The sequence below is a fragment of the Heptranchias perlo genome, chromosome 10 (assembly GCF_035084215.1).
Source record: "Heptranchias perlo isolate sHepPer1 chromosome 10, sHepPer1.hap1, whole genome shotgun sequence".
Lineage (NCBI taxonomy): Eukaryota > Metazoa > Chordata > Chondrichthyes > Hexanchiformes > Hexanchidae > Heptranchias > Heptranchias perlo.
The window spans coordinates 64357866-64429954 of NC_090334.1; positions in this window are offsets into that span (position 1 = coordinate 64357866).

Here is a 72089-nt window from a genome sequence, read left to right on the forward strand (position 1 = left end):
GAAGAAAATGTAAGTATCTGTGTTACTGAGGTAGTATCCTATTTATTTGGGAGTCACTTTGCTTTGAATGTGTTACAGGGTGACAAACAGACCTTGGCAGCCTTATTAAATTGCGAACAACTGAAATTGTTGGCATTTCATGGTCTATAGATTACTTTTTGTTCTGCAACTTATTACGTGTAATTGATGGTTTAAAGCCTTATTTTCCAATTTAGGTCCAAATAAGTTGTTTGTGCTAAGTTGAATTAGCATAATTATCTTGATATATAAAGTTTCTAATTTAAAAAAATCAATTATTTTACAACTTTAAATCCCTGATGGCGTAATAACTGAGCACTGAAAGCAATTAGAACTCAAAGGGGTTAGAATAGGGCAAAAATCCGAATTAATTTATAAGCTTTCAAACTTTATCCAATTCAGATGGTTTCACATTCAGGTTTACTTTGTGTTACTGATTTTCATTAAGTCTGAGAAACAAGTTTCTTTATTCCCTTTAAACAAATTGGAAGAGATGCGTGTGAGTGTCCACTCTTGATTGTATGAGTCCAGGGCTTTGGTCATATGGGGTGAATCTTATATTGATTTGGACTCGTTTAATGATTAAGCTCCATGTGATTAAGAAATTTCTGGCATTTTGGAGGAATCTCTCGGTGCGATAACCCTCCTTACAATGACCCCTAGAGCATATGGGGCCTGGGGCACAATTAGGCTGGAGGTAGAGGGATTGGAAGAGGTCTGATGGGGGAGGAAAATTGGGTGTGACCCGGAAAATTGGGCAGGAAAATGAGACAGAACCTGGAAATATGGGTCTTGGCCCAAAAGAGTTTCCTCTCGGGGTTAGGGCAACCCAGAGTCCCATCTGCCCCACACAAGGCCCATGATGTGGCAAGGAGGCATGGCCAGATGGAGAGCTTCCCCACACCAGATTTCCTGCAGCTTCCATCTCCTTTGCATCCAGCAATCTGGATGCTGATAAGAAACTGGCGTCCAGTTCCTTATTGGGGTGGAAGAGGGGCCCACTAGCGCCTCGAGGCAGGTTTGTGGCTTGAAACACTATAGAACTGACTATTACCATTGTCTTTTTTACATTGGCCCTCTTACAATGGGGCTACTGATCTGGACAGCTACACCTTTTGAGGGAGCCTAGCAGTACCGTCACTATGCAGCTATCGGAAACTGTATCTTTCTCCCTCACCCCTCTCGCGCACATCCAAGGTACACCCATAGAGGCACAGACCGAAAATTCTTAGAACAGCTGATCATTCCCTGACCCCTAATACGCAGCAGCACAGTAGGCCCGAGGGCTTTCAGGCCAATATGTTTAAGGTAGAAGAGGTAGAGAGGTTTTCAACCATTAGTCATTTTAAGCAGTGGAATGTGGAGAAAAGCTGATGTAATGGGAGATTTATTTCCCCTTCAAATTCTTAGGTGTTGCTCTGGATTTAAAATGTGGCAAGTTATTCGAGGGCTCTGCGATTTTTATTTACCTTTTCAAAAGATTGTCTATAAGTAAAAATGTGCAAGGCATTGGGTATTGGTAGGTTGCATGCAGGGAAGGTACTGAAAGGAGTGTGTGTGTGTCTATGCTACCTGCTAGAGAATCTGGCCCATGATCGTTTGTTGAGTGCTTTGTCCTTCATGCCTACCTGGATATCTGATGGATGTGTGCTGTCTGTACTAACACAGGAGGTTTAATCTTTAGCATAATTTGTCTACATTTGCTATCATCAGTCATCATTTTACTTTTGTCATGTAGGGGTTGATAGCACAACTTACAGGTATTAAGGCACTTCGGACAGTTATGCTTCAGTAAGTGCATTAACTAACTCCCTAAACAGTAATGCTTTAACTTTCAGTAAACAACCTTTCCTCTTGCTGTTACCAATAGGTTGCCCAACTCACTGGTTCTGACCTCACATGGTTCAATTATTCAAACTGCAACCTCAACAAGCAAGAATGAGATACCTTATGTGTGCTGTTGGTACAACCACGACAACAAGAACTGCAAATAAAGTGCTTTTAACAGGTGGGTGTATAGAAAACAGACGCTGAGCCAGAAAACGAGAGATTAGGAGAGATGACAAAAGGCTTGGTCGAAGAGGTGCGTCTTGGTGAGGTTTTTAAAAGGAGAAATGGAGAGGTTGAGGGGTTTAGAAAGGGAATTCCAGTGATTAAGACCTAGACGGTCAAAAGCTCTGCTGCCAATGGTGGGGTGAAGGGGAGATGTATAAGGTGCCAGAGTCATGAAGTGTTCAGGAGCGGGGGGATAAGAGGTGGAGGTTGCAAAGGTGGGGTGGAGCAAGTCCATGTAGGGACTTAAAAATATGGACAAGGATTTCAAATTTGAGGGGTTGAGGAATGCAGAATCAGTGTAAGTCATTGAGGAAGAGGAGAAGGGTGATAAGGGAGCTAGTCTTAGTGCAGGACAGGATATCTGCAGCAGAATTTTGAACAAGTTGTTCATGGGGGTGTAGGATAGGAGACCATCTAGGAGGGTGTTGGAGTAATCGAGTCAGGGGATAATGAAGGCATGTACAATGGTATCAGTGACTGAGAGGCTGAGGTATGGGTAGAGGTAGTGTCAGGGCTATGTGTGAAGGGCACTATGTCAATTTAATCAAAAGCAAAATATATTAGCAAGCTATTTTTTTCAAAACTAGGGTAAGGTTATACCAGTGCAAGTTGAAGCAAATTGTCTGTGCTTTAGGTTTGAACTGGTTATATGCATCTTCTCAAAACAGCAGCAATGAGAGGAAGACCAAGGTGTTGTAAATCATTGCTAAACTTAATTAATGACGGTCATCGTCTATTACCTGACATAGTTCTCCCAGCAGTGCTAAGATAAAAGGACTAGTATGGAAAAGAATTCTGCTTTAGGCATTGCAACTTCTATTATCAAAATAAACCTGATAATTGTTTCAGTAATAGATACTGCAAATAGGTCAGAAAACATGCAATTTCCATCCTGTAGAAACATGTCGTTCTTAAGTCTACTACTCTGCGTGTTAGATATGATTAAACTCCAAATGATGAAAGGATATTTTTTAATGCAGAAGGTGTCAAGGGATCCCTTGATTATCAAACAGATATTGGCCTGCGTCAAAAAATTCTGGGGCGAAGGGGCTCATCCATACATAGTCTGATGGTGTCTAAGTACATGACATTTTTGTAGCAGGGCATAACTTCATCTGTATTGTACGAACGTTCATTGTGACCAGGATTATATGGTGAAGTCACCATATTCAGTCCTATGCTGATGGAGGTAACAGTCATTATTGACTCCATTTAAATGATAGAATCGTACAGCACCGATGGAGGCCATTCGGCCCATTGTGCCTGTGCTGGCTCTTTGAAAGAGATTGGTCCCACTCCCTACTCTTTTCCCATTGCCCTGTAAATGTTTCCTTTTCAAGTATATGATGATGTATCTATTAATTTTTTTGAACTTCATTTGCTTTCCAAGGGCTCTTGTATTTGGAAATTGTATTCTGAAGGTTGGGTGGGAGGAAGGCACAAGATTACATTAGATATATTTACTTTATACTTTAATGACAAGCGCTGTTAAAAAAACAGATGTTATGTCACTGGAAATAATGTCACTGGTAAGAAGAAACATCCCAAGTGATGAACGAACAATTGTGGGTCCGTGTTTATTTTTCGCTTTGTTCTGAGTTTTTTTAATTGGATCGTGTGACCAAATTCTTGGCAACCAGCAGATGTGGCCCCTCCTCCCATACAAAATGCAAACTGTTGGGTCAGGAGAAGCCTAATAGAGTAAAATGGCAGCTAGCACTCTTTACTGTGGAAAAATCAGCTAACAATTTCTTTTGGTTACTGCTGGTGGAACAATATATTTAATTGACCCCCACTGATTTTTAATTTTTCCCCGAAACTTCAATATTGTGGTAGAGAAATGAAAAATCTGTATCTTAACTCTTACTTTCAAGTCACACAACATCCTGACTTAGACATAGACCATCATTCGTTAATCATCGCTGGGTCATTGTCCTGGAATTCTTTACAAAACTTGACCTTGGAAGCACCATCAGCACAAGGACTGCAGCACTTCAAAGAGAAGGCACAGTATCACCTTTTCAGGGTAACTAGGACTGGGCAATTAATGCAGTTTGACTGGAGTTGCCTAAGTCTCAAAATCATATAAAAAACAAAGCCTGCAGTGCCATGTTTCATTGGTTGCCCCTTCACTGGGGTGCTCAGTGAGCATTTTTCAAGGAAAATGAGGTAGGAAGCCAGGAACGTCCCCTATCACCTTAATTATTTGGAGTCATCAGGGCCTATGCCTACTGCAAGTGTAGGCCCAGCGCCACTCTGCAGGGAAGCCCTGGAAATAATGGAGATACATAAAAGGGCCAGCGATCTGGTGAAATGGTTCTCGGCCCTTTTTCCTTACCTTTGCGCCTGGTGAAATGGCTGTCCCCCGAGGGCAAAGGTCAGGAAAATTGGCCCTATGTTATTTAAACAGGACCTCCTCATTTCACAAAATTTAGATGATAGTTTCACAAAGAAACTTATTTAGGACGTTCAATTGGCCGGAAATTGCTCGTAAAACATGTTTCAGGGCAAATGGAAGAGCAAGTTTCGGCGACTGAACGTGCGGAGTCAAATGTGGAATTGCAGAACTTGCTCTTCCTGATTCCCTGCTGACCTGACAGCTTCGGGTTAAAGAGATATCACAGGCAGGAATCAATGGACGAGTGCAAACCTGCTCTCATGCCCAGCTAGAAGCTAATCTCACCAGAAAAAAAGGTAGCTGAGTTATATAAGGTCTAAGCTAACTTTAACAGTGTGGTAAGTCCCAATGACTGCCAACCAACCTCTCTAGCACTGAAAATTAACTTTTAAAAATGTGAAGTCTCATTACTCCTGATTTTAATAGCTTTTGGACATTTAAAAAAAAATTAAAGTTTTTATTTTTTTGCTTTTTCTTTCTGCCTCTTTTATTTTAATCTTATCCTCTCTTTATTTCGCTCGCTCTATCTAATTTTATAATACATTTAGTAATATTATCTGACACTTTTGGTTCTTACTCTGAGCGGTTTCATAGTATCATAGTAGGTACAGCACAGGAGGAGGCCGTTCGGCCCATCGTGCCTGTGCCGGGTTTTTGAAAGAGCTATCCAATTAGTCCCATTCCCGTACTTTTTCCCCTTAGCCCTGTAAATTTTTTCCCTTCAAGTAATTATCCAATTCCCTTTTGAAAGTTACTATTGAATCTGCTTTCACCACACTTTCAGGCAGTGCATTCCAGATCATTGCAACTCACTGCGTAAAAAAATGTTTCCTCATTTCACGTCATTTCGTCTCTTTTTTGCCAATCACCTTAAATCTGGGTCCTTTGGTTACCGACCCTTCTGCCACTGGAAATAGTTTCTGCTTATTTACTCTACCAAAACCATTCATGATTTTGAACACCTCTATCAAATCTCCCTTTAACCTTCCCTATTCTAAGGAGAACAACCTCAGCTTCTCCAGTCTCTCGACATAACTGAAGTCCCTTGTCCCTGGTCCCATTCTAGTCAATCTCTTCTGCACCCTCTCTAAGACCTTGACATCCTTCTTAAAGTGTGGTGCCCAGAATTGAACTCAGTACTCCACCTGAGGCCGAACCAGTGTTTTATAAAGATTTGGCATAAATTCCTTGCTTTTGTACTCCATGCCTCTATTAATAAAGCCCAGGATCCCATATGTCTTTTTAACAGCCTTCTCAACTTGTCCTGCCACCTTCAAAGATTTGTGTATGTGCACCCCCAGGTCTCCCTGTTCCTGCATCCCCTTTAAAATTGTACCCGATAGTTTATATTGCCTCTCCTCATTCTTCCTACCAAAATGCAATCCTTCACGCCGCACTGCGTTAAATTTAATCTGCCATGTGTTTGTCCATTTCACCAGTCTGTCTATGTCCTCCTGAAGTCTGTTACTATCCTTCACATTGTTTACTACATTTCCAAGTTTTATGTCATCTGCAGACTTTGAAATTATACCCTCCATATCCAAGTCCTGGTCATTAATATATATCAAAAAGAGCAGTGGTCCTATTACTGACTCCTGGGGAACACCACTGTATACTTCCCTCTGGTCTGAAAAACAACTATTTACCACTATTCTCTGCTTTCTGACCCCTAGCCAATTTTGTATCCACGCTGCCATTGTCCCTTTAATCCCATGGATTTTAATTTTGCGAACAAGTCTATTATGTGATACTTTATCAAATGCCTTTTGAAAATCCATATACACATCAACCATACTACCATCATCAACCGTTTCCGTTACTTCATCAAAGAACTCAATCAAGTTAGTCAAACACAATTTTCCTTTAACAAATCCATGCTGAATTTCATTTATTAGCCCATACTTTTCAAAGTGCCAATTTATTTTGTCCCAGATTATTGTCCCAGATTCCCCACCACCACCATTTGGCTGACTGGCCTGTAATTGCCGGGTTTATCCCTTTCCCCATTTTTGAACAGTGGTGTAACATTTGCAATCCTCCAGTCCTCAGGCACCATCTCCATATCTAAGGAGGATTGGAAGACTGTGGCCAGAGCCTCCCCAATTTCCACCCGTACTTCCCTCAGTAACCTAGGATGCATCCCATCTGGACTGGGAGATTTTTCTATTTTGAGTATTGCCAATCTTTATCTGTTTTTATCCTATCCAATATCGCTACTACCTCCTCCTTTACTGCTACAATGGCAGCATCCTCTTCTCTAGTGAAGACGGATGCAAAGTATTCATATACTACCTCAACCATTCCCTCTGCCGCCACAAAAAGATCTCCTTTTTTGTCCCTAACCAGTCCCATGCTTCTTTTGACTACCTTTGCACTATTTATATGTTTATAAAAGACTTTTGAGTTCCCTTTTATGTTAACCGCTAATCTATCCTCATACTCTCTCTTAGCCATCTTATTCCCTATTTTACATCTCCTCTGTACTTTCTGTATTCAGTCTGGTTCTCTCCTGTATCATGAACCTTACATTCATCATAAGCCTCCTTTCTCTGTTTTATTTTAATTTCTATATCTTTAGTCATCCAGGGAGCTCTAGCTTTGGATGCCCTCCCTTTCCCCCTCTTAGGAATTTGTCTACTCTGTACTCGAACCAACTCCTCCTTGAAGGCCTCCCATTGTTCAATTACTATTTTGCCTACCCATTTTTGATTCCAATCCACCTGGGCAAGATCCTTTTTTAACTCGTTGAAATTTGCCCTCCTCTAGTTAAGCATTTTCACATTTGATTGTTCCTTGTCCTTTTCCATAACTATTCTAAACCTAATAATATTATGATCACTGTTTCCCAAATGCTCCCGTACTGAAATATGCTCACCTGCCCCATTTCGTTCCTCAGAACTGGATCCAGCATGGTTTCCTTCCTGGTTGGGCTGGAAACGCACTGTTCCAGAAAGTTCTCTTGAAGACATTTCAGGAATTCCTCCCCCTCTTTGCCCTTTACACTGTTACTGTCCCAGTCCATATTGGGATAATTGAAGACCCCCATTATTATGCCTTTATTGGCCGAGGCGTGGAATATAAGAGCAGGGTGGTTATACTAGAACTGTATAAAACATTGGTTAGGCCACAGCTTGAGTGTTGCGTACAGTTCTGGTCACCACATTTCAGGAAAGATGTGATTGCACTGGAGAGGATATAGAGGAGATTCACAAGGATGTTGCCAGGGCTGGAAAATTTTGGCTATGAGAAAATATTGGATAAGCTGGGGTTGTTTCCTTTGGAACGAAGGAGACTGAGGGGAGATTTAATTGAGGTATATAAAATTATGACGGGACTAGATAGATTGGATCGGGAGGACCTATTTTCCTTAGCAGAGGGGTTAGTGTCCAGGGGGCATAGATTTAAAGTAATTGGTGGAAGGATTAGAGGGGAGCTGAGGAGAAATCTTTTCACCCACAGGTTGGTGGGGGTCTGGAACTCACTGCCTGAAAGGGTGGTCGAGGCAGAAACTCTTAACTCATTTAAAAAGTACTTGGATGAGCACTTGAAGTGCCTTAATCTACAGGGCTATGGACCAAGTGCTGGAAAGTGGGATTAAGCTGGATAGCTCTTTTTCGGCCAGCACGGACAAGATGGGCCAAATAGCCTCCTTCTGTTATCGCTACTCTATAGTTCTTGCATCTTTCTGTAATTTGCCTGCAAATTTGCTCCTTCCCTTCCTACTATTTGGTGGCCTATAATATACACCCAGTGGTGTAATAGCTTTTCCATTGTTCCTTAATCCTAATCAAATAGATTCTGTTTTTGACCCCTCAACTACATCATCCCTTTCCAGTGCTACAATAGTCTCTTTGATCAATACTGAATGAGATTCACTTCCTGCTTCTCACAGCATGGCTTGCTTCAAGCTGATTGTTGGGGAGTGGGATATAGAGTTCCTTTCCTCCTCTCACAGCTCAGAGAAGACCGGGAAAGGAACCTGCACTTCTTGCAGCTCTCAATTAAAGCAATTTTGTGCCCAGAAGCCTGCGAAAAGTTTGTGAGTGAGTTAGTTATTTCTGAGCGTCAGGTGACGTCCGTTCGCCACTCAGCGCAATTTCCGTCCCATTGTTTTTAAGGGAATATAATTTTTAAGGTCATCTGTGTTGACAATTTAGTGAAGGTATGACAAAATCAAACTGAGAGGGTTAGAGAAATGCATCACTATGCAGCAGCCCTTTGCCGGTACGAATGTTGCTTATTTCCTTTTTAACAAGCTAATACGTGATTTCAGTATGTTGCCGGATGCAAGTTCAATTATATTTAACAAGTAGCTCATGAAAGTGAATAAATTACTTTCCTGTTTAGTAAGCAGTTTCAAAATTGCTTGTTTTGAGAAGGAGAACAAGCACATCAGGTACACAGTCAAGACATCTCTCATTTCCAAATATCAGCTTAATGATTTTCCTCAAAATAATTCCCTGATATGCATGAAAACACTGCTGTGTGTCTGCACCAGGTAATTTGAATGACAATTTAATCATCAGAAGGGGACAGTGGTATGTTGTAATATTATAAAGTGCACAGCATTTTCTTACGTGGCTCTCGGTTTAATAGCAGTTTCATTATTAATTACAATAGAAAGATTAATCATAATCTTAAGTGTGTGCTTTAGGCACAGTATATTACTCGTAGTATTTGCAAGCATCCCTGAAAATGTATAAAATTTTAATAATAATCACTTTTTACAAATCTCATACCATGCCCTTACCTTTTGCCTGGGATCAAATGTGATCCATTCAGAGGAAATTAATATTGCTACTCAACTAGGATTTTTGCACTGAACTCATGCAAGTAATGACATGAATTTTGGCAAGAAAATAATAATATACAGCATCTGAATTGCCTTCTAATAGTATTTTTATGATGTAACTGCTCCAGCTCCAACAAGGTGACTTAGATAAGTAGTCTGATGATGGAGTATAACAACTAGCACCAGTACATTGCCCCAGATACATATCATGGTGTCACAGTACCACAACATCCATCATAAAACAGTCAAATCTTACCCTTTGGTTAAGTAGATTCATACTGGGAAGAAGGATCCTAAACCATATTGCTGTTTAAAGCATACTGAGTACATTGGGCGATTGACTACTCCTGAAACTCGGAACACCAGTGCGCATAGAGATATATACACACAATATCCTGCATTGTGCACTGTGTTTAGCGAACAGAACTAGGATCAACCTCTCCACGATGGTTGACAACATGAGATCACTGGAGAAAAAAACACTTTTGCAAAGTACAGCTTCTTTCATGATCTCCCTCCCTCCGCCCCCTGGGAGATTGTGCATGGCCTCTTCAGCTCGAGCGGTTCTTTCTCTTTCTTTTCCCTCGCACCCCCCTTCCAAAAGCCTTTAAAAATGCAAAGGGAATATATGGGGAGCCACAGTGCTAAGTGAGGCTACCAATCAGAAAAGGGTGGACTGTCCTGGGCAAAAAGGCTCCCTGCCAGATTGCCCAAATCCTATGATATCATGGAAGTCCAGGAAAGCACATGGGTGACCTTATGATTTCTCCTCATCCTGCGGAACAGGGGACCTGACTGGAAACAATAAAGAGCCCAGAAGTGGATAGTGTCTCTTTACCTGTCTAGGGCTGGCCAATTTGCTGCAAAGACACAGCTCTAAGAATGCAGGCCTAGCCATTTAGTAACAACTAGGCACAAATGCAATGAGGTCATCTATAGACTGCAGCAGTGCTTTGCTACCATGGACTGTTCAGCAGAACAAATTATGATAGAGTTGCTCTAATGGTCTAGCCACTGCTCTTGTTCAGCTGCTCAGTAGGGGCTAGGCATATGGGATAAGGGGACCAGTGTTTGATGATCAGAGGCATAACCTGGTTGCTTACAAGGTTGCATAACTATCAGTAAATTGTATAAGTGGTACAATAAACAGGGATAGGTACGGTGTATGATTGTTACAAGAACGTTGATGTGGTCTGTGCCATGGAAGCAAAAAATAGCCCACTCCTTTCCATCACACTTTCCGTCTTCACTTATTCTAAATAGTGAAGCCAGATGAATAGACGGGAGCTATTCCGCAAGGATGAGCTACATCTGAACAGGAAGGGAGTTAATGAACTGGCAAAATGGATAAATAAGGAAGTGAAATGTCATTTAAGCTAGGAAAATAGGGACAAGGAAAATAAAAGCAAATGGAAAGAGCAAGAAGAGAAGGTAGAAATAGATGAGGTTAATATACAAATAAAAAAATATTTAGCAAAAAGCATAGCATATAGAAGGAATAAAGAGAGTGGAGGAGGAAAATCAAATTGACCAGTTATAAGCAGGGAAATGACTGAGATAGAAGATCAAGATGTTAGCTTAGACAAAATCAAAATCAAGCCGTAAGGAGTAGCTTTATATATGAATTAAAACAAAATATAAAGTGTATACATTGCTACGCTCAATGTACACAAAAAGAGTCAACATTCTAGAGATCAAAGATTTTTTTAAAAAGATTATACTAAATACCCCCTAATTGCGGGAAGGAAATGGAAGAGGAAATCTGTAGACAGATCAGGAAGAAGAGTAGGAATAACAATATTATTGTTCTAAGAGATTTTAAGTACCCACTCATTGTATCAGGTCTTCTCTTAGTCTTCTCTTTTCAGAGAAAAGAATCCCACTATTTAAAAAAGGAGGGAGAGAGAAAACTGGAAACTACAGACTGGTTAGCTTAATATCAGTAGAAGGGAAAATGCTAGAGTCTATTATAAAGGATGTGATAACAGGACACTGAGAAAATATCAACGGGATTAGACAAAGTCAACATGGATTTATGAAAGGGAAATCATGTTTGACAAACCTACTGGAGTTTTTTGAGGATGTAACTGGTAGAATAGATGAGGGAGCACCAGTGGATGTGGTTAATTTGGATTTTCAGAAGGCCTTTGATGAAGTCCCACATAAAAGGTTAGTGTGTAAAATTAAAGCACAAGGGAATGCTGGTAATATACTGGCATGGATTGAAAATTGGTTAACAGACAGGAAACAGAGAGTTGGAATAAATGGGTCTTTTCCAGGGTGGCAGGCAGTGACTAGTGGGGTACCGCAGATATCAGTGCTTGGGCTCCAGCTATTCACAATATATATCAATGATTTGGATGAGGGAACCAAATGTAATATTTCCAAGTTTGCTGACGACACAAAACTAGGTGGGATCGTGAGTTGTGAGGAGGATGCAAAGCCGATTCAAGGTGATTTAGACAAGTTGAGTCAGTGGGCAAATACATGGCAGATGCAGAAGAATGTGGATAAATGTGAAGTTATCCACTTCGGAACGAAAAACAGAAAGGCAGAGTATTATTTAAATGGTGATAGATTGGGAAATGTTGATGTACAAAGGGACCTGGGTGTCCTTGTACATCAGTCACTGAAAGCAAACATGCAGGTGCAGCAAGCAATTAGGAAGACAAATGGAATGTTGGCCTTCATTGCAAGAGGATTGGAGTACAGGAGCAAGGATGTCTTACTGCTTTTATACAGGGCCTTGGTGAGACCACACCTGGAGTATTGTGTGCAGTTTTGGTCTCCTTATCTAAGAAAAGATATACTTGCCATGGAGGGAGTGCAGCGAAGTTTCACCAGACTGATTCCTGGGATGGCAGAACTGTCGTATGAGGCAAGATTGGGTCGACTCGGCCTGTATTCACTCGAGTTTAGAAGAATGAGTGGGGATCTCATTGAAACATATAAAATTCTGACAGGGCTAGACAGACTGGATGCAGGGAGGATGTTTCCCCTGGCTGGGGGGTCCAGAATGAGGGGTCACAGTCTCAGGATACGGGGTAGGACATTTAGGACTGAGATGAGGAGAAATTTCTTCACTCAGAGGGTGGTGAACCTGTGGAATTCTCTACCACAGAAGGCTGTGGAGGCCAAGTCACTGAATATATTTAAGAAGGAGATAGATAGATTTCTAGACACAAGGGGCATCAAGGGGTATGGGGAGAGAGCAGGAATATGGTATTGAGATAGAAGATCAGCCATGATCATATTGAATGGCGGAGCAGGCTCAAAGGGCCGAATGGCCGACTCCTGCTCCTATTTTCTATGTTTCTATGTTTCTAACCCCAGCCTGATCAATCTTTCCTGATAGTTGCATCCTCTCAATTCTGGTAACATCCTTGTAAATGTTTTCTGTATTTTCTCCATTGTCTTTATGCCTCTTTTTTTAGTTTGGAGACCAAAACTGCACACAATACTCCATGTGTAGTCAAATTAAGGTTTTATATAAATTTAACATCTGCTTTTGTATTCTATTCCTCTAGAAATGAATCCCAATACTTTGCTTATGCTCTTTATGGCCTTATCCACTTGTGTTGCTACTTGTAGCGATTTATATATATCTATTCCCAAGTCTCTTTGTTCCTCTACCCCATTTAGTTTCATACCTTCCAAGGAGTAAGTGTCCTTCTTATTCCTCCTACCAAAATGAACCACCTTACACTTCACTATATTGGAATCCATTTGCCATTAATCCGCTAACTCTGCAAGCCTGCTGATGTTTTCCTTTATGTTGGTGCAATCCTTCACAGAATTTGCTGTCAAATAACGGCAGGGCTAATGGCACACGCCATTACTTATGGGTAAATGGTATAGAATCTTCAGGCGAGGAACAGATGCATGGTTAAATATGAATATTCGAAACTTGCTGCCTGAGTTGCACCACTCTGCTGTTAACTTCATGGAAACGGCATCTTGCTCTTAGCCTCCCCATTTTTTTAGGAACTTGCTGTATTTGCGCGTTAATTGCCCATTAATCTCGCCACAGAAAGTTAAGTCTTGGCATTACAAGTGTAAGTACCCTTTTTAACGATGTGATAAGTGTTAATGAGTGCCAAACAACATCTCTGGCACTGAAAATTAACTATTACAAGCGTGAAGTCTCGTTCCTTCAGGTTTTTAATTTTTTGGTGAGCTTTTAAAAATGTCAAATTTAAAATTAAAGATTTTTTCTCTTACTTTTCCTTTCTGTTTCTTTTTTTTCTCTCTCTTAATCCAATCTTTCTTTCCCTCTCTTTATTTCTCTTTCTGCACCTGACTTGACATTGAATTCACCCCCTTTAATTCACCCTCTTTCTCAGTCTTGCCTGTGTTTATTTCCCAATCCTTAAATCTCATTGGTTAAGGAGATACCTGTTGCTTGCCCTGTTTACTCAGGTCCCAGAAGCCCTGTTTCCCTTGTTGCGCTGTTATCAACTCGCACTTTCAGCAACTTTGTTGGCAAAAATATTTTGAGCCAAAGGATGCAAGTGCCATTAGATGTCCTGCTACAGCAAATTCTGGCCCAAATTTAGCCCAATCCCTCAACTTGGTATCACGTTCAAATTTTGACACCAAACCTCCAATTCCTGAGTCCAAATCATTTATGTATATGGTAAACAACAGTGATCCCAGCACGGAACACTGGGGGACACCTCCTCTCACATTCTGCCAGTCTAATGAACTTTTCTTAATTCTTACTGTCTGTTTACTGTTTAGTTGCCAATATTCAATACATTCTGCGATCTGGCCCTGACTCCACATGCCCTGACATTTGTCATGAGTCTCTTATGTGACACCTTATTGAAGGCCTTATGAAATAAAAGAGGAACCTAAGCTAATCTCTAAATGTTTTGCAATCTTGACGGAGAAATGGGACATTGTTGCGCCTGCGTTTTGGGTGAAAAATGAGCGATGGGGGAGTCGAATTTCGTGTGGCGATCCTCTGTGCCCGATCTCCCCCGGAAGTTCGGTGGGCATCGTATTTGTTCAGGTGACTTTCAGTCTGCTCCGACGGGCATCTAGAAGGATTAAATATTCAAGTAAAGGTCCCTTGCCTGTCGAAGGACCCTTTAACCAAAATGAACTGTGGGAGCGCCAGATTTGCTGACTCTTAACCCTACCTAGTAATTCTTGGGGTCAGCAATCAGTGATATTTAAAGTGATCCTCAGCTGCTCTTAGCTAATTCTCTGGTTAGTCATTTTAGGCTGCTAGTGGGCTTGGAGGCCTTTTGTGGGCTACCATGGCTGAGAAAGTTGATTGCAAAAACTTGTGGAAAATTACTTTTAGGAGCTTTAGCGCTTTGTCTGTACAGGGGCTTCAGTTCTTTATTGTTGAAAAATGGGTCTGTTGCTGGTTCTGCCATTGTGGAGGTGGAGGAGCAGCAGCAGCAAGGAAGACAGCAGAAGACAAGGCAGATCTATAGCTGCTGGCACAAGAGGGCGAAGGAGGGCAGGGCACAGGAGGCTTTCTACCACTTGGATCTTCCACAACAAAATGTCCTACCACAACTTTAGTCAGGAGCAGTGTGTCCGGTGGCTCTGTGTCACCAGGGAGGCAGTTACTGAGCTATGTCACCTGTTGCAGCAACAATTGTAGCCCAGCACCAGGTCATTCACAGCACTGCCTGTGGCTGTAAAGGTTACTGTGCCTCTGAATTTCTATCTGTCAGAGTCAATCCAGGTTGCAGCACGTGTCATTAGCAACATAAGTCAATTTGCAGTCCACTGCTGCATAAGGTAGGTCACAGATGCCCTCTTCGACAAGCAGTACGATTTTATCACCTTTCCTCTGGAGACAGCCAAACAAGAGAGAGCTTTGCTCTTTGCATGAATTGTTGGCTTCACACATGTCCAGGGAGTCATTGATTGCACCCATATTGCCCTGCATGCTCTATATGAAGACCCTGGCATCTTTGTCAACAGGAAGGACTTGCATTCCTTGAATGTGCAGCTGGCATGTGACTACAGGCGGTGGTGGAACATGTAGGCCTTTGCCCATTTAGGAGGCAGTAGTCATGCTGCCCTTGTCCCGTGTCAGTCCTCAATCCTCTCTCTCTTCCACTCAAACCCATTGGGTGTCAGGCTGCTTGAGGACAAGGGGTATTCCTTGACCACTGGCTTATGCCTCCTATCAGGCACCCAGCATCGACGCCAAGGAGCACGACAATCAAAGCCACACTTCAACCAGAGCTCTGATTGAGCAAACAACTGGCATTCTAAAACAGAGGTTCCACTGCCTGGACAGATCTGGTGGGGTCATTCGGACCTGAATGGGTCCCCAGAATCATCGTTGTTTGCTGCATTCTCCACAACTTTGCCCTGCTCATGGCAGGAACCCTTGGAGACACCTCAAGAGAAGGAAGTGAAGGAGAATGATGACAAAGATGAGCAGGAAGAGCAGGGTCAGCAATGCTGCCAGCTGCCAGAGCAATGCGGCAGCAGGTCATCAACGAACAGTTCCATTGAATCATCCTTCTGGTATCTTTCCTATCTGCCAACAGGTCTGTAGTTCCCTGAATTAATTGTATCTCCTTTTTTCAGATAAGAATTACATTTGTTGCCCACCTAGTCCTCTGACACTATTCCTTTTTTTATTAATTTTTTATATATGGATACCGGTGCCTCTGCTATCTCCTCCCTAGTTTCTTTGAGTATCTATGAGTGCAATCCATCTGGAACCGGGGTTTTCTACTCCTTAACGTTGGCTGGTTTGTCTTGTATTTCCTTTCTTTCTATCTTAACTGTTGTAATAGTAACAATCAGCACTGGGAAGCATTTTCATGAGTTTTAACTATAATTTAGTCATTCATTTCTATCAGGTAATGCCGACTGGGTGCATTTACTTAAATGCACAAAAAATAATTTAAGGATTTTAAAAAAAACTGCACGTTATAAATTGTAAAGAGTCATTGGTATATATTAAATGAATGGACCAGGCATATTTTCAAAGAGGTTTCATCTCTGTTTACATTTTAGAAATTTAAGAACTGTCATGCTATCACTCTGCTTTCATACAAGTGTCAGCACATTTTACACTTGTCACTTTTCCCCTCCGGAGATGTTGGGCCATTGCAATTTAATCTGACTTTTCATTACAGAAGGACTATTTTCAACAACGATCCTCTGTGATAGAATTGTGAGTTAATACTTAAATTTTACAGTTCTCATTAACTTTCAGTTTTAAATGGCAGGAAAGGCTGAAAGGTATTTTAGCTTCTAATGGATAGTGACATACTAGTCTTAAAAAGTGCATGCCATGACTTATGGTTTTAAAGTTTGTTTCTAAAGAGTGAAGCTTACTGTCTTTACTGCATGGATCTCAGCTGGGATGGTGGTAAGGATACCCCTGGGCTAGTGAGGGGAAAAAAAGTGTGTGTGTGTATATTATGTGTACAAGTACTAAACTTCCAGATTAAACAACAACTGCAGAAAATTAATACTAGTATATAGGCTTAACTTTAGCAAACTTTGTAGATGTATTTGACTTGTGAATCATATAGCGTTCATAATATCATCTAGAATTAAAACATGGTATTAGACAGTCCTTTTTAAAAATTATTTAATTCACAATATTCATCCTTTAAGTCTCTTGCTCTTCCTTAAATTCTGATATAGAGGAGTCTAAATTGGATCGCGTAGTGCCCATTGTGTAGGTGCTATGCGGACTCCTAAGGACCCAAAAATGGCATCCCACAATGTGCACGCATACTTCCAGCATGATGTACGCAGGATACCATATTGATAAAGGCGTTTGCACACGCACACTTAACGAACTCCGGCAGCATGTAAAGTAGGGAGATTATGTGGTAGATCAGTGTGCAACGCTGATTTAAAGAGACAGATGCAATTTTGGAACTCCAAGCTCCAGCCAATACACTGTCCTAACTTCGCACAGCTGAACAGATCTTAAACGGCATGGGTGACTCCCCCTCCAGTGCTATTTGAAGGGATCATGCAGGAGTTACAGGTTAGTTGCTGGATTATTGATTCTGGCTGCTGATGCATTTGTTCGTGTTTTTGGAGGTCTCCTATACTAGAATACTTGGACAAGGGGACATAGCATAAAAAGTAGAGCCAGGACTTTCAGGAGTGAAGTTAGGAAACACTTCTACATGCAAAGGATGGTAGACGTTTGGGACGCTCTTCTACAACGGCAGTTGATGCTAGCTCAATTGTTAATTTTAAATCTGAGATTGATAGATTTTTGTTAACCAAAGGGATTAAGGGATATGCAGTTAGGCCACAGATCAGTCATGATCTCATTGAATAGCGGAACAGGCTCGAGGGGCTAAATGGCCTACTCCTCTACCTAGATTCCTATGTTCCTATAATAAAGTTTCAATACTCTACGGGGAGTGGGCTGGCTAGCTGACAGGCAACAGCAAGGGCACTGGCGGAGTGTCGGGGTGGGACAGGAATACTGTCAAACTGACCGAGATCAGCAGGTTCATGGAGCCACTGCCACTTGCTGCCTCCTGTTATGCGCCACCTTCTCCTGCAAGAAAGTGGGACGTGTGTTGGTGAGTGTCCTGCAAGATGTTTGGGTGATGTGGCTTTCATGGTTGAACAACTGCCAGTGTGCGTGACCTGCGAGTTGGGGTGTGCGGCTTGCAACGGTGGTAATGTGTGAGGGTGAGATGAAGCCTCTGATTGGAAGAGTTGTGACTGATTGAAAGAGTTTGTTAGTAGGTGGGTGATGGGGGATGTAGTGCTGAGCAATCTTTATTCAATATTTTGAAGGAACTCAACAGTTTGTAAACACAAGGACGGGACCTGCATCTGTGATTTACTTGTACGATTTCTGATCTCAATTCAGACTCCGTTCAGACCCGTATGTTATTTTTTGAAAATATAAGAGTCCTGCAAACTTTGAGCATCCAAGTTGTTGCTCATTGAAAATTCCGGAGTTCCCATCATCACCATGCTGCACTATGTTGCAGCACAGATTCACTTCACCATTGACGTCCACCACTTCCTGCAGCCGCAGTGCCCCTTCTCTTTAAGAGGTGCAGGCTGACTTTAAGTGGTGCTAACCACTCGCGATATCTGTGCCCTCTGCTGATGAGCAGCCACTGAACAGCGCAGGTAGCGCTGGCTGCATGCAGCAATCATAGAAATCACCAGGCACAACGTGCTGCCTGCATCTCAATGACCGGGTGTGCGTTATACGCCCTGTTCGATATCCCATCCCATTGACTTCACTAGCGCTGAATATTGGGCGTGTCCTATAACTGTGATCCCCGTTCTTGTTTTCGGGGGTTAACCAATTTAACCCCCAGCGTCTCTCCGTTATGTTGGCTCTATATTCTTTTTTCACCAAATTCAACTTCATTTCCACTCACATTCACTTCTATCAATCATATTAGGCTTAATTTTCTTATAATGGGATACATTCCTTGTGACTTTAGGACCATCTTTTTCTGCAAATTGCAGCTGATGCCTTTTTGTGTGTCACGGTACATATTGATATGTCTGGAAGGGACAGTTTTCCTTGCTCACAGTTTTTCATTTATCTCCTTCCTTGCTCTCCAACTTTTGAACCTGTCTTCTCTTGTCAGCATATTCTTTCATTTTGTAGTCTGATTGTTCATTCGATCATTCTGCTTTATTTTGCTTTTTGTAGTAAAGTGCTTCTCATTATCTGATTGAATGTGGCTGTAATGAGTGCTTCAACTGTGCCTGTGTGTAGAGATTTTTCATAAATTTCCACATTTCCTGCTTCCATAATTTCCCTTCAACTTGGACTGTGGAGACTTTGGGGGTAAAATTGGACATGGGCGGGGATACAAAACAGGCAGTACCGTATTGGTCTCCCATTATACGCCCTGCTCGATATCCCGTCCCATTGACTTCACTAGAGCTGAATATTGGGCAGCAAAAGCAATCCCGCCTGTTTTGCGTACTCGGCCAAGTCCAGTTTTACCCCCTGTGTTTTTATGCATTTTTGTGACTCTTTTAGTTTGTCCATTGCTGGATACATACACAATTACCAAATACAAATTTAAACACTACAGCTGATATAACAACAAATAAAATTGTATTTATGTTGTACCTTCAATTTAGAAAATATGCCAAGTGGTTTTACAGAAGGGGGAAAAAGAGAATCGATAAAGGGAATAAAGGAATGGGTGCCCAGGTTGAAAACATGGGAATTGAGAAAGTTTTTAAAGGAGGAGAGAAAAATGGAGAGGCAGAGGAGTTTGGGTAGGCATTTCCAGAGATTAGGGAAGGGGAGGGGTGGGGGTGGCGGGCAGGGGATGAATGCAAAGAAGGCTAGACTTGGAGGACTGGATGGCATAGGAGAGGGCATAAAGTTGGAGAAGGTTACAGAGGTAGGGTGTGGTGAGATTTGAAGGTAAGGATAAGGATTCTAAGTTCAATGTGTTGGGGGATAGGGAGTCATTGCAGGTCAGTGAGGGCAAGGGTGGGAATGGAATCTAGGGACGAGAGGTCAGTCTCGTGGAAAACCTGAGCGGTGGGCGAGGGGAGATGTTGAGAAAACTGCAACATTATCACTTTGTTAAGGTATCAGCATGTGACTAGCCTGTCCAACGGCTGAGGTATTGAATCTTTAGATTTAATTTCTGTTACTCAAGAACAACTGGAATAAATTCTTTGCAGACCAAACAAAATATAAAATGTGAACACTACCTTAATCAGGGTCATTTTCTGGTTTTACGCTCCCAGTGGGGAGCTTTGCCCACTGAGAGTACATATTGGAAATTCCAGCATACACCAGGCTCCCTGTTATGTGTTCTCATATGTTATGCGTGTTATGCGTGTGTGAAGTTCTCCACAGGAAGCGAGAATTTGGGAAAATGCCTCTTATATGATAACAAGGACTCAAGACAGATAAGCACTTAGACGAAGCTAATTCCTGATTGTTTGTAAACAGACAAAAGATTAAATACTTAACAACATTCACCACTAACTAATTTCTACAGACAAATATGAAAGATATGCATTTATTAGGATCAGATCAGCCATGATCTTATTAAATGGCGGAGCAGGCTCGAAGGGCCGATTGGCCTACTCCTGCTCCTATTTCTTATGTTCTTATGTTCTTATTTCACCAATTTTTATTTTTAAAAAATATATTCCATGAAGCACACCTCTCAATTCTTGACTAATTCATGGCTCTTTCATCTTGTTGGTCTTATTCTTTCCCTGACATAAGGAGAAGAGACTAAAGTTTGATCTGTCAGCTTGTCAGTTATTATGACATTATACCAGCTGCTGCTTCCAAACTGATCTCTTTAAAATGGCAGACCTGTCAATGAAAAGTGATGAGGTATTTACTTTTGTTGAAATTCTTGTCCAAACATAAGAGGGGTACTAAATTAATTATATTTGAGACTTACTTCGAAATCACTGCAGAACGCTGGTAACTATAAACCTATTTATGGAAAAATGTCTTCTTTCTTCACAAAAAATCATATGTTTATTAGAAACAGTAAGTGATCTGATATTATACATTGAAACTCCAGCCCAGGCGACAATTCAGTTATGTTTCATTCTACATTGTGTGGCTCATGAAAGTCTTAGGAGGTAATTTTAACCTAACCCACTCGGCGGGAAACAGACAAGTTCGGGTCCGATGCCCATTTTACACCTGCCCCGTTTCATTGGAGAGCAAAATCGGATAGGATGTAAAACTGGTTAAAATAATCCCCTTAATGTCAGCTGTAAATTGTACAAATTATATACCCTGAGGAGCTAATATCTGAGAACAGCAGAAATATAGAATCGGGTAATTAATTATGAAAGGTATTAATATACATTGATAGTTTATGGTTCATCTGAAAGGTAAAAAGTTCAGCTAGACAAAATGAAGACTGTATATTTAAGTTTACAAGTGGGAGACATTCTTTTTAATAATGAAAATCTTTCCTATTCTGTTGTTTTTTATAATTCTAGATTGATACAACAACATGGACACATAAGTGGTTTCATTGATAATACAGACTGCATATGCAAAAACAATGCTTCCAGTAAGTCTTTCATCAAATTATACAATGAGCAGAATTTTGTACACTATTTAGTGTAGTATATGTTTGTTCAAGTTAAGGACAGCAAGTGACACAGTTGAATTTTTATTCAGCAATCAAGAAAGATCCACTACTCTCTTTTCTGACATCTCATCTATCATAATAGCAGCAAGTCGACTGGCACTAAAATGGCATCCAATTTGGATTCAGATGTAATAATTGGAAATAGTTGCCTTAAATACTGGGCCACTTGAGTTGTGCAAATGATTTGCTTTTCCACTCACTGGAGGTAATTTTGACTTTGGGTGCTAGTGTAAAACGCGCTATATCGGCTCGACCACTCGTTAAATACCTCACGCGATTTTCGTTTCCATTGATTTGAGAAGTGTTTAGCGGATAGTTGAGCTGATATCGCGTGTCTTACACTATCGCCCAAAGTCGAAATTATCCCCTCTCTGTCTAATCATTGCAAATGAACCTGAGATGTGATTATTAAAAACCTCTGGAACCATATGTCCCACTCGCCTATTTTTAAAAAAATCATTTATTTATTAATTTTTTCAACGGTTTGGATCGTATCATTTCACAAAGACATATATGCATTTGTCGTCACTTTTACACATATGTTGTGCAAAGATGAATTTTCAGGCAGTGACATGATAATTATTAATATGATTAATTTTAGAAAATGTTAGGACTCTTAAACAATTCCTGAGGTCTTATTATTAATGTGTTCAGACTTGCTTTTAATGTTGTCAAGGTCAATGCAGATCATATGAATAACATCTTTCCCATGAAGGTAGGAAAGATTTTAATTATTAAAAAAAAACTGCCTCCTACTTGTAAACCTAGATTTACAGTCTTAATTTCGCCTAGCTTAGTTTATTATCTTTCAGATGAACCACAAACTATCAATATATATTAATACCTGTCATAATTAATTGTCAGATTCTATAATTCTGGTGAAATCTTGACACATTGCTAAATCATGCCTTTCTTTATGCGGTTTATATTCTTGACAAACAGCAAAAACTACAATTTCTTTCAACAGATACTAATTGACTCAGTGACAGTTGCCTTCTAGTCCAATTTAACTAGTTAACTTTTGAGTGGACGAGTCCACCCTGTTCACAACTAATTAACCTTTTAAAATTGTAACTGGGAAAACTGATACCTGTCAAATGAAGTGAATGTCACCTTGTGTTCCCCAACAGTTTTTTCCCCTCTATTTTTTCCGCCCTTCACCCTCCTCTCATGAATGAGTTGACTTATGGGGGTCATTTTACGAGTCTGCGCTGGTAGTGAGGAACCTTGCCCACTGCAGTGCATATTGAAAAATCATGGGGAACACTGCTTGCGATTGTCCAATATCCACTGGTTGCAGGTGAGGTTCCCTGGCGTGGTTACTCGAGCAATTATCTCCCTGATTCAATTTGTTCTGGCAACCCTCAGGGACATCATACGTGAGCCTAGATGGTGGGTGTTAGCAACCTATTTGACTGCAAAGGACAGTGTTTTTCAAACTTTTTTTCTCGTGTCCCAGTGGGAGAAAAACACTTACCCCAGGGACCCAAAACAATAATATCTTCTGACTAGAGTTTTCATAAAATCATAATAAAGGGCAATACATGCTAGCTTGAACCACTTCATTTCAAGTAATAACTATAATTAGACATCGTCGTTACTTGAAAAACATTTTAAATTCAGTATAAGTACAGTAAGAAAATATCAGGTTGAGTTTCACTTACTTAATGCGACGGGTGGGTCTGCCTGTTGTTCATGATCTCGTTCCAATCTGGATCACAAGACGAAAGCGCTACTCACATATCAGGTGCGCTGAGAAGTCAGTTTCTTTCTCTTGTTTTTAACCTTGTCAAATTCGAAAATCCCAGTTCGCACATGTAGGTTGTTGTGAACGGCAGCACCAGCAGAACAATAACCAGTGGATATTCTTTGAAAGCACTGATCCAAAAAGATGACAAACTTAATGACTTGTGGCATGTTTTCAGTGTGCTATCACAGGTGAGGTGCACAGCTCGCTTTATTGCTCAGGCATCAAGTTTAGCTTCACTATTGATTCAGGATTAACTTATTAAAGTATATATTAGTTTAAATAACCCAGACTTTCCTTGCTGCTGGACTGCATCTTAAATTTCTCAGCTGATAAACATGGCTCCATGCACATACTTGGATATGCAGATGCAGAGCTCTGCTCTTCCCCAATCTGGGTGGTACATATGGGACAATATAACTTGATACTGCTGACTTGCTGCAGTCTCAAATCTACACCAGTACAAAACAAGTACAGGGTAGTTGCAATATAGTAGAACAAATAAACTATAGTCCCTGAGACAACATTGATGTTGAAGACTTGAATAGTAACTTTCTAAATACTTTTTTGGAGGGGTGGGCTGAGGGTTTGACGAAGTATCCTCACAGTAACTTGTAAATGTCAGATATGTTCACGTTTGCCAGCTATATGTGGAAGAATGAACTTCAAGGTTGCAAACTGCTACTGTTTCCAGTGGGGAACAAAAAAGGGTCACTTCCTAAAAAGAGACCAACACTACAGCACAAGGTGAAATCAATTTAATCCAGTTTATATTTGAAATTGTCAATATAAAATTGTCTTTAGAAGGATTACATTTTCAATCCTTTGTGCATGTCTATTTTCAAATAAGAAAAATTGCAACGCTGATGAGATGACCAGTAGCTCAGTGGTTCGGGAAGGAACTTCTTAAGAGGAGTTGGAGTCGCCCTCCACCCCCCAAAAAACTCCAGGAAAAACATGCTGCCTGGAGCGGCCCTCTGGGTTGATCAGTTGAAGGTGCTGCCGCCGCGCTGCTCCCAGTACACGGGCCAGGATGTGGTGGGTGTTTTCTTTTTGAAGAATAGTAGGACGAGGCCTGTTTTCTGAGCCCAACAAAAGGCGCCGGGGCAAGTGAATAAAACGGACTGAAGTTAAACTCCAGATTGGAAATCCAGATCTCTCTTTACAAACATGTTACTCCAGGTCCGCCTCCCATTTTCACTGGAGGCGTCACAGCTGCCAGGATCAGGTCGAAAACAGTTTAAAATTTACTGAGAACATGAACCACATCACCTATATTTTAAAAAAACTATTGTATTGTTTTCTCCTCCCCAACCCTCCCGCCCCACTCTGTTGATTTAAAATCGAACTGTTCCCCACCCCCGTGCTTCTCGTCCTCTATCTCCTTCATCTTCTTTACCACAAAAGACCAGTAGATCTCCTTGATGTTGGTCACCATGGTTGTTCTCCAGCCTGTGGGCCTACGGCACCCACAATGCACCCCTGCTCGTCTTGTCCCCTCCCCCGCTGTAGGGGGAGCAGCTGTAGCAGCAATAAGGGAGTGAGAGGGCTCAGTGCGTCCTGGTTGATGCTCGACACGTCGGGGCAGCTCTTCATGATGAGCTTGACGCAGGATAGAGGCAGCACGATCATGGCGCGAGGGGAAGCGCAGGCCCTCGTGCAGCTTAACCTCCGCCATCTTACTGAGCCGGCACTTCGCAGGCGACCGTGCGGGGTTGGGGGGGGGGGGTGTAAAGTAGGACCCAGTGATTAATGTTCCATGTCCCCATACTTTGAAAACCACTGGCATAGGAGCCCATTACAGCTGAGCCTGGTTCTGCCCTCACCTGATGTTTCCATGCACACATACTCACTCTTTTCCATAAGATTAGCCTTCTGTAGACCCAAATTGGAAGTGAGTTCATACAACAGGCATTAGGACCCTTGTTAGCATATTCAAGGGGCCAAACGCTTGTTTCGCGCAGGCTCCCTGGACACTTGGTTGTCGCTGGCTGTCAATTCTGGGAGAGATCGGTTGTGCAAGATTGTGCCCAGAAATAACGCTAATTTATCGCCCAAAAAAAAGGTGCAGTTTCTCCCCCAGTGAATTTAATGTTTGCAGAAATGTCATAGAATCAAAGAATCATAGAAAGGTTACAACGCGGAAGGAGGCCTTTTGGCCCATCGAGTCTGTGCCTGCTCTATGCAAGAGCAATCCAACTAGTCCATCTCCACCGCCCTTTCCCCATAGCCCTGCAGTTTTTTTCCTTTCAAGTACTTATCCAATTCCCTTTTGAAAGCCACGATTGAATCTGCCTCCACTACCCCCTCGGGCAGTGCATTCCAGATCCTAACCACTCGCTGTGTAAAAAAGCTTTCCCTCATGTCATTTGGTTCATTTGCCAATCACCTTAAATCTATATCCTCCGGTTCTTGACCCTCCTGCCAATGGGAACAGTTTCTCTCTATCTACTCTATCTAGACCCTTCATGAATTTGAATACCTCTATCAAATCTCCTCGCAACCTTCTCTGTTCCAAGAAGAACAACCCCAGCTTCTCCAATCTATCCACATAACTAAAGTCCCTCATCCCTGGAATTATTCCAGTAAATCTCTTCTGCACTCTCTCAGGCCTTCACATCTAAAGTGCGGTCCCCAGAACTGGACACAATACTCCAGTTATGGCCAAACCAGTATTTTATAAAGGTTCATCATGACTTCCTTGCTTTTGTACTGTATGCCTCTATTTATAAAGCCCAGGATCCCCTATGCTTTTTTAACCACTTTCTCAACCTGCCCTGTCACCTTCAATGATTTGTGTACAAGTACCCCCAGATCTATCTGTTCCTGTACCTCTTTTAGAATTGTGCCCTTTAGTTTATATTGCCTCTCCTCATTTTTCCTACAGATATGTATCACTTTGCATCTATCTATGTTAAATTTCATCTGCCACGTTTCCGCCCATGCCACCAGCCTGTCTATATCCTGCTGAAGTCTATCACTATCCTCCTCAATGTTCATTACACTTCCAAGTTTTGTGTCATTTGCAAATTTGGAAATTGTGCCCAGTACACCCAAGTCCAAGTCATTAATATATATCAAGAAAAGCAGTGGTCCTAGTACCGACCCCTGGGGAACACCACTGTATACCACCCTCCAGTCCGAAAAACAACTATTCACCACTACTTGCTGTTTTCTGGGGGTTACTTAGCCAATTCTGTATCCATGCTGCTACTGCCCCTTTTGTTCTACGAGCTTCAATCTTGATGATAAGCCTATTATGCAGCACTTTATCAAATGCCTTTTGAGACTGTCTTTGAAACTTACAGGACTGTCCTAAATTTACATCCCCAAGCATTGGTAAAAATCCCAGATTACAATGTAATAAAAAAACAAAATTTGACTTATTCAGTCACTGTAAATCAGTGGCCTGATGTTATGACCTACACTGCATAAACTCCCCTGTTATACAACAATGTATCTTCACAGGTAGGACAGCCATGGGAGATTTGCTACTATTAAAGAATAAATTTTAGTTGTGTGAAACTGCCGGATTATAGCAAACAAAAGACTGCAATACTTTTCTAAATCTCTGCCAAACCTAATCGTGGCGGGTATGGTGTTCACATCAGCGATAGTAGGATGGGCACATTTTGGGCGTGATTTCCAGTTGCTGTTACCATGCAGCAAAGTTCTTCTGTGGACATTTAGCGGGTCTGCATGAGCAAAGTTGGTCAATGCATAGACCCTGGCACAGGTAAGCCTACTGTCATTGTTCTGTTGTTGGGTGTTGATGAGATCAATAATATTATTGTTTTTCAATAAACCCTTTCCAAAAGACAACCTGTACCTGGTGTTCTTTGCTTTGCCTGATAGTGCAGGCCATCTTAGAATATGCATTCTTGCAATGGCCAGTTGTATTCTCATGATTGCTCTCATCATTCTCCTGTACTCAATAAGCCTATTTGTCAGAAACAATAAATTGCTTTCTGAGGGAACTAGTAGCACAGCTGGGACAAAAGACTCAGGTAGTATTCTGACACTCGATCACAAGGAGAATGTATTTTCAGTTGTTTTGTAGTCTGAAAGGATCATGCTCAGGCCATAGGACCAGCAAGGGAGTTCACTTCGCTTAAACATTATAACAATCCAGCCTGTGATCCAGCTAGCAGAAGACATTCTCACCTTGACAGACATGCATCTGTAGGACAGCTTTCCAATTTAGAACTGTTATTTTATCACCAATGGTTTCTTCTTCAGCTGACCGACTCAATGGAATATCTCACGATTGACTGATTTTTGAACTTGACCCAGTCAAATCATCTGTGGATAAGAGAGGGATGAGCTAAATTGGAAATCCAAACAGATCTGAGTTTTAAGCTGAACTAAAAACAGAAAATGCTGGAACAGGTCTGTCAGCGACTGAAAAGGAGAAAAGATTGGTTAACATTTTGTGTGTAGTGTTTTCAGTAGAATTTCTTTTGATCTCGACCACATTTAACTGCCTCAGATTTGAAGTTGTTTTACATAAGTTGTGCAATTAGAACACCATGTTTACTTGTGATCAAGAGTTAATACAACATTTAAATGTTATTGATACTTTGAATTTCAAGGTAGTTTTCATAACTCCAAGGATATGACTCCAATCCCATTGGCAGAGAACAGCAGAGATGAATTTAACTATTGTATCATAGAAAATGGATGTATACTCACCTTTCGACCACCGGGAACTCGCTGTAGACCTTACAATCCCTCCAAAGTGATCATTCTGGCAGCAGCAGCAGGAAAAATCAATAAGTACCACCGGATCATCACCATAAAATGACTCATGCTGACCACTGGACTGTGAGCAATCCATTGGCCCTCAGCTAGGTTATCAGTAATCAGATTAAAATAATGAAAAGAAAATGAAGAGACACAACCTATGTTTCCTTGACAATTACAAATGGCAGTGGTTTACCCAATGTTTACCATTGGAAATGAACTGCAGGTTATGCAAAACATCAGAACACATGTAGAAATTGAATTTTTTGCGCCGTTGAAAAGGACTGTCACAATCTTCAGATTTTGGGCCAGATATTCTCTTGGGTTCAGTGTCATGCTGCACCCATTGGTACCTGAAAATTACATCAGGGTCCTACAAACGGTGTAGGACTCCGATTTGCATATTACAAGTAGGGTGCTCCAGATGGCCATTTCCACAATAATTCAGAAATAGCGGCAGGTGGATTGGCAATGGGAATGGGGTGGTACATTCAGCGCTGTCATTTTCGTATTGCCCTGTTCCCGCCCTGGGAAGGACCTGAAAGTTGGCCCCCTAGTGGATTAGCATTGCTCTAAAGTGGTTTTGGCTTTTTTCTAAACATGCCAAACCTGTGGCATGTGAATGTACTGTTATAAACCTTAAGTTATCCTGCAAGTTAAGTTTTAAAACAATCTCTTTCCTTTGTACTATGTTCCCAAATGTATTGTGATTCTCAACTTGCAAAACTATTGTTTCATATTTAAATCCAAGCTTGGACAGCACATTAAAGTCTAGTTAATTGAGGTTCAGGGAAACCTATATTGAATGGAGATATTCCCTTTGATGAACTCTTTTTAATATTTAAATTTCCTCATTCGCAGTACTGTATAGGAGAAGTGATAACTGCCGCACATCTCAAGTTAGATTTCCCTAAACAGCCTATGAATTATTAAAGTCTGTAATGATCTCTTAGTATTTTGTTAATTGGCAATCTTGCACACGTTTTGGAAGGAAAAAAGTCTCACGTCATTTTCATATAAGACTGTGCTTCACAGGGAAAAGAACTATTCTAAAAATTATACAATAACAAGACTATCGCTGTTTTCACAAAACATTCCTGCCGAATTGGACAAGATAATTCAATTTTTTGGTTAAAATTTAGGAAATTCTGTTAACACAAGGAAGGAATTTTAACTCTCTCCGCCTGTCGGCAACCGAGCGGGCAAACATTTAAAATCTATTTGCCGCTCTGTTTCCACTGGATCTCCGATTTTAACATTGTTGGTCTCAGGTGGGAGCCTTATGCATAAATGCTACTTGGGGCTTTATGATGTCAATAGGACCCAGATGGCGTTTTAACCAGGGCCTGAGCAGGAAAGCTGCAGCGACTTTCCCACTAGGGAGAAGCAGGTGCACAGCTAATCTGCAGACAGAAGACGTCCCCCAAAATAAGTGTAAGCCTTTCCTTTGTTGGGCCAGGAGGAGCACCAGGCCCCACAAGAAAAGTCTGGGCCTCTCCTGCCGCAGACTCCACCCTCCCTAATCGCCAGAACATGCCAAACCCCACCCCACATGACCTACCTGCATGCCGGTAGCTTTCCCTCAGTGTTGGTGGGTGACTTCTGGGCTGCCCAAACTTCCTTTCCCACCCGCTGCCACTTTTTGCCCATTCCGGGTTGGCAGTTGGCAGGTAGATGAGGTCTGGAAGGTATAATACCTCGGGCCTGCAATTTCTGACAGCAGGTGCATTTTGCACTCACCCCACTCCCACCTGTCCAAAACCCAATTAGGTTTAAAATCCATCCCCCATCCCCCATAAGCCACCGTCACTGATAAAGGCTATTAAAACTCTCAATAGCTACTGAAATCCTGAAACCGTTGCCATATATTTGCAGGTCTTTAGGGTCTCTTCTCACTATAGACTCTCCCACACTCCTGGAATCATGGTCTAGCTTCCCAGTCTTCCCAGTCTCCACACTAGATTCTACCAATATCCTGGATATCAATCTATGGTTTAGGTTCATGCTTTTTTCCAGGATACGGTCACATAATCTAGGATGGCACTCCTGTATAGCACTGGAGCAATGCTGCGACCTAAGAGGTGCAGTCCTTGGGATGAGATGTTAAATTGAGGTCCTACTGTTTTTTCTGGTGGTCTATTCAAAAGACATCAGCGGCTTCTCCCAACGCCTTGATCAAAATTTCTCCTTTAACCAACACCATCCAAAACAGATGGTGGTGCCACATCTCTACACTTCAAAGTAATTCATTGTATGTGAAATACTTTGAGAAGTTTCTAAGTAATGTGATAAGAACTATATAAATTTTTCTTTCTCTTTCCTCCCTTGGCAAATTACTTCCCCGGAGCGGAGAAACTACGCCATGTTCTCCGCAGCCTTCAACATGTCATCAATGACGACGAACACCTCGCTATGGCCATCCCCACACCTCCACTACTCGCCTTTAAACAGTCACCCAACCTCAAACAGACCATCGTTCGCAGCAAATTACCTAGCTTTCAAGAGAACAGCATCCACGACACCACACAACCCTGCCACGGTAACCTCTGCAAGACATGCCAGATCATCGACACAGATACCACCATCACACGAGAGGACACCACCCACCAGGTGCATGGTTCATACTCCTGTGACTCGGCCAACGTTGCAGGAAAGGATGCCCCAGAGCATGGTACATTGGCGAGACCATGCAGACGCTGCGACAACGGATGAACGGACACCGCGCAACAATCGCCAGACAGGAGGGTTCCCTCCCAGTCGGGGAACACTTCAGCAGTCATGGACATTCATCCACCGACCTTCGGGTAAGCGTACTCCAAGGCGGCCTTCGAGACACACGACAACGCAAAATCGTCGAGCAGAAATTGATAGCCAAGTTCCGCACCCATGAGGACGGCCTCAACCGGGATCTTGGGTTCATGTCACGCTACACGTTACCCCACCAGCGAACAAATGTTATCTGTTTTTAATATAACGGGTCAGTTGCTGTCTTTTCTATGTTTCTACCTCTCTATCTCTGTTTTTTTTGTTTGTTATTTTTTTTTTTGATGATTTGTATATTCTGAGACCTTGCAGGTAACACCTGTCTGTCTGCACACTGATTGCCTTGGCAACGGGCAGTTGAAAAAACTGTCTGTAATCACCAAGCATTGTTCTGTGAATTATAAATGCGATTTCATTTCGAGGATTTCATTTCAACATCGTTCACCTGAGGAAGGAGGAAGCCTCCGAAAGCTTGTGAATTTAAAATAAAATTGCTGGACTATAACTTGGTGTTGTAAAATTGTTTACAATTGTCAACCCCAGTCCATCACCGGCATCTCCACATCATGGCAAATTAAGGCACACGGCTCTTTAAACCAATACTCAGGGCTTCTTTCATCAGGCATTTTCTATTTATTAGATTAATATACAAGACTTAGCAGATCGATGCGTAGGGCTTCTTCCTTAACTAATGTTCCAATTCCCCAGATTGAACCTGATCCATCTCTTTCTTTTCAAAGCAATTTTGAATACAAATCCCATCCTGTCCTGAATCCGCTCAAACCGCACATTAAATTTGGATCACGTGGTTGGTTCTGTACTTGACCATAATTTCTATTTGCTGAAATTTGATCTTTAAGATTTTTTTTTCAATTCATGCTGAATTTGAGGCCGTTTTGTGCTGTGGTTTCATGTCTAAAAGCTAGTTTGAGATTGCACACCTTACTTAATTTGAAACCTTTATCAGCTGTAAAGTGAGGACTTTCATCCCATCTGTCTAGGCTGGAATCAAACCAACATTTTAAAGAGCAGTATGTATTGTGCCCAAGCCATCCCCATGATGTATGGATTTCTAATAGTCGATGTATGCTAAAGAATGGTTACATTTAAACGTTAAGTCGATCGCTTATTAAAACCTTGAATCGAATCACCTGAATAATTAAACTTCAGAAATTCACCTTTTAAGACACTGGGAAATTTTTAAATATGAAATTTAATGAGTCAGGATATATTAAAACCACCAATATCTTGATGAGAAAGAACTTTGGTTTACTTCCAGTGTTGTATCTTTTTCTCAGAACTGTTTTCAAATACAAAATATGATACTCATTAAGTAAATTGTAAGCAGCTCTACTTTCAGATCTTCAATCACCATTTTGAAAAAGTACTGAGAAGCGAAACAGTTTGAACAGTTAGAAGGCTGGAATATCAGATTAGTTGATTACAGAGTTACTGAACACTCATTGTTCTCTGACTGGATATAATAGTCATTTAGAGTCAGGTGCTGAGGAGTTTTTTTTAATCACTTCTCGTGACAATTTTAAGAACTCTTCAGTTGTGGAGTTAAGTTTTCAGATGCTCGTTTCCTGATTGACAAGGCTACATGACACTTTGCACTCCATGTCCAAATGATGACACCAAATCCACACTTAGAAAAAAATCGATATGGCATCCAACTCTTGTGAAACGCCACTTCACAGGTCTTGCCGAGTTGTAAGTAATTTCCCACAACGTTAACATATATATATTTTTAGATTTTAAACTCAAAAGAATAATCAGGGAATTATTGTAATTATTTGCAAATGAAACAACAGTGACTACACTTCAAAAAGCAATTAATTCGCTGTGAAGTGCTATGGAGTGTCTGGAGGATGTGAAAGGCACTGTAGAAATACAAGTTTTTTCTTTCTTTCTAGTACTACTTTATCCTACTTATCAGAGAGAGCTTATTACTTAATAGCCTTGTGATCTTCCTCAATTAGAGAATAAAAATCATATCCCCACAGCTACTCCTTCAGTTTCTGTCTTTTTACTATCATTTAGTGATATCTGCCTTCAAATCTGCCGTCATTACACCTCCTCCTCAAAAAGCCTACCCTCGATCCCTCTGTCTTTGCAAATTACCGCCCCATCTCCAACCTCCATTTCCTTTCTAAAGTCCTTCAGCGTGTTATCACCTCCCAAATCCATGCCCATCTTTCCCGCAACTCCATGTTTGAATCCCGCCATTCAGGTTTCCGCCCCTGCCACAGTACTAAAGCTGCCCTTATCAAAGTCACAAAAGATATCCTATGTGACTGTGACCATGTTTAAACTATCCCTCCTCATCCGCTTCGACCTGTCTTCAACCTTTGGTACGGTTGACCACATCATCCTCCTGCAATGCCTCTCCTCCGTCGTTCAACCGGGTGGGACTGCGCTCGCCTAGTTCCATTCTTATCTATCCAGTCGTAGCCAGAGAATCACCTGCAATGGCTTCTCTTCCCGCTCCCGCACCGTTACCACTGGAGTCCCCCAAGGATCTATCCTTGGCCCCCTCCTATTTCTCATCTACATGCTGCCGCTTGCAACATCATCCGAAAACACAACGTCAGGTTCCACATGTACACTGACGGCACCCAGCTCTATCTCACCACCACCTCTCTCGACCCCTTCACTGTCTCTCATTTGTCACATTGCTTGTCCAACATCCAGTACTGGATAAGCAAAAATTTTCTCCACCATGTATTAGGAAGACTGAAGCCATTGTCTTTGGTCTCCGCCACAAACTCTGTTCCCTAGCCACCGACTCCATCCCTCTCCCAGGCCACTGTCTGAGGCTGAACCAGACCATTCGCAACTTTGGGTATCTATTTGACCCTGAGATTTGCTTCCAACCACATATCCACTCATCACCAAGACCGCTTATTTCCACTTCTGTAACATCGCCCGTCTCTTCCCCTTTCTCAGCTCATCTGCTGCTGAAACCCTCATCCATGCCTTTATTACCTCTAGACTTGACTATTTCAATGCTCTCCTGGCCAGCCTCCCATCTTCCACCCTTCATAAACTTGAGCTCATTCAAAACTCTGCTGCCCGTATCCTAACTTGCACCAAGTTCCGTTCACCCATCACCCCTGTGCTCGCTGACCTACATTGACTCCCGGTCCGGGAACACCTAAATTTCAAAATTCTCATCCTTGTTTTCAAATCCGTTCATGGCCTCGCCCTTCCCTATCTCTGTAACCTCCTCCAGCTTTACAATCCTCTGAGATCTCTGCGCTCCTTCAATTCTTGCCTCTTGCACATTCCCAATTTTAATCACTCCAGCATTAGTGGCTGTACCTTCAGGTGTCTAGGCCCTAAGCTCTGGAATACCCTCCCTAAACCTCTCTGCCTCTACCTCTCCCTCCTCCTTTAAAATGCTCCTTAAAACCTACCTCTTTGACCAAACTTTTGGTCGCCTTTCCAAATATCTCCTTGTGTGGCTCAGTGTCAAATTTTGTTTGATAACGCTCCTGTGAAGTGTCTTGGAACGTTTTACTACATTAAAGGTGCTGTATAAATGTAAGTGGTTGTTGTATGAATGTTTATAAAATTGTATTTAAAGTCAGCCATTTTCTGTATTTTAAATTTGAAGAGTGATGAAAATTAATGGGCTTGTACAATTTGTTTTGTTTGTAGCTTTTAGCCTAACTAATGGTACTTTAATGACTAACTACAACACTAGACAATAGAAATGTTATTTATAACTGGAATATTACTGTGACAATAAAGATTGGTCGCCAATGTTATTTGTCTGCTGATAGGAAGGCAAGGAAAGAAAGTGATGAGCTGTGTACCATTACGCTACAATCATTTTAATGAAGTAGACTCACTGGTGTATGATATTTCAAATATGAAAAAGTCAACTAGGTAAGTGGAAAATCTTATTTGATTTTAACTTCTATATTTAAAATGAATATTGTTGAACAGCTTAACAAAAGACGATCCAACCATAATATAGAATTGAGGTTTGGACATCTGAGACGTGAACATTTCGGTTTTTTTTCTTCTAAATTTTATCAAAAACATCATCCTAAAAATGATCAAACCCATTGTGAAAATAAACTGGGTCAGCCTTATAGACTAACAGTTGTGGAGAGGATGGAAATCCCAGGGTTTCCTTTCACTCAAATTTACCTGCCACAGCTGCCAGGAATTTTGTCAGTTCTCAGTCATTTTGCAGACTAAAACACCTTGTGATAGCAGAATGTGCCAATGCAAGGGAAGAGAAATGAATACTGTTTACCTCTCCCAGCTACTAATCACAGAATTGTGGACGGATACTCCTCTTGCTGGCTCAGCAGAAGAACATATGGAAACAAGAAGAGAAATTTGGGTAATAATAAGAAACAAAATGGAACATGTACAATCTGTAATAACCATGTAATATGATTAACTGAGAGGAATATTAATAGCTATCCAATTTAAAAACTAGTTTATTTTCTTTGCCTGCCAATGTTTTGGCTAATTACAAAGCTGAGTTCTGATTGCCCAAGTCAACAATTACAATCCTGATGAGTCTCTTGTGTTTAATTTTTTTCTGACCTGTGGGTGACTAGATAGGATCTTCCATAGTGCAATTGTTCATTTGACACCCACGGGTTCTTACATGTAATTTAGTACTGGAGAATATATGCCCAGTGTAGTTGTCTGTGTGTGTGCGGGCAGATGTGCGTATGTGCAGGTGTATAAGGGGGTAATTTTGACTTTGGGTGATAGTGTAAAACAGGCGATATCGGATCAGCTGCCCATTATACATCTCTCCCGATTTTCATTTCCACTGCAAGGAATAAAAATCAAGAGTGATATACAACTGGCTGCTGATCCGATATTGCCCGTTTTACAAAATTTAACAAAAAGTTAAAATTATCCCCTATGTGAGTGGGTGCCTGGAGGGAAGTATCAGAAACCTGTTGAAAAGTTGGAGGCTGAAGTCATTTGTCAACCAGTGAAAAAGCAACAGAAACTTTAACTCCTTGACTTAAACTTTAAAAATTCTTAAAAATGGAATGACGGATGATTTTAAAAACAGGACCTCAGGATTTTGCTCTTACTGGCTTACTGGCATTTTCTGTCAGAGAACAAAGAGCATTCAGTAACTTAAAAACCAACTAGTCTGAAATTCAATGTTTCAACATTTAAAATCGTTTCTTTTCAGATTGCAAGTTGTACTTGCACATTTTTTGAAACAAGCCTACAATGTCAATTTATTACCTTATAATTAGTGCTGACTGCGTTGCTCCCTTTTAAATAATCGTAGAGTACTGTACAATAAATTATTTCACCACCATTAATTCTTCAGTACTGATTTCATCAAGCACGAATTACATGGAGTGTCCTGATCAGTGATGTCTGTCATGATACCTGATGCTGACAAAACGCACCGACTGAGTAGAACTATCAATCAACTTCTTCGTATTTTTCCCACAGTTCACAACATCTGATCTCCTCAGTGAAATTACTCCTTTTCATCATTCCCAGGTATTGATTTTTTTTCATACAGTATACACACAACCACCATTTAATGGTCTCCATAGCACTCTTGGCACAATTCCTATCACTTTAGTACCAAAGCTAAATGTTAGCAAAATGATGTACTGTTTATTATTAATGCTATTAGTTGTGCTCAAGGTGCTGAACTAGTCCAGGATCTTTGTACTTGCTGCTACAGAGGGCAATAGAACAGAGCGGTTTCAGTAAATGCAATGGGGAAAGCACTTGCTGATGTTTAGAAAAAAATTAATTGGCCCATAGGCCACAGTTTGGGAAAGGTAACAATGACACCCTAGAGGAAAGACAGCAGTGATATAGTGCTGCCATGAAATACATTTATAACTTGTATTTAAAATATAAAACAAATGGATCTCTGGACTGATGGGGCCGTTAGTGTCAGGTGTTTTCTGTGCTATTGTCTGCTATTTTGGTTTGCTTCGCAATTTAACACTACTGAAGCATGGAGGAGGAATGGGCACTTTTACGGCCATTGCCAATGGTGGCCATTCTTCCTCGATTCACTAGGAGACTGACTGAAGCAATGCAAAAGAATATTTAAATTAGAATTTAAATTTAAATCTAATTTAAATTAGAATTTAAATATTCATTCAGCATCTCTGGCACTCACTGCTGCTGCTGAATAAAATATATGTTTTTATGGCTGTACCTTTACTATTTGCTTCAATACAATCAGACAGTGACGATAAAGGGAATCATCTCTTCAGTCTTGTCACAGAACTATCGATCTTCAGTACTAACTTTTCATGTTTCTTTTTATGGTATGTTATTCCAAAGATAACTGTGAAATGGTGCATTTTGGTAGGGAGAATAAGGAGGCCACATATTGCTTGGATAATAACAGTCTAAATGGGGTAGAGAAGCAAAGTGATCTGGGGGTATAGATACACAAATCACCAAAAGTGACACAGGTTAATAAGGCCATTAAAAAAAAGCAAACCAAGCACTGGGGTTCATTTCGAGAGAGATAGAATTGAAAAGTAGTGAAATTATGTTAAATTTGTATAGAATCTTGGTTAGACGACATTTGGAGTACTGTGAATAGTTCTGGTCTCCGTATTATAAAAAGGATATAGAGGCCCTAGAGGAGATGCAAAAAAGACTCACAAGGGATGATACCAGAACTGAGAGGATATACTTATCAGGAAAGGCTGAACAGGCTCGGAGAAAAGGGAAGGCTGAGGGGTGACCTAATGGAGGTTTTTAAGATTATGAAAGGGTTTGATATATTAGATGAAGAGAAAATGTTTCCATTTGTGGGGGAATCCAAAACTAGAGATCATAAATATAGGATAGTCACTAATAAATCCAATAGGGAATTCAGGAGAAACTTCTTTACCCAAAGAGTGGTAAGAATGTGGAACCACAAGGAGTAGCTGAAGCGAATAACATAGATGCATTTAAGGGGAAGCTAGAAAAGCACATGAGGGAGAAAGGAATAGAAGGATATGCTGATAGGGTTAGATGAAGAGGGGAGGGAGCAGACTCAAGTGGAGCATACACACCGGCATAGACCAGTTGGGCCAAATGGCCTGTTTCGGTGCTGTAGACTCTACGGCCCTGATATTTATGGGGAGGCAGGGAGGGAGTGGGGGGAAGGTGTAGTGGCTGGGAAACCTGGAAATATGGATTTCCCGGAGAGCTTGCAGAATTTAATGACAGGCTCGGATTTAACTTTTTTGACTCTGTTTCCCGGCCGGCAGCCAGACAGATTGAGAGGCTGGGGGCGGGCAGGAAGGCCTGCGGTACCAGGCCGCTAACAGGGGGCAGAGAGGAGGGAGGGAGAGATTGTCAGCCGAGGGAACATTGGGGGGCAGGGCCGTGGATAGATCGGGGGCCGAGAGATTGGAGGGGGGTGGATAGATCGGGGGTGGGGGGCGCATGGGAGAGACTGAGGGGGGCCGTGGATAGATCGGGGTGGGCCGGAGAGATCGAGGGGAGCCATGGATAGATTGGGGGGGGGGTCGGAGGGATCGAGGGGAGCCGTGGATAGTTCGGGGAGCGCCGGAGAGATCGAGGGGAGCCGTGGATAGAGCAGAGTGGGCCGGAGAGATCGAGGGGAGCCATGGATAGAGCGGAGTGGGCCGGAGAGATCGAGGGGAGCCATGGATAGAGCGGAGTGGGCCGGAGAGATCGAGGGGAGCTGTGGATAGAGCAGAGTGGGCCGGAGAGATCGAGGGGAGCCATGGATAGAGCGGAGTGGGCCGGAGAGATCGAGGGGAGCTGTGGATAGTTCGGGGTGGGCCGGAGAGTTCGAGGGGAGCTGTGGATAGTTCGGAGTGGGCCGGAGAGATCGAGGGGAGCCGTGGATAGAGCAGAGTGGGCCGGAGAGATCGAGGGGAGCCATGGATAGAGCGGAGTGGGCCGGAGAGATCGAGGGGAGCTGTGGATAGTTCGGGGTGCGCCGGAGAGATCGAGGGGAGCCGTGGATAGAGCAGAGTGGGCCGGAGAGATCGAGGGGAGCCATGGATAGAGCGGAGTGGGCCGGAGAGATCGAGGGGAGCTGTGGATAGTTCGGGGTGCGCCGGAGAGATCGAGGGGAGCCGTGGATAGAGCAGAGTGGGCCGGAGAGATCGAGGGGAGCCATGGATAGAGCGGAGTGGGCCGGAGAGATCGAGGGGAGCTGTGGATAGTTCGGGGTGCGCCGGAGGGATCGAGGGGAGCCGTGGATAGTTCGGGGTGCGCCGGAGAGATCGAGGGGAGCCGTGGATAGAGCAGAGTGGGCCGGAGAGATCGAGGGGAGCCATGGATAGAGCGGAGTGGGCCGGAGAGATCGAGGGGAGCTGTGGATAGTTCGGGGTGGGCCGGAGAGTTCGAGGGGAGCTGTGGATAGTTCGGAGTGGGCCGGAGAGATCGAGGGGAGCCGTGGATAGAGCAGAGTGGGCTGGAGAGATCGAGGGGAGCTGTAGATAGTTCGGGGTGGGTCGGAGAGTTCGAGGGGAGCTGTGGATAGATTGGGGTGGGCCGGAGAGATCGAGGGGAGCCGTGGATAGAGCGGAGTGGGCCGGAGAGATCGAGGGGAGCCGTGGATAGAGCGGAGTGGGCCGGAGAGATCGAGGGGAGCTGTGGATAGAGCGGAGTGGGCCGGAGAGATCGAGGGGAGCTGTGGATAGAGCGGAGTGGGCCAGAGAGATCGAGGGGAGCTGTGGATAGATCGGGGTGGGCTGGAGAGATCGAGGGGGGCTGTGGATAGACCAGGGTGGGCCGGAGAGATCGAGGGGAGCTGTGGATAGATCAGGGTGGGCCGGAGAGATCGAAGGGAGCTGTGGATAGATCAGGGTGGGCCGGAGAGATCAAGAGGAGCTGTGGATAGATCGGGATGGGCCGGAGAGATCAAGAGGAGCTGTGGATAGATCGGGATGGGCCGGAGAGATTGAGCGGAGCCGTGGATAGTTCGGGGTGGGCCGGAGAGATCGAGGGGAGCTGTGGCTAGATCGGGATGGGCCGGAGAGATCGAGGTGAGCCGTGGATAGAGCGGGGTGGGCCGGAGAGATCGAGGGGAGCCGTGGATAGAGCGGAGTGGGCCGGAGAGATCGAGGGGAGCTGTGGCTAGATCGGGATGGGCCGGAGAGATCGAGGTGAGCCGTGGATAGTTCGGGGTGGGCCGGAGAGATCGAGGGGAGCTGTGGCTAGATCGGGATGGGCCGGAGAGATCGAGGTGAGCCGTGGATAGAGCGGGGTGGGCCGGAGAGATCGAGGGGAGCCGTGGATAGAGCGGAGTGGGCCGGAGAGATCGAGGGGAGCTGTGGCTAGATCGGGATGGGCCGGAGAGATTGAGCGGAGCCGTGGATAGAGCGGGGTGGGCCGGAGAGATTGAGCGGAGCCGTGGATAGTTCGGGGTGGGCCAGAGAGATCGAGGGGAGCCGTGGATAGAGCAGAGTGGGCCGGAGAGATCGAGGGGATCTGTGGATAGTTCGGGGTGCGCCGGAGAGATCGAGGGGAGCCGTGGATAGAGCAGAGTGGGCCGGAGAGATAGAGGGGAGCCATGGATAGAGCGGAGTGGGCCGGAGAGATCGAGGGGATCTGTGGATAGTTCGGGGTGCGCCGGAGAGATCGAGGGGAGCCGTGGATAGAGCAGAGTGGGCCGGAGAGATAGAGGGGAGCCATGGATAGAGCGGAGTGGGCCGGAGAGATCGAGGGGAGCTGTGGATAGTTCGGGGTGCGCCGGAGAGATCGAGGGGAGCCGTGGATAGAGCAGAGTGGGCCGGAGAGATCGAGGGGAGCCATGGATAGAGCGGAGTGGGCCGGAGAGATCGAGGGGAGCTGTGGATAGTTCGGGGTGCGCCGGAGGGATCGAGGGGAGCCGTGGATAGTTCGGGGTGCGCCGGAGAGATCGAGGTGAGCCGTGGATAGAGCAGAGTGGGCCGGAGAGATCGAGGGGAGCCATGGATAGAGCGGAGTGGGCCGGAGAGATCGAGGGGAGCTGTGGATAGTTCGGGGTGGGCCGGAGAGTTCGAGGGGAGCTGTGGATAGTTCGGAGTGGGCCGGAGAGATCGAGGGGAGCCGTGGATAGAGCAGAGTGGGCCGGAGAGATCGAGGGGAGCTGTAGATAGTTCGGGGTGGGTCGGAGAGTTCGAGGGGAGCCGTGGATAGATTGGGGTGGGCCGGAGAGATCGAGGGGAGCCGTGGATAGAGCGGAGTGGGCCGGAGAGATCGAGGGGAGCCGTGGATAGAGCGGAGTGGGCCGGAGAGATCGAGGGGAGCTGTGGATAGAGCGGAGTGGGCCGGAGAGATCGAGGGGAGCTGTGGATAGAGCGGAGTGGGCCAGAGAGATCGAGGGGAGCTGTGGATAGATCGGGGTGGGCTGGAGAGATCGAGGGGGGCTGTGGATAGACCAGGGTGGGCCGGAGAGATCGAGGGGAGCTGTGGATAGATCAGGGTGGGCCGGAGAGATCGAAGGGAGCTGTGGATAGATCAGGGTGGGCCGGAGAGATCAAGAGGAGCTGTGGATAGATCGGGATGGGCCGGAGAGATCAAGAGGAGCTGTGGATAGATCGGGATGGGCCGGAGAGATTGAGCGGAGCCGTGGATAGTTCGGGGTGGGCCGGAGAGATCGAGGGGAGCTGTGGCTAGATCGGGATGGGCCGGAGAGATCGAGGTGAGCCGTGGATAGAGCGGGGTGGGCCGGAGAGATCGAGGGGAGCCATGGATAGAGCGGAGTGGGCCGGAGAGATCGAGGGGAGCTGTGGCTAGATCGGGATGGGCCGGAGAGATTGAGCGGAGCCGTGGATAGTTCAGGGTGGGCCGGAGAGATCGTGAGGAGCCGTGGATAGAGCGGGGTGGGCCGGAGAGATTGAGCGGAGCCGTGGATAGTTCGGGGTGGGCCAGAGAGATCGAGGGGAGCCGTGGATAGAGCGGGATGGGCCGGAGAGATCGAGGGGAGCTGTGGGTAGATCGGGAGGGGTGGGGTGGAGAGCCGTAGAGATCGGTGGGGGTTATGGATAGATCGGGGAGAGGGCAGAGAGATCGGGGGGGTGCCGTGGATAGATCGGGGGCGACACGGAAAGATCGGGGAAGCCATGGATAGATTGGGGAGGGGGGCGCAGAGACATTGGGATGGGGGGCCATGGATAGATCGGGAGGGGGCCATGGATAGATTGGAGGGGGGTGGGCGGAGAGATCAGGAAGGCCATAGATAGTTCAGCGTGGGCCGGAGAGATTGTGAGGGGCATGGATAGATCAGGTTGGTTGCGGGGGTCCGATCGCAGTGGGGGCTCTGATCGTGGGGGGGAGTGTCCGATCGCGGGGGTCTGATCGCTGGTGTCCAATCGCGGGGAGGGAAGACAGGTTAGCTTAAGGGGCCAGGGGAAAGCACCTCTGCTCCTGGTCCTTAAGCAGTGCTAGAAAAGCACTTACCTGCTGGATCTGGCCGTTCTTGCCTCCCTTCAGCTGCTGGGTTTCCTGATCCCTGGGAAACCCGGCCTACAGCCATTAAATTTAAAACAGATCTAAATTTTGAGGCATGCAGCCTCATTAAAATGATGGACCCGCCTCTGGAGAGCAATTTAGTTGCACAAACCCCCCAATCTACCTCCGTTAAAACCAGAAGTGGGGCAAGTTGGAGGCGGGTTGGGATTGGATTTCCCACTTTTAAATTTTTAACCCCCCCCCACCGTCCATCCATCCTGGGAGGTTACAATTCCCCCTTTGTAACTCTATGTAATTCATAAGACAAGTCACTGTAGCATACCACTGGCTAAAACCCACAATTTGCTTGGTTCTTCAGACTTGTATTACGATAAAGATTGGCGTATCTTTAAGCAGCTGTGAAGTACTACCCTTGTGCTTTTTAGGACATATTGCGAATGATACCTCAGGGGTTAAAAACAGTGACGCTTCCTGTAATAAATTAGGAAAAATATATATTTGTTCTAGAGAATGCTGTGTTTTTGTGCAAGGGCTGTGAACATTGAGCAACTATCGTTAAGACCTCGCATAAAGCAAAGCCCCTGACAGTTGATTGACCTTGAAATCGCTTCTCCGTTGCGGTTTAATTTCCTGCGTTGCATTTCCACCCTCTAGCCAGCGAAGGAAGTGAGAGGCGCACAAAGTGCTTGGTGCTTCACGATATTGCTGAGACAGTCCTAATCGGCAATTAGAGGCTGACTGCTCCTGCTGCTGCAGACAGCACTGGTGAGGAGTTGATGGACAGCATGCTGATGAAGACACGCCAAGTGCGATGGAGCACTGGATGGAGCTGGCGCATCCAATTTGTTACCAGCGGAATGCTCTATGGAACCCTGCTGTCATGTCATTCTGTGACATGGGTGGGGGTGGGGGGTGGAGGGAGTGGGAATTTAAGTTAGTTCAGTGGGAAAAAAAACTGTGACTTCATTTCAAGGATGTTGTGACAGCAAATTTATTTTGTGCATTTTAGCAGCATAAAAAGAGCATGATGTGTGACAAGCACATTTCTGAAAATTAAGGGAATATTTTGTTGGGTCTGCACCCAAGTTCACTGGATTGACAAGAAAATGGAAGGAAAGTCGAGTGCCCAGGCAATCGAGCGTCACGGCTTAATTATTTGCAAAAGCTTGTGTTACTTTAGAAGCCTTATGGTTTGAATTAGCTTTGCTTTCCAGCCACTTCTCAGTATTCTATCCAATTGCTGACTCCATTTTGTGTGGCTACTTTAAGCTGGACACCATTTTGAGCACTTTTCAAGCAATTTCCCTTCGTATCTTGAAGGTACACTTCATGCAATTTACAGGGCACATTTCCTGCAACATACACTCACACTTCGAGTAGGATTTTTAGTATAGCAGTCAAGAGCAGGAACTATTCCCTAACTCAAGGCCAATATAGCACCCCTCCTGCTGCACTACAAGAGGTCGGCTAACTCAACAGAAACTGGTGATAGGAGGTGGAAACTCTCTGGTCTATACAGCTCAGAGAAAGAGGGCCAGAAATTCCGGTGAAGGCCAAAGTTGGTACCAAGCCACTCTCCGGATTGGGGAGCAGAAAACGGAAAAGAAATCCTGGATTCTACCTGGGTTCTGTCCCATTTCATAGGTCCTGTCTTTTTCTGCCTAATCCTCCCTTATAGGTCACAACAGGACATCTGAGAGCCAGTTAGAGTTCCATTGAAACCTTTGGAAAGGCCCCACAAGCTCTGCAGTCAAGGGTAATCAATCCTGGAGATGACTGGTTATCTTTACTATGCCTGCAAATGGCTTCCTTCAGAGCAAAATATTTTTTTATGCTGCAGGTTCTTCTGCCCAATGGCAGAGTGACTTATAAGGGCAGAAACCACGAAATGCACTGAAGGTAACACTGGTCCGCCCAGCCATGCAAAAGACCCCATCCCTGTAACTTGGGATAGGGTCTTGGGCCTTGTGCTTGGACAGACAGGGGTTCTGAGGATGTAACTGGTAGAATAGATAAGGGAGAACCAGTGGATGTGGTTTATTTGGATTTTCAGAAGGCCTTTGATAAAGTCGCATATAAGAGGTTAGTGTGCAAAATTAAAGTACATGGGATTGGTGGTAATATACTGGCATGGATTGAAAATTGGTTTACAGAGAGTAGGAATAAATGGATCTTTTTTGGGGTGGCAGGAAGTGACTAGTGGGGTACTGCAGGGATTAGTGCTTGGGCCCCAGCTATTCACAATATATATCAATGATTTGGATGAGGGAACCAAATGTAATATTTCCAAGTTTGCTGATGACACAAAACTAAGTGGGATTGTGAGTTGCGAGAAGGATGCAAAGCGGCTTCAAGGCGATTTAGACAAGTTGAGTGAGTGGGCAAATACATGGCAGATGCAGTATAATGTGAATAAATGTGAAGTTATCCACTTCGGAAGGAAAAACAGAAAGGCAGAGTATTTAAATGGTGATAGATTGGGAAATGTTGATGTACAAAGGGACCTGGGTGTCCTTGTACACCAGTCACTGAAAGCAAACATGCAGTTGCAGCAAGCAGTTAGGAAGACATATGGTATGTTGGCCTTCATTGCAAGAGGATTTGAGTGCAGGAGCAAGGATGTTTTACTGCAGTTATACAGGGCCTTGGTGAGACCACACCTGGAGTATTGTGTGCAGTTTTGGTCTCCTTATCTAAGAAAGGATATACTTGCCATGGAGGGAGTGCAGCGAAGGTTCACCAGACTGATTCCTGGGATGGCAGGACTGTTGTATGAGGAGCGATTGGGTCGACTCGGCCTGTATTCACTCGAGTTTAGAAGAATGAGAGGAGATCTTATTGAAACTTATAAAATTCTGACAGGGCGAGACAGACTGGATGCAGGGAGGATGTTTCCCTTGGCTGGGGGGTCCAGAACGAGGGGTCACAGTCTCAGGATATGGGATAGGACATTTAGAACTGAGATGAGGAGAAATATCTTCACTCAGAGGGTGGTGAACCTATGGAATTCTCTACCACAGAAGGCCGTGGAGGCCAAGTCAGTGAATATATTTAAGAAGGAGCTAGATAGATTTCTAGACACAAGGGGCATCAAGGGGTATGGGGAGTGAGCGGGAATATGGTATTGAGATGGAGGATCAGACATGATCATATTGAATGGTGGAGCAGGCTCGAAGGGCCGAATGGCCTACTCCTGCTCCTGTTTTCTATGTTTCTCCTCTGACACCCTTGTGCCAGTGGAGCAAGACCTCTGGAATTTCAGGCCCAGAGATTTTATCTATTTGGAGGACTTAAAAAGATGATTTTTGTTCTCACCCGCATGTGTGAGAGGATAATGTGAGAGGCATCAGCCATTCATAATTGTTTCAGCACTCAGAAACAGCAGATGATTTTGCTGGTCATGAATAGTTTGACCTGAACACTGTGAGGCTGAGGAAAAAGACGTGTTAAAAACATGCAGCTACGTTTATGGCAAAGGCCATACCAACGAATTAGTGTATTTCTGCACAAGGTATTAGTGCAGAAGTTTTACTTTGCTCAAAAAACGGATAGCCAAAAATATAAATTAACTAAATTCTGAGAGTAACAGTCTCAGTAAGCACTTCTCCAAGGTTGAAGTCAATAACACGGATGACAGAGTTGTCTTGAACGTTCTATTCAACAGAAGCTACTACACTTAATTGGAGAATCTAGTTTAATGGTTGCTCCTTTTGTCAGTGCTCAGACATCTTTTCATGATCTGAAGCAGAAGTTTCTGAATCCATTTTTTTCCTGAAAGGGTATAAAGGAAAGGACTACCAAAATGCAAAACAGAAACTTTGCAACTAGAAGTAGAAAGGAGTAAAGGGACCAAACACTCATGTTATCCTTGAGAAAGAAAGTGCACAGGACTGACAGATACATCCTTGTCTAACCTGATTGTTTTAATTATGGAAGAAACTCTGACTTAGTACGGACCAAGCATGGACATATTGATGACTGTATGAGCAAGCATAGATTTAGCACAAGAATTAAACGCACAAACAACAGCTCTTAATCAACATTTAGATGAGATGGAACACAAAACTGGTTTGTGAAAAGATCTGGACAGGACAAAAGTATGTAAAAGTGCTTAAACTTTGATATCTGGATCCATCTGCCAATAAAACTGTTATTATAACCCAATATTGTGAAATTCTGAAGTAACTCAGAAATCCTGGCCTCCCAGGACAAGGCTGATGTTCCATGAATACCATCTTCATCCATTTATCGGAAGTTGCTGTCAAGTTAGCATCACAATGAAGAGAATCTTTTCCAGCTAAGTATTTACGAGACACAGGGGGTGAAATTGGTCTTCGGGGATAGTGCAAAATGGACAATAACAAATCATCAGCTCCTTTTACACCTGGCCCGATTTTCTTTTCCTTTGTCTTCATGGCTTCAGGACTATACGTGCAGCCAAAGCTAAATAACTAGTAAGAGGATAAGCAGTTCCTGAAACTTCAGTGTTGTCATGAAATGCAATAACTGACTGGTAAAGATGGGAATGAGGAGGGAGGTTGAAAGGAAAGGTATCTATAATCCAGGGTAATAAATAGGACTGAAGTAGATCTGCCCACAAAGTTTGCGTTATAGTTGGACCATTCCTATTCTAGAATTGAAGAAGCCCTAAGTTGACTGTAGACAACTGCTAACGCCAATAGTGATGTAATATGGTGCAAAAACTTGATTAAACTGAAAGGCAACTTTTATTGCAATCAAAATTCTAATCGAAGGTTGTGCTACTCACTCAGGAAAATGAATGGATCATTTAACACAAATTATATTTGAAAGTGTAATTATTTTTCATATTATTACTTGAAGAACTGTTACTTGAAGTGAATCGATAGGTAAGTGAATAGGAATCTTCATACAACCTACAAACTGTGAACTCGCATTACATTCCTTCAGGTCGTTTATAATTTTAGTAGTGTTGTAGGAAAATGTAGTTAGTATTATTTTTATTGTAAACTAGATTTGATTATGTCTTGGTGTTATGGGTGAAAATACATTTTGGACACTACACATAACATTGCATTAATACAAACATCTTCTAAATAGAAAAGGCTAGACTTCAGTCTTTACCCAGTGTGCATTATCTATTCATACCTCATGTCTGTTGACATTTTAGTATTGTCCAAAATTTAGGCTTAAAGTTCCTCTCCATTTTTGTTTCTTTCTTTTTCTTTTTCGAGGATTGTATAATGTTCACGTTAACTCCAGTAATCATAGCTTAAAAACATTAAGCTAGTATATTTTTCTTCTCCCTCCTAAGACTTTTTTCCCTTTCTGAATTACATTCACCCAACGTTGTTTAATATGGGAAATAGACTTGAATACCAACACTATCAATTGACTGGTACTAAGAACCCTAAGACTAAGGGCTCGATGTTACCAGGCCTGCGGGTTTCCGGCGGGTTGGGTTTCGGGAGCGTGGTCAACACGCTCGGTGAAATTAGTGGGTTGCCCGCGCGATCGTAGCAGGCAACACACTAATAGGAATCAATTACCTGCTCCTCCGGGGTCCACGCTGCTGGTCTGTGCGTCGGGCGGGCTGCACATGCGCAGTACGATCTGTCAGCTGGAGGCTCTCTAGTTAAAGGGGCAGTCCTCCACTGACAGATGCTGCAACCAATGGAACAAATTTCAGCATGGAGCAGCCCAGGGGGAAGGCTGCTCCCAGTTTAATGATGCCTCACCCCAGGTATCATCAGATGGGGTGAGGAGGAGGGCGAAGACAGAGATCTTCCACCCGGCGGGCGGGAGGAAGCGGCCAGCCTCTGCCACCAAGAAGGCCTGGCTCGAGGTGGCAGAGGGGGTCACCTGCGCAACCAACATATCGCCCACCTGCATACAGTGCAGGAGGCGCTGCAATGACCTCAGTAGGTCAGCCACAGTGAGAACACAAAGTCTTTCCCCTACACTCCATCTGCCACAACACTGCCCCAACCCCACATCTCCTTTGGCACCGCCAACACTACTCTGTCACATCACCCCTCATACCCACTCAAACCCCATCCTCATCTTACCTCCACCTACTCACCTCGCCAGTACTCATCCTGCCACTAACACGCGACCCAATCCTCATACAATCTCATGGCTCTATCCCATACTCACCCTCTCATGCATCTCCTTCACGGCCAGCCTCACTCAACCTGCCACCACCTGTGCTGCAGCCACAGGGCATGCATCACATATGTGCAGTAGGCAGCGTAAGGCAAATGTTTCGTGAGCATGAAGGGGGTGCACAAGGGTGTTTGAGGGTTTGCCATGGGTGTTACCTATATTGAATTTCAGAGCAACAAACAGCACACATTATATTGGCACCACCACTTCCATGTCTCCGCGAATCCTGTCTGTTGTGTCCAATAATGCCCGCTCCTGGGTATCACTATGAGGACCCACCACTGATGCCACCCATCGTGTTACTGCAGAGTAGGTGCAGGTGTGTTTGCAGGGCTCTTCCGCGCAGACCACTGAGAGACATCGGCGGTGTAGCCGGCTGCACCCTGGAAGGATGCGGAGGAGAAGTTGTGGAGGGCAGTGGTGACTTTGGCAGCGACAGGTAAGCACTTGGTGCTGGGGCCAGCCAGGAGCAGCTCGGCATGAAAGAGCCTGCAGATCTCCACGACTACATGTCGAGCGAATCTGCGCCTCCATGTGCACTGCTGCTCGGAGAGGTCCGGGGAGCTTCGCCTCGGTCTGTGGACCATGTGGCGAGGGTAGTGCCCTCTGCGATGGGTCTCTCTCTGCGGTAGCCCTCCCTCCTGCTGTGCAGGTGGGCGTGCAACAACACCGTGTTGGGGGGCTCCACGTCTCTGCGGCGGACCGCGTGGACTGCGAGGCTGCTGGGGCTGGTCATGCTGTTCGTCCTCCGAGGGTGTCCACACACCACCCATCTGGCAGGTGTTGGTCTGAGGGGTTGTGCAGGGTAGGTGGGTGGTTCCTCGGACTGGGGCTGCGGTTTTGTGTCGGTCTGTCCTCTGGCTTGGCGGGGGGTGGTGGGGGGCAGGGGTTGCCCTATGTGACGCGGTGGCCTCCTGCGTGGGTGAGGGCTCTCCCCTGTGGAGTGCACCTTGGCAGCTGCCACAGGCTGCTGGCTGCAACATGCTTGGTTGGAGAGAGACTGTTTCCCCCAGTGTGTGAATCAGTCTGCGATGCAGGTAAAATCCCACACTTCCTCTTTTGACAGCTGATTCAGCTCATTAACTGACCTCAACAAGCAAGGTAAGTACTCTCAAGTGGAACCCCGCTGGCTTTAATTGCCTGCGGGATTCCCACCAGCGGGGGCCACGCATGCAGCCCCGCACGTCATCGGGGAACCCGGAAGTGGTCGGGATCGCGGCGCGATCCGGTCACGTGACCTCATATCGGGATTTTCGGGGCCCCCCCGCTGGAAACCCGCAGGAAACCCGACCCTAAAATCGAGCCCTAATTGTCAGTCTCCAAGATGCATAACTTTGGGTAAACAGGTATCTCTGTAAGGATAAGTAAGGATAAGATACTCTGCCAAGTATCTCCAAAACACCTTGTCAAGGTGGGATGATCCTGGTGAATTGACATCATACATACATTAGGCTCACATATTATAGATGCTTCTACAAGATAGATGATCTGGAATGTATAGAAAACTGGGCCCAGAAAATTTGGAGCTTTCTCCACAGTTGTTCAAAGGAAAGAATCTCATTGTTCTTTATGCCGCTTCATGCTTTCTGTCTCTGCATTTCACTATTTATTAAAATAGGGTTTAGAAACTCTTGCCAGATGTTAGAGTTGTTCCACATTTGAATTTGTATGGAATGCATTTGACACATTTTAAGCACTTTTCCATTACTCAGGATCTGCCATGATATTCTATCGGTAATACGATGCCCACATAGTTTTAAAAAAAATATTTGGAATATTCTGATAGATCTCAGTTATCTTAAGGATAAGAAAAAATGGCTTTTTAGTAGCAAACAATATATTTCAATTTTTTTTGATTGTTTGATACTAATGGAAATCCATCATCATGTTTAAGAGTCTCCAAGCCAAACTACTGAGAAATCCTCGCATAGAGTTTCTGTTTGTCTGATATGGACTAAACGCACTTTCCGCATTGTGAGACATCCCATTTACCTAAGCCCAGAAAGCTGAGGTGCAGGTTGATAAGAGTTAAGGCTTAGGGACCTTTCTCCATTCCATTTGTGCTGCAATTTTATCAGCTATAACCGCACAGCCTACCAGCAAGGAGCACTGGTATAGTCATCAAACCGGGAAATATCTGGAGCTCAGGGGGAAGAATCCCAGCTCCCACTGATAGGCCTAGCCCTTCATATTCTATTAATCAGATGGACTGGCTGGTCAATTATCTACAGTGCTTACAGTATTACGGACATGCCTGGTTCAGGTATGTGATTACTTAGTGTGCCACAGAGGATTGACATAGTTTCGCACTGCCATCAGCAAACATGACATCTTGGAACCACCACGACCTGAAAAAGTTCTTGCTTACCTTAATTTAAAAGGATAGTCATTAGACAGGTAAAAAGCATGGATTTGAGCTCTTGCTAAGTGGACAGCAGGTATCAGGAGCTCCTCACACATGGCATAGTGAGCAGCACAACTTACCATAAAATGTGTGTCTGAGTACATCGCCACCATCTTTCTGACCACAGCAATGACACATACTGTCGAACAGTGGTTCCACCAGTTGGAGCTGTGAAACTTAGCAATACCTGCTTGTCTCTCTACAACCAAATTATATTAGGCTTCTAAACCCTGGAGAAATGGGCACATGTTCTCATATCTGGCCTCCAAGTAACACCTTCCAGCAGCTGCCATCCCAATTCAATTTAAATGTGAGATTGTACATTGCAGGATCTAATTGACCCATTATCCTATTTTCTTGAAGGTACATGAGTATTGCCATGGTAATGCAAGGTCATTTGCAGTCCCATAAAAGTTAAAACAATTCTCCTGTTTCTTTTAAAAACTAATAAAAAGGGACTTTTGGATAGCTGTTTCATAAATATAAAATTGGTTTGTATACTATATTGATTGTTAATGTATTGATCGTGCCCTGAAGGTACAGGAGTGGAAACCTCTATGAGTTTAAGTCTTGCTTAATCTTACAAACTGCTATAATTATATCAGTCTCTGCTAGTTTATTGGGGTAGGGATTAACATTATTAAAAGCAACATTATACCCTTCTGAGACAACTTCCATTAGTATTATTGAATATCTCCATTGAAACATCAGTGCTAAAGCCTTGGATTTGGCCCAGTTGACCTTGTACCTTGAGTTTTTGGCCTATAATCCGATATTAGTTTCAAGGTTTTAGGAATGAAATGTCAACACATCATCTATATACAAATAGATCATGCATTCAATTTACCTCACACAGAGGTTCTTGTGGGGTTCTGTCCTGACTACCACAACCAAGAATTGTAGTCCTGTTATGAACAACAGTGAAGACAGAGGTCAGTCATACCTCATCCCTCTATCCAAACTGGAATGAGAGCAAGATGATATTGTTTGGGATAACTGAGATTAAAGGAGTTGAGTACAGTGTCTTTATGGGTAAAATTGAGAGTGAATGCAAACTTATTATACTTGTAGAACAAGTACTTTCATTTGACCCCATTGAATGCCTTCAGCACTATTATGGATGAACTTCTTACAACTAATGAATATTTATGCTATGACATGTGTATCCATTAGTTGACACTAAGATATTCAATAGCTATACAGACATGACTGAAGGATCTGGATATACCTTCTTTTAAAATGTGCTTTTAAGTTAAAGCTTGTTTTAAAGGGGTTAAATTCATGGGACAACAGTGCTGGAGGTACGTTTTGGCTTTCAAACAGAGCATCAGAAACCAGCATTTCTAAACAATGAAGGATATTTTCACTATCTACTGAATGTTCATACTCATTGCTGTGTTGACAATAGGGTTGCTATCCCTCCTGGATTGTCCTGGGATCTCCAGAAATTAAAGATTAATCGCCCGAACACTGTTGTAAGCAACACTGGAGAAAAATCATAGGGAATTCTTACATTGAATATTAAATGGTGAATCAGATTTATCTTGTTATCAGTTTCACCTTAGTTTCATACACTCCTGGAGACCATTGTCCAGCAAATGACAAGGCAACCCATGCATGCCCCCTTTTAGCCATCATATCGGTGTATTGGTCTGCGACTTATGATGCTACTGTAAAGTCAGTGCTGTCATGCAATAATACATCCAACCAGAGTTGGCAACCCTAGGCGACAATCCTATTCATTTGAACTCATTCGGGGTCACTGCCAATTTAAGCTGGTGAACTCTGCTCTTAGGGGAGGGGTGGGGGAGTTGGGGGTTAATCAGTTTTGTGTAAAAGCTAACATTGCAGTCCAGTTTTTTAAAAAAGAGAGACAAACACCAAAAGGCAGTCTGGAAACAGGACTGCACAGGTAGTCAGGAAACGGCTATGAAAGACAGGGGACTGCATGGAGAAAAGGCTTTGCTCTCGGACTCTGGGGACAGAATGGAGGGGGCTTATTTTGTATAAATTAAGTAAAAGGACCCACCAAAGTGGAATAGCATTGCATTTTTCTTATATTTATATCATTACATGAAACCAAGTTGTATTGATTGAACTAAGTAGCTCTGATCATACCTGTTGTTCAGCATATTTCACCTTATTGTGGAATAAAGTGGCTTATGCTTCAAGTGTTAACTCAGTCCGCCTTCACAGAGATTGAAGAATTACATGTGTATAAGTCACAGACATCCAGTCCAGATCATAAAGGAGTTTCATTGTTACACTCCCTGGTCCTACTATCCTATAAGCGATATAGAGTCAACTGTCATAAGACTGTCAGACTGCTTACAGGACGGACTGACACCACTGAACCCAAGAAAGTATCTATGGCCAACCCAAATCTTTAACAGGTCCATTGATAGCTGTCTAAGTCAAGACTCTGAAGCTTGTTGCCACATTTTCTTTGCCATCATGTAGCACTGTTACTGGTAAATTTTCCTCCATTCACTAATTTTAGTGAATAAAGTTGGCCTCAGTATCAAGTAACCTTCCTGCAGTACTTTGCCATACACCTCTCCCCAGAGCAATTTGCAGCACAAAGGGAAGCTGATTATGATGCCCAGGCCACTCCTCCACCATATACTAAAACAAAGCGACCCCACTGTCAAAATTATGAAACACGTTTGAATTCAATGCCCTTACAAATTTACTACAAATGGTAATCAGAGCAATTCTTCCCCCATAATGTTCACCTTTAGAGAGCTCACAAAAGCAGGAACTATTTTTCTGCAACTCCAAAGGATGAATAATGTAGCCAACAACAGCCACATTACCCTAGTCCACTGTAGATAAACAAGTGGCAAGAGGAAGAATTGCATAAACACGTTAGTCCTCAATGCCTTTACAAATTTACTACACATGGCAACCAGGGCAATTCATCCCCCCACAGCTTTCTCTTCCACTGCTATAAGCTTTGGCCCTTTACTGTAATTTTTCAATTAAGAATACTGAATGCTATTCTTTTTAAAGGATTCAGTCCATCTATTTATTCGAGCATCACTTGGCTTGCCAGTTCAAATGCACTGTGATAATGCAACCTTCTGCCATGGCACTCTCAGAAGGTTTCAGCTGTACCTCATTACCATTTCTGTTTCTACTGGCATCTCTAGAGACAATCAGATTCCAGCTCTTAATCAGGTATGAAAGAATTTGGAAAATAAGGGAGCTGAACAGTGTGTGTACTGACTTGCCAAACAGAGCATATGCTGAGTGATTAAAGGACAATACCAAAGTCTTGTGGCTTCAGTCATTCCGTTTGTCTTCATTTGGCATAACAGTAAGAAAGTCCATCAGGAAGCTTGTATTTTGAAAAAGGTCCGCTTTTTTTCTGAAGTGGCAAAAGGTTAAACAAAACCTATTCAGGTACTGCGATGCATGAGAGTACACATACAAAGCAGTAATGATGATAATATAAATTATTCCTTTAAGACAAGTTTCCCCTTTAGAATTTGTGCAGAATGAATCTGTGATTTAACATTGTTTTTAAATAAACATTCCAGTTAGTAAGGTATTCATGAGTCAATGTATACTGCATAGCAAATCAAAAAGTGCAAGGCAGAGAGGTGCTGGAGAGCGCCCGAAGTGGCACAGACAGTCGCTGGCCGCATGCAAATGGGATGTCTTCCTGCTGACCACACCAACTCTAGCCGGGTTAACAGTGGAAGGCAAGGGTGGGCGTAATCCTGGCCCACAGACATCTGGGTGGGCTAATGGAAAATTCTCTGCCTGGGAGAAAGAGAACCAGTGGAGTTCCACTGAGATCTGTTCTGGGACCTGTGTTATTAACAATATTTGTGAATGTGTGGAACATAGTGTCATAGTGGTATTATTAAATGTGCTGATGACACAAAGCTCTGTGAGTAAGGAACAAGTAGAAAGGAGATTGACTAATTTCAGAGGTGTGGACCAATTATGTAGATTTAGTGAGACATGGCTGATGGATCAATGTAAAGTGATTTAGATAGGAAGAGATAAAGGTAAACACATGTATAACAGGAAAGGGTTTGATTTTAACTAGAATGCTAGGCATTGTGGGGTTGAGCTGTGTCCAATGCCTTCAGGCTATAACATGAAGAGTCATATTTTCTCATTTTCTGTAGGCCAGTAGGAAGGTGGAGTTAGGTTTGCAGCAACTGAGATAAATTATCATTATTGACTTTGGTCAATGTTGGCCAGGACACTAAGAGGATCTCCCTACTCTTCTTTCAATAGTGCCATGGGACCTTTTGAGTTTACCTGAACAGACAAGCAGGGCCTCAATTTCATCTGAAAGATATCTCCAACTGTGAAATGTCAGCCTATGCTTGTATACATAGTGCAGCTTGAACCCACAGCCTTTTGACTCATAGGTGGGAATGCTACAAACTGGGCCAAGCTGATGTATGGGGAACATACTTCTGGAGGAGGTAGTTGGTTCAAGGTCAACTGTCACCTTTAAAAGGAAATTGGATCAATATCTGTTGAATGCAGGTTTGAGGATTACACAGATAATTAACAATGCTACTTGATTTTTTTCAGGGTAGATTGGGTAAGAAAATAAGTATTCCCTGAAGTAGGGATTAATATGTGGTGTGGGAAGAAAGCCCATGATACAAAATTCCCACATGGAATCTGGATGGAGTGGACTTGATGGGCTGAATGGCCTTTTTTTGCTATGAATTTTCCTATAGTCTTAAGATCATTTCCTCAAGGTTGCTGCTGCCATAACTCACTCCTGCTCAGTTTGGCTCAGTGGTAAAAGAAGAAAAAAATAGCATTTATATAGTGTCGTTCATGTCCTCAGGATGTCCCAAAATGCTTCACAGCCAATTAAGTACTTTTTGAAATGCAGTCACTGTAGGGAAATACAGTATAGAATTTGCGTACAGCGAGGCCGCACAAACAACAATGACCAGATTATCTGTTTTAGGTGATGATGATTGAGGGATAAATGTTGACCAGGACAATTCCCCTGCTTTTGGTCAAATGGTGCCATGGTATCTTTTCCGTCAACCTGAGAGGCCGTGGATTAATGTCTCATCCTAAGGATGTCATATCCAACAGTGTAGCACTCCCTCACTACTGCACTGAAGTGTCAGCCTAGATTTTGTGCTTGTCTCTGGGGTGGAGCTTGAACCTACCACCTTCTGACTAAGAGGCAAGAGTTCTACCACTGAACCTCGGCTGACATCTAGCATCTTTGCTTCTGAGTCAAAAGGTTGCGGGTTTAATCTACGCTCCAGGACTTGAGTGCATGAATCTAGGTGGACACTTCAGTGCAGTAATGTGTGAGTGCTGCATTGTCGGAGTCACTGTCTTGCAGGAGAGAAGTTAAGCCAACGTTCTGTTTGGGTGGATGTAAAAGATCACATGGCACTTTTTTGAAGATGAGCAGGGAGCTCTCCTGATGTCCTGGCCAACTTTCAGCTATCACCTCTGAAATAGATCAACTGGTCATTCATCTCATTACTGTTTGTGGGATTTTGCTGTATGCAAATTACCTGCTGCACTTAAAAAATAATGAATTGGCTATGAAGAGCTTTTGGTGTACTGAGGATGTGAAAGGTACCATTTAAATATAAGTTCTTTCTTTCTACCTGCATTTGCTGGTCCCCAATCTAGTTACATCCAACAGAAGCTGCTGCAGAAGGCTGCACACAACAGTCTGTCTTGCTGCAGTTTAAAGAAATCAACTAGGAACGGAATTTGGAGACCATGTGAAACAACAACAACAACATCTTGCATTTATATAGTGCCTTTAACGTAGTAAAACGTCCCAAGGTGCTTCACGGGAGCATTACCAAACAAACAAGCATGACATATATATTGTATCACCTATACAGTAAGCTAATATTTTCAGTGTGGGTATCCCCAAATAAATGTTGCTAGACAAGGAGTCGAATTTGAGTCCAAATAACTCTATCAAGGTTTAACTCAAATAAGTTGTACTGTTTGAGAACATGGCAAATGTTAAGAGAGAAATTGCATCCTCAGTGCTGATCTACGTATTTTATAATTACCTGCTCTGTCAGTCATTTATATGCTTGAATCCAATTTATTTCCTGCACCACCAACAACCTTTTAAAACATTTGATAACTCAACCTATCTTACAAAGAATTTATTCTTAGATGATAATGAAAGGAAACACTGCCCTTGTGAAAGGTAAGCATTTATTCTTTAATAGCTACACAAGGTTTTCTTGGTGATTGTACATTACTGTATATTAACTTTGGTCATTAATAAGATCCTAAAATGAGCAAGAGCTAAAGCAACAACACCATGAGGAACCATCATTATTCAAGTTGGAATAATTGAATGTAAAATTAGCAATAAATCACAAATGCTGCAGCATCCTTCAGGTGAACCTAAATGGTATATAATATCATACATACAGAAAGGAATGCTGATTTAATGGGAATTATTCCACAGAGGAATCTCAGCTAAAAAAAAACCTGTTTGGTCAAAATCACCACTTACATATTTTTGTGAACCATTGCTCATCAATGTGTCTTGACACAGCCCACATAGATTAGAATGAATCAGTAATAAGCATGAGAATTTGGGTTTCTTTGATATTCAGTTTCTGGCTGAGCTTTGGAAATGCTAATGTTTGGATGTTTATACAACTGAGACCGGGGTGGGGGGGGGTGGGTGTTTTAACCCCCAAGAACGGTGGGTTGGGGGCGGGTGGTAAGTTAAAATAATGGAAATTTGCAGCGCAACTGCAACCCGGCTCCAACATGCCCATTTTAGGGTTTAACAGAGGCGGGTCGAGGGGCGGGCGACCAACCTGCTCTCTGGAGGCAGGTCAGTCAGTAAAATCTTTTAAAGAGGCAGCATGCCTCCATTTTACCAAAATTTTCATTTTTAACCCATGAGGGCCGGGTTTCCTAGGCCGCGGTAAAAGGAGGCGAGAAGGGCCAGATTCATGAGATAAGTGCATTTACATCACTGTTAGTGGGGCAGGAAGAGCAGGAGTGCTTCCTCTAGCCCCCCAAAGCTAACCTCTTTACACACTCCGCAATCGGACCCCACAATGTCCAACTCCGCCCACCCCCTTCCCCCGGGATCTCCAACAGCTCACTCTCCCCTCCCACAGTGTCCGGCTGCTCACCCCCCCCCACCTCGAAGTCCGACTCCCAACAACCCTCCCACGATTTCGGGCTGCTCACCACCCCCCCCACAACAATACTATCGCCGGCTGCTCACCCCCCTCCCATGATCTCAGGCTGCTCACCTCCCCCCCCACCTCCCTCCTCCACCGCCCTTGCCTTCTCCGGCTGCTCAGCCCCCCAAGATGTCTGACTTCCCCCACCCCCACCGATCGCTCCCCGACCCCTCCCCATCCAAACCTCGGTAACACCGATGGCTCCTCGGCTGCTTTCCCGCCTGACAGGCAGCCAGCTTGTCAACCACGGGCGCAAAACCTGTTGAAAAAATGTAAAAGTCCTAACCATCAAAATCGTCAAGACATGCCTTATTTCCATGTTTCCTGTCCGAAAATCCTCCCCCCCCCCCACCCCGCCCCTGCTCTCTTCTCAGCTCCAAGTTAATATCCAGGCCCAAATGTCAGATCTTGACTTTAATAGCCGGTGTACAAATCTCCCTAGAACACCATAGAAGACATATGCATCCCTTGCCTTGTAGAAGAAAAGGACATATGTTCAGCTAGGACTGGATGTAGGCTTCTCATTTCCCAGCTTGCAAATGCTGTTGGAAAAATACATGCAGATCCTCTAGCCTCCTGTGTTTGTTTTTCTGTGGGAAACTTAGGGTTCAGTTTCCTGGACTTTAAGGGTGGATTGACAGCACTTGAGTGCCAAATGCTACCCTAGGAATGTAGGTTGGAGACCCCTACAGTAGGCCAACAAGGAAAGTGGATGCATACTCAACCTAGCAGTCTCAGGGCAATACTGAGGGAGTGCTGCACTGTAGGAGGTGATGTCTTTCGGGTGAGATGTTAAACCGATACCCCGTTTGCCCTCTCAGTTGGACATAAAAGATCCCATGACATTGTTCTAAGAAGAGCAGGGGAATTCTCTCCGGTGTCCTGGCCAATATTTGTCCTTCAACCAATATCACTAAAACAGATTATTGCAGTTTATGGGACCTTGCTGTGTGCAAATTGGCTGCCGCATTTCCGACATTACAACAGTGACTACACTTCAAAAGTACTTAATTGACTGTAAAATGCATTGGGATGTCCTGAGGTCATGAAAGGCGCTATATAAACATAAGTCTCCCTTTTTTTCTTTCTATCTCAGCAGGAATCAGGCACATTTCACTAGAATAGTAGAGATTGGATATTCTTAGGTTGCCAGGCAAATCTGATTCTTCCTCATCACTAGGGCATAGGAATCAGATCTATTTTCAATAGACCAAAGGATCCTGCTCTAGACTGCCAGTAGTCAGATGTCTCCATGGGACTGTCAGGTTAAAAATATATTGTTTGGGCAGCATAATGGATTAATAATATATACATATATAATATATATGTATTCTTTTTTTTATTCGTTCACGGGATGTGGGCGTCGCTGGCAAAGCCGGCATTTATTGCCCATCCCTAATTGCCCTCGAAAAGGTGGTGGTGAGCCGCCTTCTTGAACCGCTGCAGTCCGTGTGGTGACGGTTCTCCCACAGTGCTGTTAGGAAGGGAGTTCCAGGATTTTGACCCAGTGACAATGAAGGAACGGCGATATATTTCCAAGTCGGGATGGTGTGTGACTTGGAGGGGAACGTGCAGGTGGTGTTGTTCCCATGCACCTGCTGCCCTTGTCCTTCTAGGTGGTAGAGGTCGCGGGTTTGGGAGGTGCTGTCGAAGAAGCCTTGGCGAGTTGCTGCAGTGCATCCTGTGGATGGTGCACACTGCAGCCACAGTGCGCCGGTGGTGAAGGGAGTGAATGTTTAGGGTGGTGGATGGGGTGCCAATCAAGCGGGCTGCTTTATCTTGGATGGTGTCGAGCTTCTTGAGTGTTGTTGGAGCTGCACTCATCCAGGCAAGTGGAGAGTATTCCATCACACTCCTGACTTGTGCCTTGTAGATGGTGGAAAGGCTTTGGGGAGTCAGGAGGTGAGTCACTCGCCGCAGAATACCCAGCCTCTGACCTGCTCTCGTAGCCACAGTATTTATATGGCTGGTCCAGTTAAGTTTCTGGTCAATGGTGACCCCCAGGATGTTGATGGTGGGGGATTCGGCGATGGTTATGCCGTTGAATGTCAAGGGGAGGTGGTTAGACTCTCTCTTGTTGGAGATGGTCATTGCCTGGCACTTATCTGGCGCGAATTTTACTTGCCACTTATCAGCCCAAGCATGGATGTTGTCCAGGTCTTGCTGCATGCAGGCTCGGACTGCTTCATTATCTGAGGGGTTGCGAATGGAACTGAACACTGTGCAGTCATCAGCGAACATCCCCATTTCTGACCTTATGATGGAGGGAAGGTCATTGATGAAGCAGCTGAAGATGGTTGGGCCTAGGACACTGCCCTGAGGAACTCCTGCAGCAATGCCCTGGGGCTGAGATGATTGGCCTCCAACAACCACTACCATCTTCCTTTGTGCTAGGTATGACTCCAGCCACTGGAGAGTTTTCCCCCTGATTCCCATTGACTTCAATTTTACAAGGGCTCCTTGGTGCCACACTCGGTCAAATGCTGCCTTGATGTCAAGGGCAGTCACTCTCACCTCACCTCTGGAATTCAGCTCTTTTGTCCATTTTTGGACCAAGGCTGTAATGAGGTCTGGAGCCGAGTGGTCCTGGCGGAACCCAAACTGAGCATCGGTGAGCAGGTTATTGGTGAGTAAGTGCCGCTTGATAGCACTGTCGACGACACCTTCCATCACTTTGCTGATGATTGAGAGTAGACTGATGGGGCGGTAATTGTCCGGATTGGATTTGTCCTGCTTTTTGTGGACAGGACATACCTGGGCAATTTTCCACATTGTCGGGTGGATGCCAGTGTTGTAGCTGTACTGGAACAGCTTGGCTAGAGGCGCAGCTAGTTCTGGAGCACAACTCTTCAGCACTACAGCTGGGATGTTGTCAGGGCCCATAGCCTTTGCTGTATCCAGTGCACTCAGCCGTTTCTTGATATCATGTGGAGTGAATCGAATTGGCCGAAGACTGGCTTCCGTGATGGTGGGGATATCGGGAGGAGGCTGAGATGGATTATCCACTCGGCACTTCTGGCTGAAGATGGTTGCAAACGCTTCAGCCTTGTCTTTTGCACTCACGTGCTGGTCTCCGCCATCATTGAGAATGGGGATGTTTGCAGAGCCTCCTCCTCCCGTTAGTTGTTTAATTGTCCACCACCTTTCACGACTGGATGTGGCAGGACTGCAGAGCTTTGATCTGATCCGTTGCTTGTGGAATCGCTTAGCTCTGTCTATAGCATGTTGCTTCCGCTGTTTAGCATGCGTGTAGTCCTGAGTTGTAGCTTCACCAGGTTGGCACCTCATTTTTAGGTACGCCTGGTGCTGCTCCTGGCATGCTCTTCTACACTCCTCATTGAACAAGGGTTGATCCCCTGGCTTGTTGGTAATGGTAGAGTGAGGAATATGCCGGGCCATGAGGTTACAGATTGTGCTGGAATACAATTCTGCTGCTGCTGATGGCCCACAGCGCCTCATGGATGCCCAGTTTTGAGCTGCTAGATCTGTTCTGAATCTATCCCATTTAGCACGGTGGTAGTGCCACACAACACGTTGGATGGTGTCCTCACTGCGAAGACGGGATTTCATCTCCACGAGGACTGTGTGGTGGTCACTCCTACCAATACTGTCATGGACAGATGCATTTGCGACAGGGAGATTGGTGAGGACGAGGTCAAGTAAGTTTTTCCCTCGTGTTGGTTCGCTCACCACCTGCCGCAGGCCCAGTCTAGCAGCTATGTCCTTCAGGACTCGGCCAGCTCGGTCAGTAGTGGTGCTACCGAGCCACTCTTGGTGATGGACATTGAAGTCCCCCACCCAGAGTACATTTTGTGCCCTTGCTACCCTCAGTGCTTCCTCCAAGTGGTGTTCAACATGGAGGAGGACTGATTCATCAGCTGAGGGAGGACGGTAGGTGGTAATCAGCAGGAGGTTTCCTTGCCCATGTTTGACCTGATGCCATGAGATTTCATGGGGTTCAGAGTCAATGTTGAGGACTCCCAGGGCCACTCCCTCCTGACTGTATATCACTGTACCGCCACCTCTGGTGGGTCTGTCCTGCCGGTGGGACAGGACATACCCAGGGATGGTGATGGAAGAGTCTGGGACGTTGGCTGAAAGGTATGATTCTGTGAGTATGGCTATGTCAGGCTGTTGCTTGACTCGTCTGTGGGACAGCTCTCCCAATTTTGGCACAAGTCCCCAGATGTTAGTAAGGAGGACCTTGCAGGGTCGACTGGGCTTGGTGTTTTGCCGTTGTCGTGTCCGGTGCCGGGTGGTCCGTCCGGTTTTATTCTTTTTCTGACTTTTCGTAGCGAGATTTTACAACTGAGTGGCTTGCTAGGCCATTTCAGAGGGCAATTAAGAATCAACCACATTGCTGTGGGTCTGGAGTCACATATCGGCCAGACCGGGTAAGGGCGGCAGGCTTCCTTCCCTAAAGGACATTAGTGAACCAGATGGGTTTTTACGACAATCCGGTAGTTTCATGGCCATCATTACTGATACTAGTATTTTAATTCCAGATTTTTATTTAATTCATTGAATTTAATTAATTGAATTTAAATTCGCCAGCTGCCGTGGCGGGATTTGAACTCATGACTCTGGATTTTAGTCCAGGCCTCTGGATTACTAGCCCAGTAACATAACCACTATGCTGATGTGGGCATCACTAGGAAGACCAGCATTTATTGCCCATCCCTTGTTGTCCTTGAAAAGGTGGCGGCTGGCCTTCTTCTTGAACCACTGAAGTCCCAGTGGTGAAGCTACTCCCACAATGTTAAGAGGTCGGGAGTTCCAGGATTTTGACCCAGCGATGATGAAGGAATGTTGATATATGTCCACGTCAGGATGGTGTGTGACTTGGAGTGGAACTATATAATTATATATATCTAGCAAAAATAGTAATTAAAGGCCACCTTCATTCGCAAATTAAGTATCTCTTAATTACTATATGTTATAACAGGAAAGTTATGGTAAAATTTAACAGCATTTACATGCAGGAAGACATTTTGTTCTATGTAAATTTACATGACATAATTTTAAAAAGGAGTTAACTAATCTGAACCCAGAAATATTTGAATTATGCACAATTTGTATATTTGTGAATCAAGGCAACAGAACATTACTAAGGATTGCTTTACGTTCTGAATTTATATTTACTATCATCTTAATTAAATAATCCATGAGATTTAAATTTTATAAGTTGCTGGAGATCCATTATTTGCTTTCATTTCTAAGCTGAGGTTCTGCAAAGGACAGTTTTTCTCCCAACTGCTAAGAGTTCATGAGTTAACCTTTTTTGCCAATTTGTGTCTGTAAAATGTTAATGCAGTCATTATTCTAGCAGATACTTGCATATCTTGCCCCAGTTCTATCAAATTATAGGAGAAGCACAAAGCATACACCAGTGAGAATAAACATTGGGATCGTAAAAATGGTTAATTTCAGAAAAAGTATCAAGGTGAAGTCCATCACAAGTTCAACAAAGACAATAAATAATAATTGCATCTGCTGGATTGTATAGTGATGAACTTGGATATTACTGAAAGTTGAAGAAGCAATAACTCAAAGCATTCAAAATGACTTTTTGAAAAATATTTTCTTTGGTAGTTTACAAACAAAAAGGTCATTGAAAGATGATTAAGAAGTAGAGCATTCACATTGATACAACACTTTATCACATTGGAACATCTCAAAGCACTCCACTCAATTAATTACTTTTGTGGAGTGCAGTGATTATTCTTATACAAGCAAATAAGGCAGCTATTTTGCACCAGCAACACTCCACGCACAAGCAATGACAAGTACGATCAGCTAATCTGTGCTTTGGCAGTATTGGTTGGAGGACAACTGTTGACCAGACCATTGGGAGAACTCTCTCGTCTTTGAATGGTGGCCATATGTTATTTAACTGGGAGAGAGAGCTTTGGTTTGATGTCTCATCTAAAGAACGGCATCTCTTACAATGCAGCACTCCATTAATACTGCATTGGGATGTCAGCCTAGATTATGTGCTGAATGCCTAGTATGGTGCTCATACCCAAGGCTGGCAGTGCTACTAGGCTAACACACCAAAGATCCCAAATTAACAGTGTCAAGTGGCTGGGACTTGTTAAAAGTTTGCCGAACAGAGGATCAAGCATATATGCTGTGGAGGATGGAGCATGTTTTCAAGAATAGAGAATGGATAACCAAATAACTGATGATAATAAGTGTGAAAGAAGCATTGGTAAATAATATACGATTAACAGTGAAGAAAGTGAGTTGCAGATCTTTGGCATTTCCATTATCTTTAGGCAGAAAATATCAAAGAAACCTTGTAATTTATCTTCTACTTCAACTCAATTGCCCACCCTCCCCACCCTTGCCGGTTGTCCCCCCAGACCCGATCGTCACCCTGACCTAATTTTTTAAAAATTCATTCATGGGATGTGGGCATCGCTGGCGAGGCCGGCATTTATTGCCCATCCCTAATTGCCCTTGAGAAGGTGGTGGTGACCCATCTTCTTGAACCTCTGCATTCTGTGTGGTGAAGGTTCTCCCACAGTGCTGTTAGGAAGGGAGTTCCAGGATTTTGATCCAGTGACGATGACGGAACAGCGATATATTTCCAAGTCGGGATGGTGTGTGACTTGGAGGGTGTTGTTCCCATGTACCTGCTGCTCTTGTCCTTCTAGGTGGTAGAGGTCGCGGGTTTGGGAGGTGCTGTCGAAGAAGCCTTGGCAAGTTGCTGCAGTGCATCGTGTGGATGGTACACACTGCAGCTACTGTGCGCCAATGGTGAAGGGAATGAATGTTTAGGGTGGTGGATGGGGTGCCAATCAAGCAGGCTGCTTTGCCCTGGATTGTGTCGAGCTCCTTGAGTGTTGTTGGAGCTGCACTCATCCAGGCAAGTGGAGAGTATTCCATCACACTCCTGACTTGCGCCTTGTAGATGGTGGAAAGGCTTTGGGGAGTCAGGAGGTGAGTCACTCTCCACAGAGTACCCAGCCTCTGACCTGCTGTTGTAGCCACAGTATTTATATGGCTGGTCCAGTTAAGTTTCTGGTCAATGGTGACCCCCAGGATGTTGAGAGTGGGGGATTCGGCAATGGTAATGCCGTTGAATGTCAAGGGGAGGTGGTTAGACTCTCTCTTGATGGAGACGGTCATTGCCTGGCACTTGTCTGGAGCGAAAGTTACTTGCCACTTATGAGCCCAAGCCTGGATGTTGTCCAGGTCTTGCTGCATGCGGACTCAGACTGCTTCATTATTTGAGGGGTTGCGAATGGAACTGAACACTCTGCACCATCCCTATTTCTGACCTTATGATGGAGGGAAGGTCATTGATGAAGCAGCTAAAGATGGTTGGGCCTAAGACGCTGCCTTTAGGAACTCCTGCAGCAATGTCCTGGGGCTGAAATAATTGGCCTCCAACAACCACTACCATCTTCCTTTGTGCTAGGTATGAATGCAGCCACTGGAGAGTTTTCCCCCTGATTCCCATTGACTTCAATTTTACTAGGGCTCCTTGGTGCCACACTCGGTCAAATGCTGCCTTGATGTCACTCTCACCTCACCTCTGGAATTCAGCTCTTTTGTCCATGTTTGGACCAAGGCTGTAATGAGGTCTGGAACCCAAACTGAGCATCAGTGAGCAGGTTATTGGTGAGTAAGTGCTGCTTGATAGCACTGTAAACAACACCTTCCATCACTTTGCTGATGATTGAGAGTAGACTGATGGGCGGTAATTGGCCGGATTGGATTTGTCCTGCTTTTGTGGACAGGACATACCTGGGAAATTTTCCACATTGTCGGGTAGATGCCAGTGTTGTAGCTGTACTGGAACAGCTTGGTTAGAGGCGCAACTAGTTCTGGAGCGCAAGTCTTCAGCACTACAGCCGGGATGTTGTCGGGGCCCATAGTCTTTGCTGTATCCAGTGCACTCAGCCGTTTCTTGATATCACGTGGGGTGAATTGAATTGGCTTCTGTGAAGGTGGGGATATCGGGAGGAGGCCGAGATGGATCATCCACTCGGCACTTCTGGCTGAAGATGGTTGCAAACGCTTCAGCCTTGTCTTTTGCACTCACGTGCTGGACTCCGCCATCATTGAGGATGGGGATGTTTACAGAGCCTCCTCCTCCCGTTAGTTGTTTAATTGTCCACCACCATTCACGACTGGATGTAGCAGGATTGCCCCCCCACTTCCCAGTCACCCCCCAACCTGATCGCCCCCTGCTCGATTGTCCCCCTTCCCGGTCACCCACTTTCCTGGTGGCCTCCCTTCCACACTTACCCGAGGGCCTGGGCTGGCGTTGCAGCTGCCCAATATTCAATGCCGCTTCGCCTGCTAGCTGCCTATTACTGTCCACAGCACACCGTCTCTATGGAAATGAGGCATAATATTGGGTGCAACATGAGCCTCATCATTCAGGCTTAGAGATCATTCACTGCGTGCTCCCCTCCCCATGCACCCAAAAATGGGCCCGCCCGAATTTCTAGGCCCATGTGTCCATGACACATTGCACTATAGCAGCAATGTACTATGCAATTGGACTGCCAACAAAATTATATTTTCTATGACTTGTTTCCTTCACCTTAATGTACATTGAAAAGTAAATTTATGACAAAACTAGCTGCACATGGACGTATTCCATCTCTTGTGTAGTGTTAGCAGTTCACCTTTTCTAAAATTCACTTCACACATTGGGCTGTTTCTCTCTCCCTGGCTTTGGCAATTGCACAAGATCTAGCTTAGAAATAATTGAATCATAGAAGCATTCAGCGTTAAAGCTGCTTCAGCTAAGGCAGAAAGTCAGTTGTGTCATTGCATCATTTTTGTTTTATGTGTGTAAAGTATTTACCTTTGCCCTTCAGCAAGCAATAAAACACCATTAATTCTGTATCACAGAGTAAATTGTCCCCGATGTTCACTTCTGAGAAAATGCTATGTAGCAGAATAAGTAATGGTGAAAAAAAATTAAACAATTGCTCTTTAGGAGTGGCCCTGCTTGATTTTATTTCAAACAATTCCCTTATATATTCAATGCTACACATCCAAGTATTATTTTGTAAAGGACTAGCTATAACACTGATTTTAACTCGGGGCGGGAATCGAGCGCTCAGGGGCTGAAGCAAGTGTCAATCTGTCTGCCCCCTCTCCCCCCCACAGCGCGTGAAGCCCGGAGATTTGAAATCCCAGGCCTCATTTGCATGCCGCGGGCGGCCGTGGGAATTCACAAGGTGGGGGGTTGGGAGGGGGTGGAGTTAGGCTTCTCCTGGCCCACAAGGAAACTGTAATGAGTTGAAAAAACAACTTGCCTGGGCCTCCTGTGGCCAAGATGATGCCTTGCCCACAGTTAAAGTAACGTGCGCGTCTCGATGATGTTTAAATTATCTTCGCCATTTCAATTAGGCCGTCGCTCCTCTGGCCAGATATCTTTCCTGTGCCTGATTTTGAGTAATTTAAGATGGTGGGGGGCCGGTACGCACCGGGAACACGGCGGGAACCCCCCCTCGCCATCTTAAACCCCCGCCCGCATTGTTCTCACTGAAAGTATTATTTTCTTCCAAACTATGATGTTATTTTATAATAATTTTCAATGGATACCAACATGTACTGATGGTGGTAGCAATATGATTAACCCTTGTCCTTGACAGCAAAAATGAGGGAATATCCTGATGCCAAATAACAGTTGCTAATTTATCACATGTACAGTCGGCAGATCAAAATTTCAGCCACTTTTTGGACTGAAACCACAATGGAAAAAATAAAACTTCCTCTATGGAGAGAACAGATCAATTTTTATTTTTCCAACAACGATCAAATTAGCATGTTTGAAGTTTGAAGCAAGCTGTGGGAGAATTCCATATCTAATAGCACAGGATTAGTCCCATAACCAAAAGTACGGAGCCTTTTATTCCAATGAGGGACAATTCAATTCCTTGCAGAGAGCAGTTCAGTCTTCTCAGAAATCAGACCATCAACTTCACGGATGGTGACATTTTGTGATTCAAATGCAAATGTCCTGGACTGGCAGAATTATTTCTCTTATGGTAGTTATCTGTTTCAATCATTCATCTTTGGGAAGTTCTCATCTTAGGTATCTGTGGGTCGAAATTTGACCCCCTCACGCCCATTATTTGGGTGCAAAACAGAACACAAAACCATCAATTTTGCAGGGCTGTCTTGCAACTGAAGAGCACCAGAAGTATGTCCGATGACACACTGGTCGGGCAATATTTAGGCATCCCTGGTGGCCGCCTCAAACAGGGATTTGGCCCCTTGCATGTGCTAACGAGGGGCCTAACGCCTGTTTCAGGACCCTGCTTTGAAATTCGGCAGCACTGAGCATGAACATGCTCTACTCAGTTTTTTAATTTCTTCTGTGGCCTAACCAGTGGTCGCTAAAGTCACTGCTGGATCCTGCCAACAAAAAGGTAGGTTTTTTTGTTTTTAGCTTACCATAATGTGGAGCCAGAAGGAGCATTTGTACTTCTCCTGGCTCCATAGCAACACTGCAGGCCGCTGTTGGCCCGTGCTCGCCTTCTCCCATTCGCCTCCCCACCACCACCTGCCTCCCATTCCCAGGACCTACCTGAAGACCTTTGCCGGCATCATAGCTAGCTCAGATTGATCTGGAGCACACCGGCAAGCAGCCTCTGGATGCTCAATTGGCATCCGCACCTCACCGGAGTTATTCAGATGAGGCTGGAAGCCCAATTTGGAATGTGCCTCAAGCCTCCAGCTTCTGCCGTGTGTATCGAACGCATCGCTGATCTCAGGCCTGAAAACAGACCTAAACCATTTCCAACCCCTTGGAGTTTTTGGCTTAGCTGAGCATACTGTCTAATGTTTCATTAAGTAGCAATAGGGACATATTATTAAGGCATATAAATAATATGTTAAGTTGTATTTCTCACCAGAATTATATGTGGGAGAAGATAATTATTCATCATATAGATTTCTGTTCCGGGTATAGATTTGTTCAAGGAGATTCCAATTAAATTGTAGTTAGAAGCTACGGCTAATTATAATTGCATTGCAATTTTATTTTTCTGTCAATTGCCACTTTCGTTAATATTTTTCATCGTTCAGCTCAAAGAATAAATGACAATTAAAAATATATTTTAATAATGTTGATCTGACAGTATTGACATAATACTTTGTTCTCTCGGATACTTTCGGAAAGCATCTGCCTGTGCTGATGTCAGTATTACAAATCCAGCATATGGAGGCTGCAAGATTTTGTATGTCATTGATTTTACAGGGTTGGAGTGATTGTATTAGAAGACAATTGCTGATAGCTTATTGTGATTCTGTGTTTATGGTGTAATCCCTGAAGTCTGCACAATCCAGAATTACCACCAAATTAATTCACAACCATCATTTTGAAAGTGCTTCCCTGTCTACCAAAATGGGGTCTCCTCATTTCAAGCAAGCTGGTTTCACAATTACCTTATCAAAGATTGAGTTCTGTGAAGTGATCAAGTATAGTTGATGAAAGGAAAGACTTACAACATTTAATGCCTTTCCCTTAGTACTGTACTGTAAGTAGTATCAACCTAGATTTTGTGCTTCAGCTTCTAGAGTAGGACTTGAACCAACAACCTTCTGACTCAGAGGCATGAGTGCTACCAACTGAGCCATGGCGCACACCCATGAGTACGTTTAGAGTCCTCGGCTGATTTTCTGGAAAGGCAATAAAGCAGCTTAACCAAGTAAATATAACATAAAGAATTCATATTCATAAAAACTACCAATTAGTACTTATGATCATGTGTTTTACCACATTAAAGGCACTATATAAATGCAAATTGTTGTTGTTGATGGCTTGCCATGGGAATGAAAAAAAAACATACAAATAAATCTACACAGCATATGCACTTTAGTTCTGCTGTGGAAATGTGGAGATCTGACACTTCCATTTGTGTCTAGGACAATCTTGCCCATGAAGCTATTTAGCTTAATCAATAGCTTAATCTGGCAGATGACTCTTCATCCTGGTTATCACTGAAAAGCTTTTCATGACAAGATGAAATTTAAGGTGGTCATGGAAAAGGACAGGGAGGGGCCGGAAATAAAGGTTCTAAATTGGGGGAAGGCTGATTTTAATAGGATAAGGCAGGATCTGGCCAAAATGGACTGGGATCAGCTGCTTGTAGGAAAATCCGCATCGGAGCAATGGGAGTCTTTCAGAAGGGAGATTGAGACCATACAATGGCAACATGTTCCCGTAAAGGTCAAGGGTGGTTCCAAGAACTCCAGGGAACCTTGGATGTCAGGGGATATACGAGAATGGATTAGGAAAAAAAGGAGGGCTTTTGGCAGATACAAAAGGCTAAAGACGGAGGAAGCCCTAGAGGAGTACAAAAAGTGCAGGGGGATACTTAAAAAAGAAATTAGGAGATCAAGGAGGGGCCATGAAATAACACTGGCGAGCAAAATAAAGGAAAATCCTAAGATGTTTTATAAGTATATTAAGGGTAAGAGGATGACTAGGGAAAAAATAGGGCCCATTAGGGACAAAAATGGCAATCTGTGTGTGGAGCCGGCAGATGTAGGAGGGGTTCTAAATGAATTTTTTGCATCTGTTTTCACTATGGAGAAGGACGATGTAGACATAGAAATACGGCAGGGGGACTGTGATATACTCGAACATATTAACATCGAGCGGGAGGAGGTATTGGCGGTTTTAGCAGGCCTAAAAATGGATAAATCCCCAGGCCCGGACAAAATGTATCCCAGGCTACTGTGTGAGGCAAAGGAGGAGATTGCGGGGGCTCTGACACATATATTCAGAACCTCTCTGGCCACAGGGGATGTGCCAGAGGACTGGAGAACCGCTAATGTAATACCATTATTCAAGAAGGGGAGTAGGGAAAAACCGGGGAACTACAGGCCAGTGAGCCTAACATCAGTGGTAGGAAAATTATTGGAAAAAATTCTGAAGGACAAAATTAGTCTCCACTTGGAGAAGCAAGGATTAATCAGGGATAGTCAACATGGCTTTGTCAAGGGAAGATCATGTCTGACTAATTTGATTGAATTTTTTGAGGGGGTGACTAGGCGTGTGGATGAGGGTAACGCAGTGGATGTGGTATACATGGATTTCAGTAAGGCCTTCGATAAAGTCCCCCACAGGAGACTGGTCAAGAAGGTACGAGCCCATGGAATCCAGGGTGCCTTGGCACTTTGGATACAAAACTGGCTTAGTGGCAGAAGGCAGAGGGTGATGGCCGAAGGTTGTTTTTGTGACTGGAAGCCTGTGGCCAGTGGGGTACCACAGGGATCGGTGCTGGGTCCCTTGCTGTTTGTGGTCTACATTAATGACTTGGATATGAATGTAAAAGGTATGATCAGTAAGTTCGCTGATGATACAAAGATTGGTAGGGTGGTAAATAGCGAGGAGGATAGCCTCAGTCTGCAGGACGATATAGATGGGTTGGTCAGATGGGCGGAACAGTGGCAAATGGAATTTAACCCGGAAAAGTGCGAGGTGATGCACTTTGGAGGGACTAACAAGGCAAGGGAATACACAATGAATGGGAAGACAGAGGGTCAGAGGGATCTTGGTGTGCAAGTTCACAGATCCCTGAAGGCGGCGGAACAGGTAGATAAGGTGGTAAAGAAGGCATATGGGATACTTGCCTTTATTAGCCGAGGCATAGAATATAAGAGCAAGGAGGTTATGATGGAGCTGTATAAAACACTGGTTAGGCCACAGCTGGAGTACTGTGTGCAGTTCTGGTCGCCACACTACAGGAAGGATGTGATCGCTTTGGAGAGGGTGCAGAGGAGATTCACCAGGATGTTACCAGGGCTGGAGCGCTTCAGCTATGAAGAGAGACTGGGAAGATTGGGTTTGTTTTCCTTGGAGCAGAGGAGGCTGAGGGGGGACATGATTGAGGTGTACAAAATTATGAGGGGCACAGATAGGATGGATACTAAGGAGCTTTTTCCCTTCGTTGAGGGTTCTATAACAAGGGGACATAGATTCAAGGTAAAAGGCGGGAGGTTTAGAGGGGATTTGAGAAAGAACTTTTTCACCCAGAGGGTGGTTGGAGTCTGGAACTCACTGTCTGAAAGGGTTGTGGAGGCAGGAACCCTCACAACATTCAAGAAGCATTTGGATGAGCACTTGAAATGCCATAGCATACAAGGCTACGGACCAAATGCTGGAATATGGGATTAGAGTAGACAGGGCTGATGGCCGGCGCGGACACGATGGGCCGAAGGGCCTCTATCCGTGCTGTATAACTCTATGACTCTATGACTCTATGACCACCCAATAACAGTGATAAAGTAGAAGATGCTCCATGGAAAGTGAATTTAAGCGTGTGGAACAAGAAAAGCCCATTTGACCCATGAAAC